Genomic DNA, 72,089 nt, shown 5'->3' with positions numbered 1-72,089 from the left:
ATCATCAAGAATAAGCTTCTCAGGGGGCAGCTAGGTGGCGCAGTGGATAAAGCACCGGCCCTGAATTCAGGAGTTCCTGAGTTCAAATCCGGCCTCAGACACTTGACACTTACTAGCTGTGTGACCCTGGGCAAGTCACTTAACCCCCATTGCCCCGCAAAAAATAAAAAAAAAAAAAAAAAAAAAAAAAAAAAAAAGAATAAGCTTCTCTCCTGAGGGCTGTGGATGGAATGGAATGCTGCTTCAGTGATGCATAGGTCTATTGCACACATTTTGTTAAGCTTATATATCACTGTTTACTAACAATGAGCTTTTTTCAGAGGCTTGATTGCCATGGTGGGAAGAGTCATGGCTAAGTAGGTAGGGACATGAGCCAGACAGTGAATGAATCACATTCAGATAAAAGGAAACTGAGTATAATAGTGACATAGCAGTGGGAACGGAATACTGATTGAGTAACCAACCACCATATGCTTTTGTGTCAAACAAATAGAAAGAGGCACCACTAATCCATGGACAATGATCCTTGCAGACCACAGATTGACTTAGAAGACCATATCTTAATATTTTGTCCTTCTATATTTTTTATTTATTTTTTAAAGTATTTCCCAATTACATTTTAACCTGCTTAGGGCTTCACTTGAGGTGTATGACACCTCTGTTCTTGAGGACTTCTCGGTGACAGGATTCAAACCCCCATTCTCCTCTTTTTACCTGGTAGGATCTCTCACATGCTAGGAGATCCTGGTTCCATGTGAGACATTCCTTTTGTACAAGTGAAATAAAAACCTATAGTGGGGAAACAGTATGTACTTTTTTTTTTTTTGGCAGGGCAATGAGGTTTAAGTGACTTGCACAAGGTCACATAGCTAATGTCAAGTGTTTGAGGTTGGATTTGAATTCAGGTCCTCCTGAATCCAGGGCCAGCACTTTATCTACCTCACCACTTAGCTGTCCTGAAACAGTACATTCTTAACCTAAATTTCAATATTCTCTGATCATAGCTCAACTTTTCCCCTTGGTAGACACAGTCATAGAAATGTTGGAATTGAAATAGGCTGTGATAATTCTATCAAATTCTATTTAATTCTCTCTGATTGTATAAATAATATCAAATGATAATTGGGGAAACTGTTCCCTTGGCTAAGGTAAGAGAGTTTGTTACAGTAGTGAAACAATGTTAGAAATTGGGAAACCTATGAAATTATTTTATTTGTGATGACTGTTTTTGATAATGATCAAAATTGATTACATGACATTCTGTTAGTAGCTGAAATGGTGGCAAGATGTAGCTGCTTCTATGGTAATCCTCTGAGGCCTCATCTTGGTGTGGAGATAACCTTGGGTCCTTGAAGGCTATTTTAGTGGAAGATAAGTTCTGTTAGGTCCTATCAAATCATAAAGGCTTTGTAAACAAACCCAGTTATCGATTGCATGTCTCTGGCTTCTAAGGAATAGTCTAGCCAAATTTAAAAGACTGATTTTTTTTTTTGACACAGCAATTTCCCCCAAACCAGCTACTAAAGCATCAAGGTATGTATCTATGACTTGTGTGGGTGGAGCCTCACATGGATAAAAATTGGTCCTTGAGATAATGAAATCTAGAAGTATATTGTTATATAGGGATGATACATTGGGTTGACCTGTAGCAAATTTATGAGTGGTCATAGATGTGTAACGATTGGAATGACGCCACCTACTGGAGACTTGCTGTGGAGAGCTCCACCATGAGGAAAATGCCTCAGAGGCATTGTGGCTTTTCCTTGGCGTCAGGAAATGACGCTTGCTCATGGGTGCTGTCTATCAAGTCTACCAGCCAATCAACTGGAGGAGCCTCCTATGGTCTGGGAGGAGACAGGAAGGAGGAAAGGGAGCCTGCGCAGAGAGCGCTGGACCTTTTTTGGCTTCCGGACTTGATGGTGGTGGCGGCAGAGGACTTCACAGGAGATTTGAGGAAAGATAGGAATGCCAGGCTGTTAGAATTCTGTTCTCAATCTTTTTCTTTCTATTTTCCAATAAACCCTTAAAAACCTAAACTCGTTTTATCAGTGATTTTTAGTCAGTTTCCCCCAAACTGGGGGAACACATTAGAATCCACATTTAGAATCTTAAATTACACAGTTCTTATTCTCCTTAATAAATGCTTAAAAGTCTAACTCTTGCTAAAGCTTATAATTTATTGGCGACCACTCATTAGATATTTTAGACAGTTTAGCTAGAATTTTAGCCGTTAACAGATGAGAGCCTCATAGAATGGGCAAGCATAAGTGGGTTGAGATCTGTTGTTGTTGGAGGGAATGTCTACATTGAGATGACATCCTCAGGCATATTGAAGTAGGCTTTCATGATGATCAACCTGATGTACAGTTTTGCTAGGTCTATAACTTTATATCTTAAAAATGTATAGTAGCAGGTTCTTCCAAAGAAAAGTTTCCCCAGGAGTGCTACTGCATGATTACATAGCAGGGTGCTACTATATCAGCTCTGTCTGAGGAAGCAATCTAGCCATGAGGCCAACAATTCTTTTTCTCAGTGATTTATAGTCAGGGTTGTGCTGGAGCCAGCTCAAACTGGTTTGCCAGATGATTATAAAATTTCCACTGTGAGCATATATGTCAGATACAGGCAAACAACAAATCAGGGCTTGATTTATTGTTTTGTCGACTGTCTAGACTTAACAAAGTGATGGAAAAAATATTAATGATGCAGTTTAAACTTGAACCTATGTCTTGCATACATTTTTGTTGTTGTTGAACATTTACCAGCACATCACTATTTATAGGCCTTTAGTTATGCAAACCACCACCTCCAACATTTCATCAAGTCTCATCAGCTACAGGAGAGAGCATTACATGTGAAGTGGCAATGTGTGATGGAACCTGAAGGGTGTCTCTGGAGTTCGTTTCTTGCTCGTTTTCAGTTTCCTCCAGGAAATTGCTTAATGGCTTTTCAAACAGCTCTGGTGTCCTTGCTTTGCAGCCTCCTTCAGGAAATGATTACAAATGACTTATTATTTTTTCCAAGTAAAAATAGTGCTTCCCTGCATTTCTGTAATGTGCATGCTGCTAGTCTCAATAGCGACAGCTGTCTTGATTCTAAATGTATCTTTGTTTCCTTTGCTTCCTGCCCTTTGGTGCTATCTTCCAGTCTAACCTTTCCCTGGAGTCCTTCCGATGCTCACAATCAAATTCATATGTTTTTCTTAAATTCCAGAAAAAAAAACCACTTAAAATATCAACACTGCACATTCAGCTCAACAGAGGCATTTCTAATTTCCTTCATGAGGAAGTTGCTCAAACATTTGTTGGATTTTCAGGCAGTACATTTCATTTCTGTGAAGGGAAGAAAACTGACCTGGAGTTTTTTGTTTCTCTGTTTTTAATGGAAGACCAGATTCTAATTCAGAAATTGCAACTTTATTCCCAACTGAGTTCCAATTTCTGAACATGACTGAAGTGAGACCCTGGGGAGATAAGCCTAAACTTGATCCTTAATCTCCTCCATACCATTTGATCAATCTACTCTTTCCTTTACCTTGATCAGGTTAGAACTGAAGTTTAATGGATTCTTTAAAAAAAGTTGCTGTTGCACTCACACGGAAAGTGAACCCCGGCATCTCTTTTATTGCTCAACCTGGTTAACTTAGAAAAACAAGGTACTGAATTACATTCAATTCAACATATATGTGTGGAGTATCTATTATGTGCAAGGTCATGTACCATGGGGGATACAGAGAAAAAGAAGATAAGGTTCCTGGACTTTTCAATGCAATCCATTCTGCATCTGCTGCTCTGCTTGCTTTCAACTTCATGGAACAAGATACCCTGATGTCTCCTCCAACTCTGTTTTCCTGCCTCTTTTTTGTATATTTCACCCCATTAGATTGTAAGTTCCTTGAGGGCAGGAACTTATCTTTCTTTTTATTATTATATTCTCATCCCTTTGCACAGTGCCTGGCACATAGTAGGTGCTTAATAAATGTTTATTGGATTGCATGCCATCCCACTCTACTTAAATTTAATGTTAGCTTTTTGAGAGCAGACATTGGCTTCCTTCCTTCCTTCCCTTTTTCTTTTCTATAGTTCAGTGTCTGAGACTGTTGAATTATTGAATTAAATTAAATTGATAAGGAAATTGTGAAGGAGACTTAAAGAGCTCTAGACCTGTGAAGACCAGAGACTGTCTTTGGGGAGAAGAAATTTGGGAGAACTTGACTGAAAATTGAAGAACAATTTTAGTTGAAGGACTCAACCTATAGAAGGAAAGGGGTTAAAAAGGATAAGGTAGTTGGTTAAGCAATGTAAATAAGAAAAGGTAACACAGATTTTTAAAAAACCTGGTGGGACAAAAGAACATTTTAGTAAAAGAAAGGAAAAAAGACTTAGGTCCAAGCTAAAACATAAAGTCCTCTATTTGGCTCTTAAAGCCTTTCATAGTCTGGCAGTGATGTGTTCTTCTAAGCTAATTACACATTATTCACCTTTATACATTTTATAATTTATTTATTTGGGGAAGCAATTGTGGTTGTGACTTGCCCAGGGTCACACAGCTAGTGTCTGAGGTCATATTTGAATTTAGGTCCTCTTTACTCCAGGGCTAGTGTTCTATCCACTGTAGTACCTAGATGCCTCACCTTTATACATTTCTCAAGTCCGTTTTTTTTTTGGTGGGGCAATGAGGGTTAAGTGACTTGCCCAGGGTCACACAGCTAGTAAGTGTCAGGTGTCTGAGGCCGGGTTTGAACTCAGGTCCTCTTGAATCCAGGGCTGGTGCTTTTTTCACTGTACCACGTAGCTGCCCCTTCACCTTTATACATTTTAGACAAATGAACTGACTTGATGTTTCCTGAATATTACATGCCATCTCCCACCTATGAACCTTTGTACAGGCTGTCTGTTATTTGTGGAATTCTCTCCCTCGTTACCTCTACTTATTGGACTTTGTTTGCATTCAGAGTTCTGCTTAAGTACCAAACAAGGCTTTACTGGATCTTCCCCACCTTTCCAAAATTGCTTTGTATATAATTTGTATTTATTTACCCATGTACATGTTTTTTCTCCCAGTAGAATATCAGCAATTTGAGAGTGTCTTTTATTTTTCTCTTCTTTTCCCCATCATCTCATCATTCAGTTGATGAACATTTACTTTGACCCAGCAATACCACTACTCAGTCTATTTCCAAAGATCATTAGGGAAAAAGGAAAAGAACCTATATGTTCTAAAATGCTTATGGAAATTCTCTTTGTGGTGGCAAAGAACTGAAAATTGCAGGGATGCCTGTCAATTGGGGATTGGCTGAACAAGTTGTATATGATTCTGATGGAATATACTGGGCTATAAGAAATGATGAGCTCAATTATTTTAGGAAAACATGGAAAGACTTGCATGAGATAATGAAGAATGAAATGAGCAGAACCAAGAGAACATTGTTTACAGTAACAGCATTATTGTTTTATGAATGTTTTTGAGTGAATAAGTTATTTTGTCTATTATAAATATCCAAATTAACTATAAAGGATATGAAGAAAGATGCTATCTGCATCCAAAGAAAGAACTGACAAATAGAAGTATGTATAGAATACTTTTACATATATCTATGTCTAATGGTAGCCATCTCTAGGTTGGGGGGAAGAAAAAAAAAAGAAAATTACATAATAACTATTGTTTATTTGAAAGGAATAATAAGTTGTACATTGTAGATTTGCAGTTCCATGTACAATCAGCTTTTTATTATACTGTTATAGAAATGCTTGTTTTGTTCCATAGATTAAAAATAACATTTAAGGGGCAGCTAGGTGGTGCAGTGGATAGAGCACCGGCCCTGGATTCAGGAGTACCTGAGTTCAAATCTGGCCTCAGACACTTAACACTTTACTAGCTGTGTGACCCTGGGCAAGTCACTTAACCCCAATTGCCTCACTGAAAACAAAACAAACAAAAAACCCACTCAATTAAGAATAATATTTAAATACTTTTTAAAAAATGAACATTTAGTAAGCACCAACTATGTGACAAACACTGTGTTAAGGTTGGTATAAGCACAGCCTGGCACATAGCAAGTTTAATCAATGTTTTTTGGATTGAAATGACTTGAAGTTGGGTGTGGCTGTTAAATGGTTAAGAAATGACATAAGGATAAAAGATATTTAAAAAGCTGAATTGTGAACATCCAGAAGCAGTTTGATAGATAAGGTTTGGGAACCCACATCAGTAGGAACAGCAGGCAATACTTTGCAATGATTTGCGTAGAATGTATGATATGTTTATTTCTGTCACGGTGAAGAGATTATTATCTATGTTCAAAGTGCAGGCTAGCAATATTAATTTCAACTAGAGTTATAGCTAAGAATTCTGGCACTCAAGGCAAAGGGGCAGAACCTGAAAAAATATTACAAAATCATTTGTTGAAAGGAAGCACAATGCAGTCATGCAGGAATAAGAGCTCACCTACAGTGCCGGAGGGTCTTCGGGTCCCAGATCTTGTATGTAATTTGGTCTTAACCTTCACTGGCACAACTCCTAATTGTGCAGCCACAATCCTAAGTAAGGAGTGGCCTAACCCTTAGACAATCCAGCTCATGTCCCTCAAAGTATGGCCAATGACTCCCAATACTGCCAAAGAGGGAGAGGATGGAAGGGTATCACTTATCTCCCTCGACGCTGAAATGCAGAAGGAATATATGGCAGACATGTGAGGCTATAGTCTAGCTCTAGGAGAGTGAATTGGATATGAAGGGTAGTGGCCAAGTCTGGATGAGAGAGGGTAGCAGTGGGAGCAAACATAGGAAGGGCTCTCTGTGGGAATGATAGCTGAGCTGATGGTTCCCTTAGTTTGTTCTCCAAATCCCACTTTAGATGGTTTCCCTTCCTCAGTCAATTTGCTTGAAAAACTGTTGGACCTATCACCCCAGTTGCTAGGCCTTAGGAACCCTACCCATATTTGCTACAACTGCTCTCTTCCCTTATCAAAGTCTGGCCTCTACCTTTGACAGGCCTAATGGGGCCATAAACTTTTGGAGAAGAATCTTTAGGGGGAGTTATCTATAATGTAGAAGTGAACCTTTGTTATGGTTTTTCAATGTGCTGCTACTAGAACAGAAGAATGGAGATATTCATAGATAAGGGTATTTAGAACAGAAGGAGTTAGGGTCAAATAAACCTTGGGGTGCTGCAGTGGATAGAGTGCCAACTTGGAATCAGGAAGACCTGAGTTCAAATCTGGTCTCAGATACTTACTAGCTGTGTAATCTTGGGCAAGTCACTTAACCTTGTTTGCCTCAGTTTCCTCATCTATAAGATGAGCTGGAGAAGCAAATGGCAAATCACTTCAGCAAGAAAACCCCAAATGAGGATATGAAGAGTCAGACAAGGTAATTTTAAAAAAAATACTAAAATGACTGAACAACAATGAGAGGATTATCTTAGACAAGTAGTTTGGGGGAAAGAAGGGCAATACTTTTGGTGTTTTTAAATCTGATGCAAGTATCTAAATTATATGTGATTGCTTTCTGGGGAAGAAGTGGGATCCTTCTAAATTTTTAATAGATCTGAAACCAAGTCATACCTTGACTTAGTTCCAGATCTGATTTCCTCTGTCTATTTTTGAACCCACTGACCCAAACAAGAAATCAGAGCAGGGGGAAGATAGATTTGCTCCAAGTAAAAGTCAGAGTCTAGAGCCACCAAAAGATGGAGTTATGATAGGAGAAGTGCATCTCTGATGATCTACTTTGCTCTTTCAGTACTGGCCAAGCAGCTAATCTGGCCCCCTTAGGCTATTCTCTGCCAATTCAGAGTCCTCTGCTGTAGAATTTCATCCATAATAGTACTCTTTGTTCATTTTCATTCTACCTTATTTGCCTTTCATCAGAACTTTCCTGATCTGTGTCTACTCCACCAAGATCCTCTTCTCTGATAGGGGGCTGATTGACTAATAAGAAATAATGTGATAGAATGGAGTCCAGATGATGGGAGACCAGAAAAAAGTAAAACCTAGCTCCCCCAGCAAGCCTCCTCTACAAAGATCTATAAAAGGCATAAAACTACATTCTGATTGAGATAACCAAGAAAAAGTCACAGTGAGTCATTTTTTTTTCAGCCCAGGCTGGCTTAGGGAGCAAGGTTTGCAGATCCTGAGGGCGGAGTTTGGCCAGAACTGTGTTACAAGTGGCAGGTTCCCAGTGCCCAGGAACTAAAAGAAAGCTGATGTGGGGTACCAGGAAGCAACAGGGGAATGGGTGCCGTGTGGTAGTTCTGGATCAGACTGGTGAAGGTGATCCACACAGGACACTCTAGCTGTGTACCAAGCAAGGGACAAGTTTGGAAGCAAACAGTAGCTGTGTGGTTCTGATCCTAGGAGCAGAGAAGGGACTCAGGTTGGGCCTCCAGCCCAGGATGGAAACCTGCAGTGGAATAACTGGAACAGAAGTCCCAGACCAAAGGAGAGCCTCTAGGTTAGTCACTCCAAACCTACTGAACCTCCCAGAGGGCTAATAGTGACCAAGCCCAGCCTCAATCTACTGAAACTTCCAAGGGAGAAGCCAGCAGACCTGGGACAGAAAACTTGCAGAGCTCAGACAAGGGGGGCAGTGAGAAGATTTTTTTTTCAGTGAGATTTTACCCCAAATCACATCACTTTGGGAACACTGAAAGCTTGCAAGCCCCTAACCTGAGCTATGGAAGCAGCAAAAGGACATAAGGGGAGAGAAACTCAGGCCGGACGTTTCCCACCTCCTTGCCCCCAGAAGTGCACAGATCCCAGCACTAACAAAATCCAAAGTCAAGAAGTAAGCAGGACAGAGAGTTCAGGGCCAGGTCATTTTTGGATTGTGATGAACTGGAACGAACTGGAAATGAACAACTGGTCATTCCAATGAACGACAAGACTTGCAGAAGATACTGGTTCACAGATTCCTTCTGCAGCACAACAGGCTTTGCAAAGAAGTAGATCTTTGGCATTTGGCACTGTAGCATATATACAAAGCAGACTTTCTCAACGGAGTAAGGTTACAACTCTACCAGTAGCCACTTCTGTTCAGCCTCTCAAAACACACTGAAACACAGCTTTCCAATATGTTTAGCCCTCCAACAGATGATGAACTAGGTTTGGATACAGAGATTTAAAATGATGTAATTGGAGAATGTAACAAACACGGAGGAGTCATCCATATTTATGCTTACAAAAATTCAGTTTAGGGCAACATATATGCAGATTGCTCCTCTGCTGCAGCCATTGCCAAAGCAATTCCTTTGCACTGAAGATGGTTTGCTGGTAAAATGATTACAGTGGTATCTGTACCTCTTCCAACTTATCACAACCTCTTCCCTGATCCCTTGACATCAACACAACTACTGGTTCCTGTTCTACAGTGGAGGGTTGAATTCCTATGTTCATAACTCGGATCAAAAGAGACAGTATTTGTAATGGACTTTGCAGTGCAAACCATATTGCTTGCAAACCATAAATGGCTCTGTAAATGCTTTTCCTCTGAGATCACCTTTCATTTACACTGTGCATACCTTACACAGTTATTTGCATGTTGTCTCCTCCATTAGAACATGAGATCCTTGAAGCAGGGACTATGGTTTTTTTTTTTTAATTTTTAATTAATTTTTTTTAGGGACCATGTTTTTGCCTTTCTTTGTATCTCCAATTCTTTGCATAGTGGTTCTTGGCACATAGTAAAGTGCTTAATTAATGCTTGTTGACTGTATTGTTATTATTCTTCTCTGAGTGACAGCTGTATCTCTTTCTCCTACATTGTCCTTTTCCTCCCTATTTAATCAACCCATTCTTTTTTGTTTGTGTGTTTGTTTTATGTTTTTTGGTGGGGCAATGGGGGTTGAGTGACTTGCCCAGGGTCACACAGCTAGGGAAGTGTCAAGTGTCTGAGGCCTGATTTGAACTCAGGTACTCCTGAATCCAGGGCCAGTGCTTTATCCACTGTGCCACCTAGCTGCCCCTCTAATCAACCCATTCTTAGAATCTTAAGAGTGCTTATAATTTGGCCTCCTGTCCTGTGGATGTTTTTCTTGAGTCTTCTCTTTTGTCCACTTTTGGGCCAATTCACCTAGAGTAAAAAGAAGGAATGTAGTGTGTTAGAGACCACCACAATCACTGAAGCAGAGACAGGTTAACAGCCTTAGGTAGTGAGATCAGGACATTATTGGTCACCCCAACACCTGCCAGAGCTGTGATGGGCAGGCCCCTGTAATGCTAGGCAGCCTATAGAAACAGCTGCAACCCATGGAGGAGAAACCAAGCAGAAATTGACGTAGAAACTCCTTACAAAAGCTGACACAAAGCTTATGATTTCTCACTAACACCTTCTTCCCTTTGATGTCTATTATAGAATTTTGTAATGGAAAAGAGTAGGGAGAGAAGAGACAGGCCAGAGCCCTGGGGGATTGCTATGTTTACAGGGTGGGAGGAGAGGGATGATCCCCCAAAGAGAATTGAGAAGGAACAAATAGGTAGAAGAAGAATTAAGAGAAATCAATGCCACAATGTCATTGAACTTATTTAATTCTTGCCATTTAACTTTTCACATATTTATATTTTGGCTCCACTAATTAGATTATAAATTCCATGACGATAGGCTTGGGACAGGTCATGTTCTATGAGGACAGGCCCATAGTTGTTTGTATCCCCCCACAACATCTATTAATACTACCTACATACACATACATGCATACATAACCATACAGTATTGTTGTTGTTCAGTCATTTGCAGTTGTGTTCAATTCTTTGTGACCCCAGTTGGGGTTTTCTTTGTTTTGTTTTGTTTTTTGCAGGGCAATGAGGGTTAAGTGACTTGCCCAGGGTCACACAGCTAGTAAGTATCTGAGGTTGGATTTGAACTCACATCTTCCTGATTCCAGGTCCTGAGCTCTATCTTCTGTACCACCTGGCTGTTCCAACCACACAGTAGGCACTTAATAAGCATTAGGTGGTTTGATTAGGAATGAAGAAGCAGAGGGTAAGGCTGGCTTGGCTGCTTTTGGTGGAGGGAAAGAAGTATAAAGATGAGAGTTCTAGCAGTGCTGGACACAGTTTAAGGAGGCATGGGGACAGTGTAGAAATATAAGGAGGCAGGGGATGGAATACGGAAGCAGGAATACCTGGTAGCTCTGTTTGACCAGAACATAAGGTCCCAAAAGGAACAATGTAAAATAAAGTTGGAAAAGCAGGTTGGAACAGCTGAAGCCTGGAAATGCTGAGAAAGTAAACACTCTAGGGTATTCAAGGAAGGAAAATCTTTCTCTTTCTGTCCTTCCCCTCCCCCGTCTCTTTCTTTCTCTCCCTCCCTACATTCCTCTCTCTCCACATGTAGTTACATTATTTACCTGCCAAAAGTGTTATTAGAGGGAAAAATCTAAAAACTGCTGAACTGTACTATTTCTAATATAAGTAATAACACGTAAGAAAACCCAGGAGAAGGGAATTCATTATACTTTTGCCATTATATACACAGCTCTAAGTTTTGGCACATGATTTATAACCTACTAAACTATTCATTTCACTAAAAGGCAGTAAACAAATCTGAAATATCCCAGGAATCTGCATAGCTCAAGAGAGAGAAAAATGAAGGGACACCGCTCCAAATGAATTTTTGGAAAGTAACTGGTTGTCTTTCATTCTCAAAGAAGACCCAAATGACATCACTATGTTGGAGTCAAAGTATGGTGTGTCCAACTGGGGCTGACCAGACCAATATGAGGTCAGAAGACTCTACCACAGGTCGGGCACAAATTGTCCATATAACCATTTGGAGTGGAGATGGCTAAATTTGGGCATCTCACGTTCTTTTGTGCTACCGCAATTCTGCTTCATTCATAGAACATAGCATCTTCCTTCATGTCAGCACTCCATGCTGGGCAGTCCTTTGCCTGTGTCTCCCACATCGCACAACTGATCCCAAAGTTCTTCAGAGAGACTTTGAGAGTGTCCTTGTGTTGCTTCTTCCAACCTCCATGTTAATGCTTGCCTTATGTGAATTCTTTGTAAGATAGCCTTTTAGGCAAACATATGTTTGGTATTCAAACAATGTGGCCAACCCATCAGAGTTGTGCTCTGTCTAGTAGAGTTTGAATGCTTAAAAGTACTCATAAATGCGATATCAAAGTTATGTGGGAGACCATCAAAAGAGTAAAAGTGAACATTTGAAAGAAAGACTTAGAGCTTTTGTGAACTGACAGCCCAGTGAGAAGGGAAGCAGGTGAGGAATACAAAAGATTTCAACAGGACATTAGGAATTAATATGTCCCAACAGCTGGTGTGGAATGAAAACTCAGAATCAATTTCAGAGGGTCTTCAGAAAATGCAGCAGTTGAATGACTTGATAATTGCTATGTTGATCCCTACTCTTAGCTCCTCAAGAGCAGACTAGAAAGAGAGAAAAAGATTATTAGCATAATCCGCTCAGGTCCCATATGTGACAATTTTTGCTTTTCACAGTTTATATCCTCAAATCAAGAAAAAAATATATAAGCCATATTTTAATGACTATAATTTTTAAACAGTATTTTAAGGATTTGAATTTATTTTTTCCATCTTTATTGAAAACAGAGTAGTGTGTGTGTGTGTGTGTGTGTGTGTGTGTGTGTGAGAGAGAGAGAGAGAGAGAGAGAGAGAGAGAGGGAGAGAAGAGAAAAGAAGAAAAAAGGAGGAGGGGAGGGAAAGGGAGAAGATAAGAATTAGAAAGTCTAAGGGAGATTAAAGGGAGAAGTGAGTCTTTAGGAGATGAAAATAGATTAAAGGATGGATATGAAATTCTGCAATGTTCCAGGAAAGGGTATTTTTGTTAATTAAATAATTTTTAAGATAACCAAAAACCAGTGATCAATAGCATCAACATTCATTAAAAACCATTTGTGTCTAGGTTTTAGAGTTTGCATGATTCAACTCACAACAGCCCCATGAGGTAGGTAGTTCCACTAAATATTACTACATTTCAAAGAAGGGGAAACTGAGACTTAGAGACACTAAATGACTTGCCTTAGTTCACAAATCTGGTAAGTTAGAAAGCTAGTACTTAAGCATTGGTCTTCTTTAGCCTTTCCCTAATCATTGGGCAACGATTAAGCATTTCTTGCCTATTACAAAAAGCACTACTTTGGTGTGTCTTGGACCTTTCCTTCTATGACTTCCATTGGGTATATGTCTATGAGTGGCATTTTTTGGGGAAAAGGGAGACATTTTAGTCAGTTTTTTTTTTCTTAGCATATTACCAAATTACTTTTCAGGTGGCTGGGTAAATTCCTAGCTCCACTACCAGCCTTCAGTTTATTTGTCTTTCAGCAGATATTCCAATACTGATTTTGTCCATCCAATCTTCTGGATGTGAGATAAAACATCAGAGTATTATTATTTGCATTTCTGGAATAGGCTTTTTTAAATGGTTATTAGTAGTTTTTTCTTTTTTTCTTTTAAGATCAGTTTGTTGGGGGCAGCTAGGTAGCACAGTGGATAAAGTACCAGCCCTGGATTCAAGAGGACCGGAGCTCAAAGGTGGCCTCAGACACTTGACACTTACTAGCTTATTTGACCCTGGGCAAGTCACTTAACCCTCATTGCCCTGCAAAAAACCGAAACTCAAAACCAAAACAACAAAAAAAGAACTGTTTCTTTCTTTTGACCTCATATCCATTTGGGAAGAACCTGGTTTTTTTGTTTTGTTTTGTTTTTTTCTACTACAGCATGTTGCACTGCTGTAGAGCAGAGTTTCTTAATCTTTTTATTTCATGTACTCCATTGGCAATCCAGGGTGGGGTTATGCTGGAACCAGCTCCACCCAGCTAGACATCCATTGTTAACTTATCATTGCAAGCATTTGCACCATAGAAATTGGTAAACTAAAACCAAGGCTTGATTTATTGTCTTTTGTATTAGCTAGAGTTAATAAAGTGATGGGTATTATTTTAATAACATAAATTTTAAATGTGTTGGCTATATATTATATATTTTTTAAAGAACCAGTTGTTAAATATTTACCAGTATACTGCTTCTCAGAATTAATGTTGATAATGTATTAAACAATGCATAAAATCAGAATAATACATAAAGTAAAACACTTAGGGTGACAAACAAAACCAATTATCATGAAAATAACAATGTAACTTTTCCCATCCAAGTTCATGGACTGCCTGGAATCTTCTGCCTTATGAGAAGACAGCATACCTGCCTTGTAGTTTAACTTGTAACTGGGAAAACAGAGCACACAGAATCACTGAGGATATTATTTCTAAATTAACACACAATTTCTTGATTAATAAAATACTCCCTAATAAGATAGTTGATTATGTTGGGTTTTTAAAAATCCTTATAATCATGCAAATGAATGTGGACTGGATCATAGCTCAGTAGACAAATTGTTCTATACTGCTTCCTTCTAAGATGTAGGCTCTAAAAGTGCTGTGAGCCTGCTGAGGTGGTGAATAGATAATGTTAGGCAATTTGATGCAAATTAATTTTTATACCACTTTAGGTTTTAAAGACCATAATGGAATAAGGAAGGGCTAGGTAGAGAAGAAATATCCTTGTGATCATTTTTTTTCAGTCCACAAAATTTATAGCCAGGCCCATGTGCTGCCCTTGGCAACTCCCAGACCCCAGATTTGCACCCTGGTATTTACTGTACATCAGGCCCTTTGCTAAGCACTGGGGATAAAAAGACAAAAATAAATGCTCTCAAACTTTAGAGAGGTCACATTCTATGTACTGATCTAAGTGACAACCCAGATATAGAAAATTTTGTCCTTTTAAAAAATAAGTGGTGGTATAAAAGGAAAGCTAGAATCTGAAGCTTAACATGAACTTTATGTTCTCTGCCACATTTGACAGCAGTTAACATTTAATTATATGCTTAGCCCATATAGTGACAAAAGCTGTACAGTGAGAAGACCTCTGGCTCTGGTTCTGGTGCTGGAAGACTAGCATTCAGATGCTTCCTATGATGCAGAGTATTTGAATATTGTTGGGTAAGTTTTTAACCTCCCTGGGCCTGACTTCTCTCATCTGTAAAATGAGAAGGTTGGACTAAAAGGCTTCCTGAGGTCTCTTTCAGCTTTAAAACTATGATCTCTCATTTCCCTTCGATGACATCTTAACATGCATCCCTCCACCTCCTCTGTTATTCCTACTTTTGATAAGGATATTTTTGACTTTAGCATGTGCTGTTTCCCTACATCCTCTTCCTTAAGATAGTTATTACAGCATAATAAAACCTTGGTTGCCCAGAATGTTTATTGAATGGGGTGACTTGCTTAACTGAGAGGAAGCAGTTGTTTGTCTTTAGTGTGAAACCTTTCTAAATGGTGTGATTTAACTTCTCTGCCTTAAGTGAACACAACTGAGTTTTCCTCTGGAGTCAAAGGATTTGGATTCAAATCCTGCCTTTGAAACATAGCATCTTTCTTATCCTTAAAATAAAGGGGTTGTATAGTTGGCTTCGGAATTTCCTTCCCTCTGTAGATCTAAATCTCATGATCCCAAATTTCCCATTTAATCAACAAATATTGATTGAACACTTCTCATGCACTAACAGTGGAAACTATAAATTGCTTATTATCTACTTGGAGAGCTGAGACTGACAAGCATGAAACAATTATAACACACTTTTGAACAGCATAGAATTAAGGACTTAATTATATGGGACTGGCTATAGAAAATCAGAGAAGGAAATCAATGAAACCTAGGAGTGATCAGGTGAGGCTGGAGCTAGGTCTTGAAGTCTGGGTAAGTTTTAGACAAGGAAATGGAAGAAGAAAGGTCATTCTATTGGAGTGGCACTGTAAATTAAAGTTAACTACAATATAGAACATTATAGAACTATGTAGGAATTACAAAGAGGGTGAATGAGGTAGGAGTTCAAGTTAGGAAAATAATTATGCCTGTGCATAAGAGTGGAGGTGAGAAAAAGGAAGATGTGGACTGGAGGCAGCAGGTAGATTAATTCAACTGGCAAGGAAGATCTGGGTAGAAGGCAGTAATGAGAAATTCGATTGGTGTTATGGGGTAAGGGCTTTGAATGATGGGTTATTGAGCATTGATTTGTTATAAGCAGCAAAAAAGGTCAGAAAATATGATGAAAACGGTATATGAAGATTATTTTATCTTAGCAGTTAAGCTGAGCTGAACATGTGACTTTTTTGCTTTCAGAGAACAAGGCAGGAATAAAAGAATATGCTTTTGATGCTTTTTCTTTTTTTTTCTTGAAGATTGAGGCTTGCCTTTTCTGCTTTCACCTGAAGGTGGTAGAAATAGATGCAGTTAGAAGGGAATAAAAGTGAATGAATGTAAGGACTAAGTTGGGATCTTTAGGAGAATCACGTGATGGGATGAGTCTTTAAAGAAGAAGAAGGAATTGATTTATTGAAAATGAAGTATGTGGTTATTTCAAGTACAGGTGATGGCAGGAAAGATTTTTTTCAGTAGAGGGAGAAACCAAGGTAACAGAGAGGTAAGTTGGATTTGAATGAAAGGAATACGTTGAGCTGAGGGAGATAGAAGAGAAAGAGGAATTTGAAGCTGAGCACTTTTAAAGTAAGGATAAGAAGAATCACATTTGCAAAGGGCGATAGAATCAGATAAGACATCTGAGAAGTATATCAGAGGAAAGGATGTTCTTGAAGAGTTTATGTTTTAGTCACAGGGGTGGGGGCAGAAAGGCCTTTAGAATGTAAGATTCTAATTTGGTAATAGTGTCTTTACATGAATTCAGACTGTATCACTTAGGGAGCTTCGGAAGTCAGAATGTCCTTGGGTTAGAGTCAAATGGAATTAAATTCATTCACCTCATTACATGGTGATAGACTCATAATTTAAGCAGCAGAGGAAATACAAGATGTTAGCAGAAGTGTATTGATTATATAATAATTAGCCAAAAATATTGTGATGTACAAATCATATACTTTTTTTGCTTCAATGGTTTAACGATCTCACTGATATGGGTAAACCTTCAAATGGGACAGTTTTTTTTTTTAACATATCCTTATCTTCTCCCGAATGATTCTTGTCCATCTCCAAAAAAACATCTTCCAAAGAGATGTACTTAATGTGCTGGAAGTCTTCCTCTACATCTTTCTACATTAAGTGGCTACATCGAAGTCCTCAGGTTGTCCTGTTATCCTGTGCAGCAGCAGACAAAGACAATGAAGAAGATGAAGACAATGGAGAAGATGGAGATGGAGACAGAGACAGAGAAGAAAAGGAAGAAGAGGAAGAAGAAGGAGGAGGAAGAAGGAGGAGGAAGAAGGAGGAAGGAGGAGGAGGAAGGAGGAGGAAGAAGGAGGAGGAAGAAGGAGGAGGAAGAAGGAGGAGGAAGAAGGAGGAAGAAGGAGGAAGAAGGAGGAAGAAGGAGGAAGAAGGAGGAAGAAGGAGAAATCACCTTCCTTAACATTTCTCTAGTTTCTCCTGAAACTTTACCCCCCAAGAGAAGAACCAAGGAAAACTGATTCTTGCCTTGAGGGGAGCAGAAGGAGCAATAAAGACTGGCTACTTTGTTCTCTTTTGAGAGGGGGATGCTGGACTAGAATTATAGCTATCTGATCACCTAAAAATTGCTGTTATAAAGGCACAATAAGTTCAGAACAAAAAACTGCTAGCTTTCCTGGTAACCATCCCTTAAAAGGTGGAGGGTAGGGGGCAGCTAGGTGGCACAGTGGATAAAGCACCGGCCCTGGATTCAGGAGTTCCTGAGTTCAAATCCGACCTCAGACACTTAACACTTACTAGCTGTGTGACCTTGGGCAAGTCACTTAACCCCCATTGCCCTGCAAAAAAAAAAAACAAAAACGTGGAGGGTAGTCCTTAGCTTATATTCACCTGTTTGACACCTTTCCACCAAATGGTAGTTACACAAAGAATCATCACAAATAGTGAATTGTTCATAAACTCACTGATTTAATCATATGGCAAATAGACATTGGAAACTTTATGTAGATGGGAATATATTGGAAAATACACAGAATGAATGAGCTCTTTAGATGAACCAGATGAGATCTTCCTCAACCAAGTGAGAGTCTCTGATCTTACCCAAGGAGAGATTCCCCCAAATTTCTAGGGAGGTAATCAGTCAATAAGCATTTTTAAGGGTTACTATGTTCTGGGCACTATGCTAAGTACTGGTGACATAAAGACAAAAACGTAGTCCCTGCCTTCCAGAAGTACATATTCTAATAGAAGAGAAAACACAAAATCAATTCTACATATAAAATATATTAAGTTGGGGGGTGGGGGAAGAAGACAGCCTATAAAAAGGCACAGAGTTATGAGATAGAGTGTTGAGTGTGAGGAACAGTATGCAGGTCAATGTACTTGGACCATAGAAAAGTAGGTAAGGCCCAGGTTGTGCAGGACTTTAAAAGCCAAACAGAGGGTTTTATATTTGATCCTGGAGTTTATTGATTAGGGTGGTGACAGCCAGGCTGGTGTTTTATAAAACTCACTTTGGTGGCTTTGTAGAGGAGGGATGGATTGGAGTGGGGAGAGACTTGAGTCGTGAAGGCCAAAGGATATTGTTGTAGTCTATGAGTGAGTTGAGGAGCACCCCGGGTTAGGCTGATAGTAGGATGAGGGGAGGGGAGCTGTTTGAGATGTCATGAAGGTAGAACCAACAGGATTTGGCAAAATATATGTGGGGTAAGTGACAGTGAGGAGTTAAGGATGGCACTGAGGTTGTAAGCTTGACTGAATGGGAGAAGGGTATGGTGCCTTCCATGGTGATAGGAAACTAGAAAGAGAGGAAAACAGGAAGAAAGATAATGAAATATGTTTTGGCCACATAGAGTGTGAGATGTCTATAGAAAATTCAGCTTGAAAAACCCAACAGGCAGTTGGTAACCTTGAGTGTAACACAACTGTGGGTCATGTTCTCATTTCAAATATTTGTGGTTTCATCAGCTTTGGCGTTCCCTCCACCAAAGCAGATTGTAATCTATTCACACACTGCAGGCCATCTTTATGAGTTGCTGTGACCATATTTCATTGTCTAGTGGCCAATCTTTTGTGGATAAGCCTCTCTAAACCTCACTAATCTGGTCCTCAGATGACAGTTGAAGGTCCATCACTGAAAACTTTTCAGTTAATAGGAAAGATCTTCCTCCAATTCCTTTCATATCTTTCTTGAAAGCCACTAGCTACCGTCTTTAAAAGCTAGTGGGATAAGGAAGAGAGGGCCATTATCCACTGGAAGTCTGTGGCATATAGCTTCAGATATGGGTTGATCTCCAAGAACTGGGATAACCCAGGAATATCTGTCAAGGTGGTGGCCAGTTCCACCTTCATACTACTCACCAGAGTTGTTATTTTCCTGCTACAGCCCTGAGTCACCAAGACACAAGAAGATTGAATAGATTAGCTGGAGCTGAAATCCTGTGAGAGAGGAGAGCACCCTTAGCATGTAGCAGAACTTATTCTGGGGTTCTTTATACTTGGTAAAAGTTGCCATATGTCCATACTTTCATCCCTTCCCTTCCCCTGTGGATAGCGAAGGCAAACTAGATATCAGGGACATGTTGAAGAGCTAGCTTCCCCTATATGCCTGTAACTTTCAAGGTCTTTCTCTCCTCACATATCTGGAATTGGTGCCAAAGAAAATCTGGAATGTTTATAGAGAAGAAAAAGAAGAATCACGTCTTTCTATTCAAAACTCTTATTCTAATTCTTCTCTCACATGGCTTCTTGTCATCATTCTCTCTAGTAGTTATCAGTATCAGAAAAATTCTCTAGTGATGGGGATGAGAATAACCCAAAGAGACCATGGAAAGACACCCAGCCCTACTGTTGCAAGGCTTAAGAAGAGAGTCATATTGCATTTTAGATCACTGCTCATCCCTCCGTTCTGGTAGGGTACGGATGGGGTCGGGTGGGAGTCACAAGTACAGAGCAGAGGGAGACTTACCTGAGACTACCAGAGGGAAAGCAGAGACCAGGTATATACCAGAATTACCCTGATAAGTAGCCAGGGGCTGACAGCTGTAGCCAATGGGAGTTGGAGTGGGGCTTCCACTAGTTCTGGGGAGTGAGCTCATCCATCCCCTATATTTGACTCAGATCTTGGTGGGAGGAATTTCCCATAACTCTTCTGGGTCAATAATTTCTAGCAGTTCTGGTTCCTTTCGAGAAGCCAAGCTCTGCAGTTGCCAGAGAATGAATCAATGTATGAAATTCATCACTGGTACAATGGCTGCCACTAGTCTTGCTGATCTTTTATATGAGCTCTGAACTGTAAGCAGTGAGGACCTGTTTGAAGAGTCTTACTTTTGTATTTTTTTTATAAAATCTTTCTCTTTCTTGCACTAAATGCACCTAAACTATCATGCAAGTGTGTTTTCCTTTGACTTTACTGGCATCTAGATTAGAGAAAAGATTTAAAGACTTAATGGGCAAATGAGATGATGTTCTCAGTTTTGGGAAGTGGTGAAGAATGAGCCTAATTTGTGTTAGATTTATAATATATATATATATATATGGATGTGAATTATGTACACATCCACATCCACACCCCCTTATGATTCTTTTACATTCTAAAAACTGAGAGCAAACCTAGTTAAGGAAAGAGGGCAGGGGTTTTGTTTGTTTGTTTTTGCAGTTAGAAAAACTTCCTAAGTATCCTATTAGGCAGGTCTGGCAAACTCTTTATTTTCTCCTTTTAGGAATCAATCATTTAATCAAGTATTTATTACATGCCCTCTTTTTGTCAGACATTATGTTAGGTGCTAGGGCTATAAATATAAAGAATGAAACCATTCCTACTTGCAAGAAGCTTATATTCATGGGGATAGGGGTAGAGACAAGAAGTACATATTATAAATATATACATCATAAATATAAAGTGAATAAAATATGCAAATAGTTAAAAAATAAAGTAGTTTGGGAGGGAGGGCACTAGCAGTTAGAAATCTGGAAAGGCTCAATTTAGAAGATGATTGAACTGTCTTTGAGATTTCTGATGGGCGTCTGGTTGGTACAGCCATCTTTGTTTTCAGTTAACCCCGCACATCTCAGGTTCTCTTGGTCTATGGTATATGGATCTTAATTGTAGCATGTTCCTTCAGAGTACTTTCTAGGTTTTTCTTCAGTCCTCTACATTATTGCAGATCATTTTGAAAGGTATTCATAATCACTCAACAAGAGTTTCATATAATCATCTGCATAGGAAAAGCTAAGTATGCAAGTGCCTGTTTTCTAGATAATGACTGTGAGGAGGCATGGCAGGATATGTGTTGGACAGAGAGCTGGCCTCAGCATCTGGAAGAGACAGGGTCAGGTCGTGCCTCCAATAGTATTAGCTGTGTGTCCCTGGACAAGTTATTTTATTCTCAGTGCCCTAGGCAACCCTCAATATTATAAATTGCAGAGAAGGTAACTTGAATGAGTAGGAGTTTCTTCCAGGAGTTCCCTCTCTCAATGAAAACACAGGTTTTGTCTCCTTCCCTATGACATGTAGTTAGATGGGACTCATTGCTTTAATTTTTCATATTTTGTTAGACAGACAATGCAAATAGCTAGCCATTTGGGCTCAGAATTAAGCTTCAGGCTGGATTGTCTTTGGTAAATTCCAAAAGTCTTTTAATAATTTCATACTTCTCTTAGAAATCAAGGCCCATCTTTTTATTACCAATTTCCATTGGTGGTGTTACATGGTTGCAGGACAAGGACCAACGTATTCTCTGGAAAATTAAAAAGGAATTTCATTTGGAGGGCAGTTGAGAGGCACATGATGAGTTCAAACAGGCTGTAGCATACCACAAATAAGCAACTATTAATAATAATGATAGCTAGCATTTATGTAGGACTGACTAAGGCACTGCTAGGCACTGTGATTGTTGTTGTTCAGTCATTTCAGTTTTGTCAGACTTTTCATGATCCCATTTGGGGTTTTCTTGGCAAAGATGCTGGAGTAATTTGCCATTTCCTTCTTGAACTCATTTTATAGATGAGGAACTGAGGCAAACAGGGTTAAGTGACTTGCCCAGGATCATGCAGCTAGTAAGTGTCTGAGGCCAGATTTGAGTTCAGGAAGAGGGTTCTTCCTGACTCAAGATCCGGCACCACCCAACTACCTCATCCCCATTTTACAGTTAAAGAAACTGAGGCCGATAGAGGTTAAATGACTTGCCCAGAGTCATAAAGCTAGAAAGTGTCTGAGACCACATTTGAACACTGGTCTTCCTGACTCTAGGTCCAATACTTTATCCACTGGACCACCTAATTGCCTCAATAAGACAATAAGAATAATATAATAAGAATAAGAACTGGCATGCTGGATATTATTAAAGAATTGTATGATTGAAACTGGTCATGTGATGAAAGCCAGGAATGACTGGTGGACAGCCCTTCTGTTATATGGTTATTCTGCTAATGTCAGGTGAAAGCAAGTTAGGTCTCTAGCATGTTGCTATATAGTGTCTCTCAAATTTTTCCTGATCCTAAGTTGTGACATATGGCTTAATTATGGAAGGATATGAACAAGAGCCACACAGGATGGACAAGCATGGGGGAGGGTTCCACACTACATTAGTGGAGGGAACATATACATTAATTAGAGCACAAATCCATGAGTGTAGTTGAGTAATTTTCCAAATAATAACAATAACTAACATTCACATAGTGCTTTAAGGCTTGGAAAGGTTTATATATGTCAACTCATTTGATAGAGTATTTATTAAGCTGAAGCATTCACCAGTGGCCACACCCCAATGAAACTATCTTGGCAGACAGGGTAACTGAGATTGAGGGTAACTAACAGGTCTCAAACCCATTGGTGAGTAGGGGGATGTCTGCCCCAAGCATGTGAAGACTTTTCCTGGTGGAATGATTGAATGAGACCAATTTGTTCCAATGGTCACAAAGGTAGCTGGAGAACTTGGATCTAGGTCTGACATTGAAGACACCAAGATCATCCACTGAATCCCAGGGCATGGCTAGTCATCTTGATTTTTGTCCTGTCACAGGGGTTTATGACTTGGGAAGAGTGAGGCTGATGACTTTGCTCAACTCTGCCTCACTTAAATCCAGTTCACTAGCAAATCTAGACATCATAGCTGATGTCATCGGTCCTCTTTGAAAACGAAGGATAAACAATGATGACAACAAAACAACATAAGCACTTACCATGTGCTGGGCAGTATGCTAAATATTAGGAATATAGATAGAAGCAAGCAAGAACATTCCTGCCTTTCAGATGCTTACATTCTAATGGGGAAGACAACACACAAAAGGGTATTGGAACAGTGGGATGCTGACAAGCATAGAGGTATGGTGTGGAGTTGGTATGGCAGACTATGCTTATTTCAACCACATACAGAAAGACTATGACTCTGTAACCACACTTCTCACATAGCACACAAAGAGTGTTATGTTTCTTATTTAGTTGGATCACTTAAAATAATGGTATCAAACTAAAATATAAATAAATCCTTGGGGGCAGGATATTCATTTAGATAATCACAAATTAACATAATCTATGTTGTATTTAACATTTCTCAATTGCACTTTAAGTTGATTTGGGCTGCACTTGAGAGTTTTTCTGTGCTCAAATATAATGTTTTGGGGAAGCTAGGTGATACACTAGATAGAGTACTGGCCCTGAAGTTGGGAAGACCTGAGTTCAAATCTCACTTCAGACACTTACTAGCTGTGTGACCCTGGGCAACTCATTTATCCCCAATTGCCTTAAACATCCAAGCCATCTCCAATCTTCCTGATATGTTATCTTGCTACTGGATCTAGATGGCTCTGGAGGAGAAAGTACCATTGGTAACTTTGCACAGCCCTACCCTCACTAAAATCCAATTCACTGCAAGTCATGAAATCACCCTGATGTCATGGTCCTCTTCAGGAATGAAGGACAAAACAACAATATGTTTAAACAGAAGTGTCTTCTACTGTAAAACATATGATGTTCTCCAACTTGTAATTCCTTAAATTTTAACTTTATAAAATAGATGAATTCCCTATATTACCAATTCTATAAGACTTCAAATCTATATAACTGTTATTAGAACAGAAAATTTTCTATATAGGTTGTCCCAAAAATCTGCATTAGAGCTTAAAACTGCACTAAAACTTTTGGGATACCCTGTTTATGTTGTCTTCCCCCTTTGCAAAAATATTGTTTTAGAACAAGATGTCCTTCCAAAGAAATTTTTTTCCAGTTATTTTGAAACATGGTGAAAACTTAAATGTACTGAATTCTAAATCACAAACTCATTACAATTCCTCTATAAAATCACTGCTTTCTCAATATTTCTATGACAATATTCGCCAATGTAATTAGCCCCTCTCTAATTCATAGCAGGCCACCAAAGAAAAGGAAACAATACTTTACACAGAATGTAGACAGGAACATTCTCATTTCCTGCTCTGCATATGAATACTGAGTTCAGTACTCTTAACTTTCACTCATTACTGTTTTTCTCAAGTGTTTGATTTTTCTGTAGTCTCATGAAATAACGTCTCCACACGGATGCTGTTTTAATATCTTTGTTGCACTGCTATAGAGTGAATCATATGTACTTCCCTTCCACCCACCACCAAATGACAAAATACAGTATGTACTTTTTCTTCATTCTCCAGAAACAGAGAGGACATATTAGGGTGATATAAAATCCATACTTATTTTAACCATATCTAAACAGAGATAAAATTCATATTTCGAAAGAATTCAGAGGTCAGCCAAGGTAGTTAAGGATCTTGAGATCACGCCAGAAGAGAAGAGTAGACTCAAGTCATGATATCTATCTTCAAGTATTTGGAGTTCTGTCACATGGAAGAAGGATTAGACTCTGTTTGACTCCAAAGGGTAGAACCAGGACAACCGGGTGGAAGTTACAAAGAGGCAAATTTTTAAAAGCCTTCTTAACAATTAGAATTATTTAAATGCAATCAGGTGTTTTGAGAGGTGGTGGGTTCCCCCTCCTTGGAAATCTCCAGGAGAAACTTGATAATTATTTTTAGGAATGGGTTAGACTAGATGGCTACTGAGGTTCCATCCAACCCTAAAACTCTGTGATTCTGTAAAATTTATTATCCTGCACTTCAAAGCCCTCCCTCTATCACCTAGTCGTGACTTATTTTTCTAGCCATATTTTCAACTTTTCCTCTTCTTAAACCCAACTGGTTTTCTCATTGTTTCTAGAATATATTGATTGCCTTCCCACCTCCAAATTTTGCTCACATTATTCTTCTCACCTGCATTGCCTTCTCCTTTGCTTCCTCTTTGTCTATCCCAATCCTACCCCATTCTTCAAATTCTAATCCACATCTCTGTTCCTTTGTGAAGACTTTTCAGCTAGAGTAAATCCATAATAATTTCTTCTTCCTCTAAATTCCTATGATATTTTCCCCACAGGATTTAATGATAGAAAGGACCTTAGGAATCCTTTTAGGTCAGTCCCTTTATTTTATAGATAATGAAACTCAGTCCCAGAAAGGAAAATGAGTAACCCAAATGTACAGGTAATGAGTGGAAGGGCTAATATTTTAATTTAGGTCCATAGACTCCTGATGCAATGCTCTTAACTACTATACTGCATTGCTTCTCTCTCTCTCTCTCTCTCTCTCTCTCTCTCTCTCGGCATCAAGGGTTAAGTGACTTGCCCAGGGTCACACAGCTAGTAAATATCAAGTGTCTGAGGCTGGATTTGAACTCAGGTCCTCCTGAATCCAGGGTTGGTGCTTTATCCATTGCGCCACCTAGCTGCCCTGTAATTCAGTTATTCTCACTTTTCTCTCCTCCTTGATAACTATCATTTTTTTGCTTTCCTCTTCCAACTCAGAAATTAAATAAAAAATAAGACAAATTAATTTATCTTCTAGGTATACCCTGGCATACTTGTCTAGGAAACTGTAGCCTAAGTTTCCAGTATCTATTTTAATACCAAAGAAGTGTTCTGTTCTGATGCAAGCACATTTTGGGGAACACTTTGACTTTGGGGCCATTGGTCAAAGGGGAGATTCAGATGGAAGGGCATCTGCCTTCTGTGTCCATAAGAAGGAGGCTACTGTTGGCTAGAAAAAAGATTATATGTTTGTTAGGGGATTTATATATTGAAGTGAGGTTCCTTTGGTTTTTATCATGCATGTAATATGTCAAAAAGGAAGGATGATCTATTAAAATGGAATTAAGTTTTCTGGAAAGTAGCTGTATTGTGTTTTCCTCCATTCAACTGAGAAATCTTGCTAGAAGATAGTTGTGCTAATATGTTTCATCAAACCTCTAGAGGTCCTTCTAGGATAAGTCAAAATGTGCATGCATCAGAATGGTATAATTTGGCATTAAAATAGATACTCAACAAAAGATTTAGATGGAAGCTTATTTCCCAAATGATAACCACTTCTTCTTTGGGGGATTAAATAAATGAAAAGGTAAGCAGTATCTACATATTTTCAGTCTTCTCATTTCAATAATTAAGCATTTATTGAGTACCTTAACTGGGAAGAAAACATAAATCTTTTGTATAGTATGCCAGCATGTTAGTCATAGGATATAATGGTTTTAAATTATGGGAAATTATTATTAATTTTTTAGGCTAGTTTTGTGTTGATTGGTACAGGAGACTGCCAATGAGGAAACTCCTTTTACTAATTAATGCTGAAGGGTACCTTACTTTAAAAAATATAAATAGGCTTTTATTATTGTCTTTTGTTTTTATATCACCTGCATTTCCCATTGTATTCCTCTCTCACTTCTTTCCCAGAGAACCATCTTTTACAACAAAGGATAAAAAGGAGCAAGACTTTTTTTAAGCAAAATCAATTTACATAGTGAAAAAGGTCTAAGGTAGAATTCAAACTCAGTTCTTCCTGACTCTAAGTCCAGTATTCTTACCTACTGTGAAATTCAGGTCAAAATGAGCCTGAGCTTTCATTTCATACTCAGAAAACTGGCAAAGGTGACAAAGATGGGAATAGTCACTATTGGAAAGCTTGTGGGAAAATAGATGTACTAGTGCATTGTTGGTGGAGCTATCACTCAATAACATTTTGGAAAATGATTTGGAATTATACAAATGGCTAAAATGTCCCTTCTTTTTGACTCAGAGATTCCTCTTGTGTTTATATCTCCAAGGAAGCCGCTGATAAGAAGAAAATACCCATATTTACCAAACAATTTTTATCACTACTTTTTGTGGTAGTAAAGAATTAGCAGCAAATTAGATGCTCATTGACAGAGGAATAAATTGGCTGTACAAATTATGGTGCATGGATGTAATGGAATATTAGTATGCTATAAGAAGCAATGAATATGATGAATATAGAGAATGGAATGACTTATATGGCTTAATGAAGAATGAAATAAGCAAAATCAAGAAAGCTACACACAACTGCAACAATGATCTGATCTCTCACCCTAATACATTGATTCTCTCAAGATATTTTTTTAAATTTTTCTTTTGTTTTTATATCACTTTTACTTATGAATACTGTGTTATTTAAAATATTGGAGGACTAGGCTGGGTTTTCTAGAATGTTACTGAATTATATATTAATGGCTATTGCACCAGTTTAGCAGTAAGCATTTATTATTAATATCACATATTATTAAAGTACTGACCTCATGTCTCTCTGACTTCCCCAGTAGTCCCAGGCTTACAGGCCTACATAATTGCATACCCAGCATATTGAGCCAAGAGGGTGAGAAGAGGGTGTGTGGAGAGTAAAAGAGAGTCCAGGGAAGAAGAAAACAAGCCCTTCCTGGCCAAATCTTTTTCCTCTTTTTGACAGAGGGGGTCTCCTTTCACACTGATCAAAGCTAATTGGATAGCACCATTCAACTCCATTATATTAAAATCCCACGATTTCTTTATCCTTTCCCCAGTCAATGGGCACAATATTATGGTACTGATAGAGGAAGCTAAAAGGGTTAACAGATAACCTAAGATCTGAGCTCTAATCAACAGTAGTTAAAAGGGGTTAACAGATAAACTGAGACTTGAGTTATCAATAGGAGTAGCTAAAAGGGTTAAGGGAGAAACTAAGGTTTGAGTTTTTCTATCAACAAAAGCCTAAGGAGACAACAACCAGGGATCATTAGCCATTAATAGCTCTTAATATTTCTGGATGACAGGAAACAGAAACTGTACCTAGAAACCAGATTTTTTTTTTAGAAACCAGATCATAAAGTAAAGAGATATTATAAACAGAGAGACCCTTGGGGTCTGACAAGTTTAAGTATGTCTTTATGAATATGTGCAGAAGGACAAGATGTATCCTTAGGTTCACCTTACGATGTTTAAACCCCAAAAACACACCTCTAGGGAAAAAGGTACCTGCCTCATGGGATGTCTTAGGACCACAGGAAGTCCAAAGTAGGATGTAAAACTCCCACAGTGAGGAGACTAAGATAATGAGGAGATAACCTACTTTTCTCCCTATGAATTTAACTATTTTTCCTCTTCCTATTCAAGATACTATCTCCTTTGGGTGCTTCTCCCTGTGGCCACCAGTCTTCTAATAATACTTGTGAAACTGAGTCACTAAATCTTGTAATTCTTTGGGATGCCTCATGATCAATTTGATCAATGAAATCCATCCCTACATCAGTACTAGAGTACTTTGCCATAGAACTGCTTCCAGTTCTTTCCACCACAAAAATGCTGCTCTATTTTGGTATATATGGAATCTTTTAATCTTTGGTCTCCATGAGATATATGCCCAGCACTGAGATTTCTGGGTATGTACATTTTAGTCTTTCTTAGCATGATTCCACATTGGTATATGTATGTGTATGTGTATATGCGTGTATGTGTATGCACACACACATATATACACACATGTCTATATATGGTTGTGTATTTATATACACATAGACATTATATACATACATATAACTGATATTATTGTTTTTTGGAATATATTGGTTGGAAAATTCTCAATTCCACCAACAGTTTATCAGTATGCTTATCTTTTTGCAGCCCTGTTCAGTTTCATTCACTATTCCTTTCTTTTGACATCTTTGCAAAGTGTTATTTGATATTTTGATATACCTTTCTCTTATTATTAATGATTTGGAGAAATGTTTTGTAAATTTGTAGTTTGTAATTTTTTGAGATATGCTTTGAATAATTCTGTCATATATATACATAAACATATTTAAAGCATATGTAAGCAAATTATTCAAATATATGTATGTGTATATGTATATAAGTATATATATGTGTATATGTATATATTTTCTGTTTTTACCTTCCTTCGCAACCTCAGGACTTAGAATAGTGCCTGGCATAAATAAGCTCTTAACAAATGCATGTTGATAGGATGATTGATGATATGTATTAGTACCCTATGTATCTTGGATATGAGATTCTTATCAGAGATATTTGATGTGAAGATTTTCCCCTCTATCAACAACTTCCTATCTTATCCTTGCATTAGTTTTATCAGTGCAAAAGCTTTAAATTTCAAGCAATGGAAATTATCCATTTTATTTTTATTGCATTCATCCTTACCATAACTGTGAAAGGTACCTGATCTAATTCTCTTCTAATTTTTTTTTTATGGTCTAAGATCTAATATTCTCATCGTATATCAATTTTGAGCTTACTATAGAATAGGATATGAGACATTGTTGACATGTCCTTCTGCAAACTATAAACTATGCAGTTGCTAAATCTCAACTGAGTTTATTAAAGTGAATCTGCCAGTGGCAGGCATAAGAAGATGATACTCAGACATAGTTATCTGCCCTCCATGCAGTCATTAAGCCCATGACCAAAAGAGGGTCAGTTTCATGTTATATACTACCCTGAAGCACAAGAACAACACAACTTTTAAAATATAGATATAGGGGTGCAAGAGGAAGATCAAATAAAGGACTGGAACATAGCCCAGGATGAATGAGGTGATGATAATGAATGACGGTGGGAAAGCTATCCTAGTCGATTTTTGTTTGTTAGAAGATTAGTGTGAAGGCAGCATGACTTGAAATTGCTCTTAGAAAGGGAAGCAGTAATCACTAAATACCAGTATATGTTTATCATGAACAGATAATGCCAGACCAACCTCATTTCCTTTCTTGATAAAATAACTAGGGTGATGGACAAAGTGTATGCTGTAGATATGTGCAATATTTTTATTTCAGCAATGTTTGATAAAGGATTTCATACTGTCCTTTGAACAAGATGGAGAGATTAATATGAAGTAAGGCATGTATATCAAAGAGATTATGTTGTCTAAAGGTGTTCATCAGTGTCCTGTAGGATAATATACAAATAGAAGATGGTGTGAGGTCCTTTATATTATATTGTTTGCTAATGACATTGCTTTTATCTCATCCATCCCTGAACATTATGGGTCCTCCTCTGTGAGGTCAAAGGGGTTGGACCTAACACTTCACACAGGGGAGGAAAAAAACCCAAAAGGATAAAGAATTCATTTTTCCCAGGCTATTATTTGCAGATGGTCTGGGTGGAATATGTATGGGAGCAGTTGGTCATGGGAAAAGACATAAGGTAGGTTATGTAGTAAGGAGGAATGATGGGCAGTAGATGGACCGTTAAATTTAATATATTGAATCCTACAAGATCACAAATGGTTGAGAGGATCAAAGTTCAATATGATGAGTCAATGATCCATTGATTTGGACAAAGATGGAAGCCAGTGGTGCAGGATCACTGATTATGGTGTTTGGTAAAACAATTGTGATCTGTAGATCATAATGAGTTGAGACAGATTCAAGTAGAAAACACCAGTTTTTACAATAGAACCATGATAAGGTCCCTACTTAGTTTTGTAAAAAGTGAGATGTGCATATTATATATCCACATACTAATATATATATAATATGCATGTAATATATTACATATAATATGTATATTGCACAGGAGGCAGCTAGGTGGCTCAGTAGATAGAGCACTGGGATTGGAGTCAGAAAGACCTCAGTTAAAATCTGGCCTCAAACACTAGGTATTTGTGTGACCTTAGGCAAGTTATTTAACCTGTTTGCTTTAATTCACTGGTGAAAGAAATGGCAAACCACTCCAGTATCTTTCCTAAGAAAACCCCATGATCAGTATCGTCCATGGAGTCACAGAGTCAGACATGACTGAATGAAGTGAATAACATTGTACAAAATATGTATATATTATGTTGTTATTTAGTTGTTTTTTAGTCATGTCTGTCTCTTCAAGACCCCTCTTGGGGTTTTCTTAGTAAAGATTCTGGAGTATTTGCCATTTCCTTCTCCAACTCATTTTTACAGATGAGGAAACTGAGCCAAATAGGGGTAAGTGACTTTCTTAGGGTCACACAACTGTTAAGTGTCTTAGGCCATATTAGTCCTGGCACTCTTTCCACTCTACCACCTCTACCTACATATCAAACAAATACCAGAATCAATGATTCTGCACCACTGGCTTCTATCTTTGTCCAAATTGCTGGATCCTTGACTCATTATGTTGAGTTTTGGTAAATATGCCACTTTGGTCACATATTGTGTGTGAGGAGGAGATAGGAGAAGGAAGTTTGAATGGTCTCTGTTGTCATCAAAATGCAAGTAATTATGTGGTTAGCTAAAAAGGATGCAGAGAAAAACAGATTCTCAGGATACTATAGTGCACTTGAAGAAAATAAGTCAAAAATCAGAAGCGGAGATTCTCTATATATATTATCTAGAGAAAGAGGGTAGAGACTTCTCTATAACTAACTTATTTCTACTGACCCAAGGCCAGCTAAGAAGATCATGTCTAGCTCTATCAGTCATTTAAAATTACTTAATTTGTCTTTAGGAAATGTCATCTAGGATGGCTGGATTCTTTCTTCCCTCATTTCTCATGCTGCCAAGGGCCACCTCAATTTTGCATTTAGAATTCTAGATAAGTCAGAAATAATTTTCTGACTCTACAATTTTCCATTCATCCTTTCTGCTTAGCTTATTGTGACAACCATGCAACAGAGACATATATCTTCACCTCTGACATCAATTAAAATTGACTGTTTCCATATTTGTCTCCTGGTTCTGGCTTGTTGCCATCCCTTCTCTACTACCCTGGTCTAAAAGACGGAACTCATGGATGACATGAAAGTAAGATATGACATGAAGGTAAGAATTTTTTCTTCTGACCATGCTGACTTCTGGTGTCCTGTGTCTGGTAAACAAGTATATATATGGAAAGTGAGGAATATGGAAATCTTAACTTCCAGCTCTTTATTCCAAAGTGACCAGGAATCAAATTTCTTATATTCTTAAGGTCATCTCATTTAATAAAAGCTAATAGCTAACATTTATATAATGCATCCTATATACTAGACACTGTGCAAAGTGCTTTACAATCATCCCATTTGGTCCTTACAACAACTCTGGGAGGTGGGTACTATTATTGTCTCCATTTTATAGGGGAGGAAACTGAGGCAAACAGAAATTAAATGCCTTGCTTAGAGTCACACAACTAGTAAGTTACTGAGGTCACATTTGAACTTAGGTCTTCCTGCATTCTTGCTCCTGTGATACTTGGCTGTATCTATCTATCTATCTATCCATCCCTCTGCCTTTGGAGCAAGACTGCACTTAAATCAACCTTGCAACCAACTACCTCCCCTGTCTTAAAGCTCTCCAGAGGACATTCTGCAGGTTTTCTTTTCTCATCAGACTTTTTTTTTCTCCTTTGGTATGGCAGCATGATATAGTGGATAGGACACTTGATTTGTGGTCAGTAAGTCCTAGGTTTAAATCCTCTATCCAACATTATTAGCTGATTGCCCTTGGGCAATACATTGAACTTCTCTGATCCTTTCTTGATCTGTAAAATGAAGATAATCACAGCTCTAGACCAACCTTACTGAGTTGTGAAGCTCAAATAAAATTTTATATATATATGCACATATATAGCTTAAATTTTTAAAAAGCATTATGAATTATTATAAACATTACAATATGTTGTTACATAATATATAAATCATAAATATTAGTTTCCTTATTTCTCTCTAAACTTTTTTCCTCCAAGTACCATGTAAGCTTTTTTATTTTTATTTCATCGATTTTGAATTTTCATGTTTTTAAAGGTACCATTTGCAATATATAGTTGAGTCAAAATAATGGGCTTTTAAAATAAATGTACTTTGGGTTCCATTCTACTGGGCTATATTTTGTATCTTTAGAGGTACATTAGAGAGTTCATGTTTACTTCCCCCCTCCCAATCTCCCTATAACTTTCCTAATTAATTTCATCTAGAAACTTTTGAAGGACACCATATTTTTCTTTCTAAAAAAATGGAGTATTTTCGCTGATATGGTATGGATTATATCAACTTTCAACTCTGAGAATCAAGGTCAAATTTGTCTAAACTTACAAGAAGTACAGCTCAGGATTCCAATATTTTCCTTTGAATCATCTAGGGAGAAAGGGATAATTCCTCAGAAAAGTCCTCTCTCCTTGATTTCTGACCATCTATTGCCCTTCAGAAATTCTTGCTGATATGCCTGTGTTGATGTGACCAAGCATGGAAACTATAATTCTTCTGATATGAACTATTGCAATAATCTTCTTTTTGATTTTTACTTTATTTTAATTTTTTTAGTCTTCTAACTGGTTTCCTTGACAACTCTCACTTGAATACATCCTCCACATAGCTGCCAAAGGGATTTCTTTTTTTTTGCAGGGCAATGCGGGTTAAGTGACTTGCCCAGGGTCACACAGCTAGTAAGTGTCAAGTGTCTGAGGCCGGATTTGAACTCAGGTCTTCCTGAATCGGGGGTGGGGGTGCTTTATCCACTGAGCCACCTAGCTGCCCCCGGGGAGGGGTGGTCACTTTGTTTTTAAATTTTCATCTAACCATCTGCTTTCTTTCTGATTGATTTCTTTTATGGTCTGCGGTAGTTTTCATAGCTGTTACAAGTTAATGTGGTGCTGAAATCAAAACAGGTGGTTTACCCACTTGGTCCAGTACAATTTAATTCAAGGGGGACTGGGAGACTTTGGAGCAAGGACAGGGGACTTGGTAAAGACAGAGGAAATTTTTGTGCATTTTAACATTTAATGAAGAAGATACAAATTAGCCCACAAATAGACTGGAAAAATTCTAATAGCACAGTCCCTTAGGCCAACTTTTCAAAATCAGGTCCAGCTTTTGGTAAAATTGTGACGTATCTGAAGTTTGGTTTTTTGGGACCTCAGAGTTTTTTCTTCTTTCTTTTTTTTCTCCATCTCTGTTGGCTCCTGTTTCCTTTTCCTGATCTTGATTGCTCTATCCAGAGGCCTATCTTCCATTATTCTAGAATTCTACTCTTTGGTAGATCTTAACTAATCCATTACAAGTTATTAACTGATGAAGGCTTAATCTTCCACACGTGGAATATGTTAATTCTAATTGGGGGCTCCTGGCGAAAACACTTATCTCTTTGAGACTCAGTATCCTCCTCTTTAAAAGGAATGAATGGAACGAGATGAATCTTTAAGGTCTCTCAACTATAAAATCTTATAAATTCTATCTTTCAGAATCAAAATAGTGAATCTTTAAAAGTAGATTTTTAGGCTTCATGAAAGTTGTTGAAAAAGATTTTGGGACAGAGAGCTTGTTCAGCCCAAATGAGAATATGTCATGTAGACACTAAGGTAGATAAAGTCCTCTCAGGGTCTCCTGCCCCTGTCTAGGAGTATCAGACTCTTGATCAGGGGTTCTGGGATTCAAGCCCAGTTTTGCCACTTAGTATTTGTATGAACACAGACAAGTCAGTTCTTCTCTCTTGGTCTTAATTTCTCATCTACAAAGTGAAGAGGTTGCTCTCATGTTCAATGTGGTTCCTTCTGACTCTAAATGAGTAATATTTCATGTATGGCATACTAGAGTCTCCCACTAGGTGGTGCAAGAATCAAAATTTGAATATAGTTTTTGTTTAGACTGAACCAATCTCTGGAGAATCTTCCTCCTCGAATCAGAGAATGTCAGTGCTGGAAGAAATCATAGAGGGCAACTAATCTAACCTCCTCATTTTGCAGAGGAGGATACTGAAGACCAGAAAGGGACATGGCTTTGCACAAGGTCATACCATGAATCAGTGGCAAAATTGAGACTAGACCTCATATGCCAAATGGGTTGTCACATCATTTTTTGTCCTCCAAAGGCTAATCCCGTGCCTGCCACAGGGAGGCACTGTGGCACAAGAAAATGGCTCTGGAGTCAGACTTGGTTAATTTCTACCTCTGATACTGAGTCCTTGTGTAACTCTAGGCATATCCCTTTTCAGTAAAATGAAGGGGCAGAATTAAGTAGTATTAGAGGTCCCTTCTAGCTCTATAGTCATGATCCTATGAATAGCCATTCAATGACTGTTGAGTTCCATGAGCTCTGAGAGATTTTTTTTAGATATTTTTTAAGTCTGTCAATGCTTTGTACAAAATAATAACTGATGTTTGTATAACAAGTTGAGGTGCAAAAGCACTTTTCATTGCTGACCTCATATGAATCTCAGAAGAACTCTATGAGGTAGATAAAGCAGCCATTATTATCCTTATATTGTAGATAAAGAAATGAAGAACTAGAGAGGTTTAGTTGCCCAGAGTTATAAACTTAGAGAGTTCCAGAGAAGAGATTAGAACTCAGATCTTTCTGGGTGCATGTCCAACACTTTCCCCGCCACTATGCTGCCTGTGTTAATAAAGGCTGCAATTAAATGGTTGTTAAGTGAATGAATGAAATGTTATAGGCCTACCTTCATGATGCTGCCCTGGCTAGTGTCCATTTTCTTTTTTCTTTTTTCTTTTTGTTTAATAAAGTATTTTATTTATTTATTTATTTCTGTTATATGTAAAGATAGTTCTCAACTTTTGTTTATACAAGCTTTCCAATTTCAGATTTTTCTCCCTCCCCTCCCTCCCCCCTCCCCTAGACAGCAGGTAATCTGATATGGGTTATATATATATATATGTATAACATTAAACATATTTCTGCATTAGCAGAAAACCTCAAAATAGAAAAAACCTCAAAATAGAAATACAACAGCACCAAAAAACAAAAGAAATAGTATGGCTCATTCAGTATCTATACTCCACAGTTCTTTTTTTTCCCCCTGGATTTGGAGATCCTCCTCCATCATGAGTTCCCTGGAACCCTTCTGTACCATTGCATTGGTGAGAAGAATATAGTCCATCACAGTAGGTCAACACACAATGTTGATGATACTGTGTAGAATGTTCTTCTGGTTCTGCTCATCTCACTCATCATCAGCTCATGCAAGACCCTCCAGGTTTCTCTGAACTCCTCCTGCTCATTGTTTCTTACAGCACAATAGTATTCCATTACATTCATATACCACAGCTAGTGTCCATTTTCCAGTGGACAGATGAATGAAAAATAAGGAGTAAGCTTGTTCTGTATTGCTCTAGAGGGCAAACCTCCAACCAACAGATGGAAAATTTCCACTTAAAATGAGCAACACTTTTCTAAAAACTGGAGCTTTCTGAAGAGGGAGGAGGGAGGGGGAACAAGCACCTATTAAGCACTATTATGTGTTAGGCACTGTGCTTAGCACTTTTTTTTTAAGTGAGGCAATTGGAGTTAAGTGACTTGCCCAGGGTCACACAGCTAGTAAGTGTTAAGTGTCTGAGGCCGGATTTGAACTCAGGTACTCCTGACTCCAGGGCCAGTGCTCTATCTACTGCTCCACCTAGCCGCCCCAATGCTTAGCACTTTTTAAAAAAAATCTCATTTGATTCTCACAACAACCCTGAGAGGTAGCTGCTAGTATTACATTTGAGGAAACTGAGGCAGAGAGATGTTGTTATTTGTTGTTACTGCGTGCATCTGAACTCAGGTCTTCCTGACTCCAAACTTAGCACTCTTTCCACTTTGCCCAACTAGCTGTCTGAAGATAGAACAGACTGTTTTGTGAAGCCCTGAACTTCTTCCAAAATTTGGAGGACTATTTGTTAGTAACATGCCAAGAAGCTTCTTGTATGGGAAGGGAGATAGCACTAGATGACGTCTGAGATCACTTTCTAGAAGGTCACTGAACCTCACTTTGGAAATTTTTTTAAACAAAGAAAGAATTAGTCTTGCATCTGTCTTGGTTTCTAGCCACTTAAAGAAATACATTGTCAACTTCATTTTTTCTTTAGCCCTAGTGTTTGCTGTGTACAGTTTTCTTCTCTCCCAAAGAAGTCAGACTGTGGTGATGGGTGTGCAGTAGCCTGGCTGCAGTTTTCCCTGTCTACGTGAACATTATGCCAGGTCATTGAGAAAGAGTCTCACAAGCACAACAAACTTTTTTTTTGTGGACTAAAGGCAAACCAAGGGATTTCTTTCAGATGCAGAGGTTGCCTATTAGCCAGCTTATCATGGAATGTCAGAGTAGAAGGAGCTTTGGAAATCATCAAACTCAAACCCTATCCTGTATGCCCCTACCAACACCCCCCCTTTTTTTTTTTACAGAGAAGGAAACTGAGCCTCAAAGAGGAGAAATGAGTTGTCCAAGGTCAGTTAGCAAGTTAGTGGCAGAGATAAGCTGAGAATTCAGACATGCTGATTCACAGCCCAGAGCTCTTTGCTGTTCATCACACTACTGCCTGTGAAATAAGTGAAATGATTTAAAAATCAGAGAATATAGAATTTCTAGAATATTGTTTTTAAAAATTCAGTCGAATATTCACTCTTTCTTATCCCTCTTCAAACACTCAAAGAAAAGTAGTATTAAAGTTGTATTGATCTCACTATAGAGGAGAACTTGGTAGGCAAAAAAGACCCCTTACAATCAGAGGTGTTCTAGGGAAACCATTAGAGCTAACTCAACTAGGATTCAGCAGCAATAGCTCCAGCAAACAAGTGGGTTTGATCTAGGAACACTGATCCAGGCTGTTTGTAGAGGACAGAGAAATGGGCTTTTTTTGCGGGGGGAGGGGGAAAAGTCACTTTTGAATCTTTTTTGGTGGGAGGTACTGAAGTCTTCATTTTGACTTCTTCCTCAGATAGCCCCAATGCCATCCTCTGAAATAGACAATCCTGTGGGAACAGTAGCAACCTATTAGTGTTAGCAGCCTAATGCTGGCTTTATTTACCTGATAGTAGGCACAGAAGGAAGCAGGGGAAGTATTTCATTTATATGTACAGTGCTGAGACTCCCGATTTATAATAAGAAAGATGGAATGTTACAAGTGTAAGCCATATAATATTGTCCTCACTACTGTTATTTTGCAGTAATACTATTCATACATTATAACCAAACCATGTGGAATTCACCTGCATGATCTCTATGGTCCTTTTAACAATAGATCATCCAGCATCTAGCACAGAACCTTGCTTAATAAATGTTTGGTTAATTAAATTAATTTAATTCATTAATAAATATTCAATTAAATTAATAAATTAAAGTATCATAGATTGCTGAAATAAGGCTCTGTATGTATACATGTATGTGTGTGTCTATGTATATGTCTGTCTATAGCAACAAGGTTAAATGAGGCTATGTATAAATGTATGTATGTGTATGTATATATGTATCTGTATGTCTAAATCACATTTATATCCATATCTAGTCTAGTCCTGTGGTTTCAGCTATGTGGGGATCTCCCTGTGTACAAACACCTTCTATTGGGGCAGTTTGGCAACTTGTCTACAATTTCTAGTTTTAGTGAATTTCCAGGAGCACTGAGAGATTAAGTGACTTGATCTAGGTCACCTGGCTAGATGTATCACATGCAGATTTTGAACTTAGGCTTTCCCAACTCCAAGGCTGGTCCTTTATCCATTAGACTACACTGCCTCTCAGTGATTATGCATGTATACATATATGTACCAATACACATAATTGAAATATATGCAATGTATATTTATATATACACATCACACATATGACATATATATAAACACAAACAATATAAACAAACAAAATAAAAATAAATAACATTAAATATATTTCATAGGGGTAAATATCAGACACTCCCCTCCCCCACCATCTGTGTGTTATATCAGGTGGATTAGGGGTGATGACCTAGTGCTAAGGGATATGGTACCTTGGGATGATGTAGTAATCCCCTGGTCCCTATGATAGTAGCAGAGAGGAGGAGGCAGCTACAAAGAGGATTCGCCACTTAGCAGAAAGAGCCACCTACTCAGTACACTTCATGAGGAGTGATAGGAGCACTCTAGATTTCTTTCTTTTGTCAAGTCCTCAAACCATTCATTTGGAATTCCCATGATTCCTCTCTCCCCTCCCTCACTCCAGCAGCTTTGGCAGTTGCTTGCATGTGGTAGTAGGCACGATGCTGCCTAGACGAGCCCAGGCTGGACCTCTGGCTCTTCCTGCCTTTTCTGCTTAGTGGTTCATTCCCTGAATATAGGTGACCAAACAGTGATCCTGAGATGGAAGTTCCTTGTGTTTTCAAGGTTCCGAGGTCCAGAGCTGCTACATTTCTCAGGAGTGCCAACTATAATGTAGGAGTTACTTCCTTTAGCTACTACGATGTTTCTCAGAAGAGAATACCACTGATCAGAAGATGAGCCCAAGTCAGGACCTGCAAGACTCTTGATCATTTTGGGTGGGCCATGTGTGCTGGCTCAGTTTTGAAGGGCTTTGTGCTTTGGAATGACACAGATCAGAAAGGTTCCCCATTTTTCCTGTTGTCTACAAACACAAAGATACACACACAAATACACACCATACTGTTAACTTTTAGAGGGGTGGAAAAGGAAGCAATGATCACTAAAAATCTGGAATAGCTTCATCAAGGACAAATGCTTTTTTTAAGAGGATAAGTATACTAATAATAAGGATCATGGCACACTAGCAAGATAGATTTAATTGCTTTGTTAAAATATAGGTAACCATAGCATTCTGCTGATCCTCTAGTAATATGGAAATTAGTTTGGAATGATTTCTTTTTGTTGATGCCATGCTCCTCTTTGGCACTAGTTTCCTTTCCTTAGATATTCATTAACCATTCCTTTAATAATGCTTTCTAGGATTTTACCAGGGATTAAAATCAAGCTCTTTTGCCCAAAGCTTGCTGTTTACTCACATTCACTCAAAATTAAAAAAAAATCAGAACATCTGTCCTCCAAATCTGTGGTAACTCTCCAGTTCTCTATGATATTTCAAAGATCATCGACAGAGCTCATCTGTTATTTCTACCAGTTGCTCTCTTAGCCTGGGACACAATTCATCTGGTCAGATAATTTGAATTCTTCAAGGGCAGTTTGGTACTCTCTCACTCTCTCCTTATATTGGGTGCCAACTCTCCACAAGCTATTTTTATTTTGTCCTTTCCATTTCAGAGATTATTATCCTTGGAAGAGAGAACAGAAGCAGAATAAAAATGGGAAGGCTCTGCCTTCTCTCTGTCATCATGTATCATTATTGCATCCCCCTTAAGGACAGGGATGATCTCATTGGTCATTCCCCAGTGCCTAATACCTGCTATTCTTGTGGAAAAAATGAAGAGAGATATGCTAGAATAAGGTACAATTGCATGGATTTGGAACTAGTTGAATGGTCAGACCAAAAAGAATAGCCATTAATGATTAATTGTCATCATAGATTGAGTACTTGATCCAGTGCAAGGATTTTGATAAATAGTTAGCATGATTACCAAAGTGTAGGTAGCACAAATCTGAGGATAGTTGACAACCTGGATGATGGAGCCAGGATTAAAAAATATCTTGACTGACAAGATTAGGCTACACCCAATAAGATTAAATTTAATAAGAATAAATGTAGGGGGCAGCTAGGTGGCCCAGTGGATAAAGCACCGGCCCCAGATTCAGGAGGACCTGAGTTCAAATGTGACCTCTGACACTTGACACTTACTTGCTTTGTGACCCTGGGCAAGTCACTTAACCCTCATTGCCCTGCCCCCTCCCCCAAAATAGAAGAATAAATGTAAAGGAGTTGAACTATAAGGAAATCTCACCACTGCAGAATCAACGCTTTCGAATTGTGGTGCTGGAGAAAACTTTCAAGAGTCCCTTGGACAGCAAGGAATCAATACTTAAAGTCAAGATCAGTCAATACTTAAAGAAATTAATTCAGGCCATTCACTGGAAGGTCAAAAACAGAAGCTGAAACTTAAGTACTTTGACCACACAATGAGAACACAGGACTCCCTGGACTCTCTAATGTTGAGAAAGATTGAAGGCAGAAGGAAAAGGGGACGGCAGAGGATGAGGTGAATAAATAGTGTCATGGAAGCAACAAACATGAACATGTATAGATTTTGAGAGATAAAGGAGGATAGAAGGGCCTGAACAACAACAACAACAACAACAACAACACACTTTAGTTCAAAAAACAATTTCATGAGTACTTAATAGGAAAAGCATAGCTAGATATATTTGTCTGGGGAAAAAAAAACCCTATCTTTTAGGGAATTGCAAGCAAATTATGAATCAATAATATGACATGGCGACCTGAAAAAAAATAATGTGAATCTGGGCAGCATTGAATGATGCAGAACTTTAAGGAATAAAGAAATGCTGTTATCACTGCATTCTGCTCTGCTCAGACTATATCTGTTGTATTGGGTTCAGTTCCATTCTTTAGGATAAGTTGGAGAATGTCCAAAAGATGGAGTCAGGATGGTAAAGAGCCTTGTTGTTGTTATATAGTCATAATGCGATTCTTTATGAACCATTTGGAGTTTTGGCAAAGATACTGGAGTGGTTCACCATTTTCTTCTTATGACGAAATTGAGGCAAACAGGGTTAAGTGACTTATCCAGGCTCACACAGCTAGTAAGTGCATGAGGTCAGATTTGAAATCAGGAAGATAAGTCTTCCTGACTCTATCCACTGGGCCACCAAAAAGCCTTGAGTTCATGTCATATAAAGATTGGCTGGTGAACTGAGGATGTTCTTTTTGGAGAAGAGAAGACTCAAGGACATAAGTTAGCAGTGGTTAAGTATTTGAAGCACCATCATGTCAAAGAGGGATTAGGTATATATATTTTTTTTTTTACCAAAGGGCAGAACTAGATCTATGTGTGGAAATTTCAAAGAAATAAATTTAAGTTTAAGGTGAAGAAACATTGCCTAACAGCTAGAACTATACAGATATAGAAGGTGTTGCCTCTGGAGGTGGTAGGTTGTCCATCTTTGAAACTCTTCTAGCAAAGGCAGAATAACCAATTACCTAGTATAATGAGAAAGGTCTTTTTTGGGGGGCGGGGGGTGGGGGGGCAGAAGGCTAGGACTAGATGACTGCTGAGGCCCTTTCAACTTTGAAATCCTGTGATTTTCTGAAGTGGTACAAAGGACATCATGAAGGATATACAAGATTGGGAAAAGAGGTGGGGCATTCATGTAGTGACAGTAAAAGATAACAGATGGAAAGCCTGAGAGCTCAACCTGTATCCATGAATATTAAAAGGAATATAGAAAAACCTCTACAGCATTGACTAATGCCTGGAAGGAGGAGACAGAAAGACAGACTATAATTGCACATGGTGAGAAATCACAGATGGTTTGGTATCTGCATCAGTGAAAGGAGTGTTGAAACTATTATTATTATTTTTGTTATTATTTTAAATAATAGATTTTTTGATATCTTTTTTATTACCTATATTTCCTAGTTTTCCTACCTCTCTCTCTTCCGAGATAAACACCCCATATAATAATTTTTTGGCAGGGGCGGGGGGGGGGGAAGGAGAAAGAAGAGCACATTTTTTTCTTTTAGTTTTTTTTTTTTTAGCAAAACTAATGAATGCAAACCTAATGTTATCTACATTTCACATCCAAGGACCTCCCCTTACCCCCACCTCTGCAAAGGAATAGGGGAAGATGTGTTATAATTAAGATTTTTCAAATGCTTTGTCTCCCATCTAGGGAAAAACTGGTGTCTGTCAGCTAGCTAGTTAGACACACATATATAGTACACATACACACACATATAGACATTTATGTAAATCTTTCCTTTATAGAATCTCCTAGTACTGGATTAGACAGATTTATTTAAGGCATTTTAGGTGATGAGAACAAAATGGACAAAGGCAAAAAGGCAGAAAAGGTGATTGGCATACAGAATTCACAAACAAGAAATAATCAGATATAAGCAGGGAGTATACTTTGGAGTGAAATTGTAGAGGACCTTGAATTTCCAAATATTGGGTATTACTTGGTAGATGCAGGGTTTTTTTTTTCCACACTAGCAAGTAAATAGTGTGATCAGAGTTATGCTTTAGGAAAACTAATCAGACAGCACAGTGGAGGATGGATTAGAAAGGGCAGGAAGACCAGAAGCATTTCACCACTTAAGACAATGAATCAACAAGCAAGTTTTGAAGGGATGCAGGATATTTTGTTAGTTTAAAGGCAGTAGGGAAGGGATTATATATAGAGATAGATTGAAGATTAGAAAGCAAGGGGAAGTATTTGAGGTTGCAATCTACTGGAGAAGATAGGAGAGAGGATCAAGGGTACATGTAGAAGGATTGACCTTGGCAAGGGTAAGAGCCACCTTATGGTCAGACATTGGGGGAAAGAAGAGAGTGAGTAATGCTATCAAGGGATTTTGAGATAAAGAGAAAAGGGAAAAAAAAGCAACCTTAAATCAGTGGCCTCAATTTTCTCAGTAAAATAAGAGGTGAGACTCTCAGCTGACAGAGACAAGAGGGGGTGGTGTGGGAGGCTCGAAGAGAGAAAGTTTAGCATAGTTTTTTTGGGCAGTGAGATAGAGAATCAATTAGAGAAGAATAAAGGGATTCTCTTTTAGAGTGAGGGCCCAATTGAAATTGAATATATAACATACCCAGTCAGCACAGTTGTGTGACTCTCTCTAGTCCTATTCAGCAGGATGTGAGTAGGAGTAGAGGAGGGAATAATCCAAGGCTGAGGTTTGTCAAGGGGATGAGTAGTGATAGGGCAAATGGATGAGGGATTTGAAAGTACAGAAAAGCATAAAGTTGAATTGGCTGATTATAGGACAGAAATTGTAAAGGGAAGTGAAATCAGAGAAAAGATAAAAGCTGAGAAAGTTCTGATGGATGGAATGATTGGAAATCATGATGGAAGGGAAGAAAAGCTTTAGGAGAGATGAGGGCAAAATTGAAAATGCATCCTGGAGTTCAGGAGAAATATCAAGGCTAGAACATAGATTTCTGAATAGTCCATATAAAGAGGTGATAAAAATTATGATGTATTTGGTTTGCCAAATATTATTTATTATTCGTTCCCCATGATTTGAGGTTGGGTAATTTCATTTACTGAATTTTGTGTCCTGTAGTAGAAATATTTTTTGGCAAAAAGAATCAAGTAAGCTTCCTTAATCAACAAGGTACAGATGATGTTAATATTAATAATGATAATATATAGATAAAAAACTCCAAAGTATATTATAGACATCTTTGCATGTCATTCTCACAACATCATGAGCTAAATAGAAGGGGTATTATCATTTCTTACACATAAGAATAAGCTGAGACTCAGAGAAGACCACAGCATTAGAAAGTACCTATAACAGAATTAGGATTTTAACTTAGGTCTTCTGGTTCAAAATCCAGTGCCTCTCCCACTACACCACACTTAACCTTGATCATTGCAACATGCTTCAAGTCCATTCCATACACATTTTACTGCTACCAAATGGATTTTCCTTAAGCACAGATATGGCCACATAACTTCTCTATCAACCAATTACTGTGACTTCCTATAGCCTCTAGGGGGACCCCCCCCCACACCATACTGTTCTGTTTATCTTTTAAAACCCAAATAAACTGATCCTAATTTGCTTTTCCATTTTCATTGACCATTACTCTCCCTCCTCCTTTTGTGATTTAGCCAAACTGGCCGTCTCTTTGTTCCTCACCCACAGCACTCTATCTCTCTCTGTGCCTTGTCTCCATACCTGAAATGTACTCCCTCCTTATCTCTGCCTTGTTGAAGCAACTTTCCTTAAAGATGAAACTGAGGCACCGACTTTTTCATAAAACCTTTCTGATGCCCCTGACTGTTAGTGTCCTCTTCCCATAGTAGCCTTTATTCACCTATTTTGTATATATATATATATATATATGCACTTTTATATGTTTGTATATGTATTTAATTATATGTATGCGGTATGTATTTATGTTGCATATATTTGTTACTATATATTTATGCTGTTTATATCTTTTACTATAAGGGTGGGCCTCCATTGGTTATACCACTCACTTAAAAGTAATTACTTGTGTTAGGTAAGAACAGTTTTTGATAGAATCACACAGAGTTGAGTGTGGACAGAGTCTATAGATCTCAAATCAATCAGTCATTGTTTGAGAAGCTGGGTCAGACTTTAAGGAATTTGTATAAAAGGAAAAAAAATTGTGTCATTACTGAGAATCTGAATTTGAGAGACTGGATCCAGCATGGCTTTTCAGCATACGTTTGGAAAGCAAAGGGAGGATGGAACTGTGTGTCAAAGAAAAGAGTTTATCAAGGAGAGTCATTGGCTCTATAGGCATTTCAGAGCGGAAGCCCTAGGCTGAGGGAAATCCCAAGAGAAAGTCAACTTTCCCTCAAACTTCCCCTCCAAATGCCAGTCTGTGTAGAATAATCTGCTGCTTTTTGTTATCCAAATATTGCCAGTGAATTGAATCTTGCCTCAACCACAAAGAGGCTAATGATTAACTAGAGAGAGATATAAATGGAAATTTAGGCAGATAGTCCAGCCTCTGTCTAAGTGTTTGGAATTTTCTTAATTTAGGAAAATTGTGACTGAACAGTTAAATTTCATCTAAAATAAACACTCTAAAGCTAAAGAGGAGGGAACCCAATGTGCTTTAGGGACTATTATATTGCATATTAAGCCTGCCAGGTTTAAAATGAGCTAATCATTTTAACCAGGTGTTATCAATGTACTGATCTCCCCCATTAGAAAGTAAGCTCATTGACAGTAAGGTTTCTTCCCCCCCCTCCCCCTCCCTCCCTCCCTCCCTCTCTCTTCCTCCCCCTCCCTCCCTCCCTCAGCAGCTAGTATGTACCTGGCACACGGTAGGAGCTTATTAGATACTTATTGTTTGATTCCACTTGCATGTTTTTGCACAGATTGATTCCTTTGCCTGGAATGCCCTCCTACCTCATGCCCATGTCTTGGAATCACTAGCTACTTGCAAGGCATAGCTCAGGAGGCTGACACCTATGCAAGACCTTTCCTTATCCTTCCAGTTTTTAGTGCTCTGCTCACCATGTATTTTTAATATATTTTGTATTTACTCATTACTGTTTATTATTTATTATCTATCTATTTATTCATTAATTCATTTATTTATTCATCCATTCATCTATTTATCAATCATTCATTCATTTACTTACCTATTTATTTATTTATTCATTTGTTCATTCATTTGTTTATTTATTTTATTTATTATTGATATTGTTCATGTTGCATACCTTCGGTAGAACATAAACTCTTTGAGGGCAGGGACTATTTTTTTGGCTTTGTGTGCCCATTGTCTAGAACAATGCCTTACAATCACTGATCAATCATTCAATCAACAACCTTTTATCAGGTGCTTACTGTGTACCAGTCATTGTAGACATAGTAGGTGCCTTAAAAATGCTTGTTCAATGGCATTGAGTTGAGCTGGGGATTTCCAACATCTTTTAAATATTGATGTTAATGTGACATACCAAAGAAAGTGACATGAAATGAAAAGCAGATGAAACATTTATTATACCCGAAACAAAATGGCACCAGGAAACTGAATGCACTTCTCCTGTTCTTCCCCTTAAATTGCTCTATCAGAAATTAGTTTGGATACTTAGGCCTTGAGGGCCAACTCCAAGCTTTATACAGGTCATTTCTTCATTTCTTGGGCAGCTCTTTCCTCATTTTGATTTATCAGAAATAATGAGACATGTAGTACCGGCTGGGTATGCTCTCTCTGTATGGAAGAGCCCAGTCTCTTTATTTTATTTTATTTTATTTTATTTTTTTAGTGAGGCAATTGGGGTTAAGTGACTTGCCTAGGGTCACACAGCTAGTAAGTGTTAAGTGTCTGAGGCCAGATTTGAACTCAGGTACTCCTGACTCCAGGGCTGGTGCTCTATCCACTGTGTCACCTAGCTGCCCCGAGCCCAGTCTCTTTAAAGAATCCCACTTTAATTCACTCTGTAATCTTATAAGGGAAAAGATGGCTTGCACAGTAAATGAGAGAGGAGAGGATAATAATAACAGCCTCAGAATCAATGTGAAGTAGTGGGATAATGTAGTGCATTTGGATTTAGGAAGACTTGAATTCTAATCTGGCTTCTGAAACCCATTAGCTATATGACCATGGTCAAGTCACTTAACCTCATTGAGTTTCAAATGAATTCCAGATGGGGTATGGCCTGCATCTGTGGAAGGAGTCCCAGGACTAGTGAAATCATAGATCCTTGACATTTCTGTATTAACATGAAATCTGCCTTACTTACCTCACAAAGGCATTGTGTGGGCTGAATGAGGTAATGGATATTAGAGATTTTTATTATTTTCTACTACCGGGATAATGAAAAACAAAAATTGAAACACCATTCCTTTAATATTTTTCAGCACCAAAGCCTGCAGCATCAATTTTGTTGCCAGGGATTGTAGGTAAATGAAGCAAAACTTCAGTTAATCAGAATGCTTGAGGAATGGATGTTTTGTTTATACCTCTATTAATCAGAAAGCTTAGTTAAGCAGATAACACTGTTTCTTGAGAATGCTCATAAAACGTAGTCCTGCTCTTCTGCTGCTTCCTAAAGGACAGTGAGCAAATTCAATCTTTTTGGCAACCTTGGTTGTTCTAGCTCTTTTGGCTGAAAACAGTTGATCACAGACTGGGGAATGGAAGATGTTTGGGAAGTCATTGAATCCAACTCCCTCATTTTATAGATGAGGATACTGAAGTTGAGAGAGGTCAATTGATTTGCCCAAGGTCATATGATCTGGCAGAGCCAGAATTATAATCCTGGTCTCCTGATTTCCAATCTAGAGCATTATCCACAATGCCATGACTAGGATTCCATTTAATTCAACAAGTATTTAATTGATCACCCACTATGTGCAAAGACCTGTGCTAGGAACTGATAATTATTGACACTTGTTATAACTATACCTATGTCTATATCTATATATCTATATCTCTCTATATATATATTTATATGAAGCAGTTGGGTAGAATAGTGGACCTGGAGTCAGGAAGATCTGAATTAAAAATCTCACCTCATGGGGCAACTAGGTGGCACAGTGGATAAAGCACCAGCCCTGGATTCAGGAGGTCCTGAGTTCAAATCTGGCCTCAGACACTTGACATTTACTAGCTGTGTGACCCTGGACAAGTCACTTAACCCTCATTGCCCAGCAAAAAAAAATCTCATGTCAGATACTTACTAGATATGTGATTCTGGGCAAGTCATTTAACTTCTATCTGCCTTAGTTTTCTCAACTGTAAAATGGGGATAATAATAGCACCCACCTCCCAGAGTTGTTGTGAGGAACAAAGCATCTAGCACAGGGCTTGGCACATAGTGGGCATTGTATACTTATTTCCTTTGCTTTCCCCTATAGCTAAAGCTATCTATATCTCTTTACATTTTGAAAACAAAACAAAAAACCTCTAGGTTTTACTATAATAGTACATAATAGTATTTATATAGTATTTTATGGTTTACAAAGCACTTTACAAATATTATCTCATTTGATCCTCACAACAACCCTGGGAGGTAGGTGCTATTATTATCCCCAATTTACATATGAGAAAACTGAGGCTGACAGACATTAAGTGACTTGCCTAGAGTCAAGCAGCTAGTAGGTTTCTGAGGCTGTATTTTAACACAAGTCAAATACTATAGTAGCTTTTGAGATCCTGTTTTGAAGCTTGATGGAGGAATACTCTAACACCTAGATTTCATTCCTGATTTTGATGCTGATGTGCATTAGTAATGGGTCAAGTCATAAGTCAAGGACACTTTTGCTGAAGAAGCTTCCTCTAAATGTAAGCTTCCTTACATTTTTTCAGTAAGATAGTGGTGATTCTTTGGGAATATTTCTTCTAGCAATCCTACTTCTCTTTAATCTAGGCTTTTTTTTTCTTCCATAGATCATAGTCAAATCCCATAAGATTCCCTAAGAGAAAGTTAGCATGATATCAGCAATTTCTTTTCTATGTAGCTCATAACCCACATACAACTTGGTAGATATCTTAAAGAAGTACCTAAGTCTCAGAGAGGTTAAATGTCTTGTCCATACCTCTATAGTTAGTAAATGTCAAAGACAGAATTTGAATCCAGGTTTTCATTCAAGTCCAATGTCCAGCCAACTATGCCACTCTCCCTTTCTGTTAGATAAAAATGAAGTTCCAAAATCTAAGCTGAAAATCCAAACATTTGAAAGGCTCAAGGCAATAATTGGTTGTTTCTGCTCTTCTTTCCACCACAAATAGAAAACTGCAGGAGACTGGAAAACTTGGAGAAATGTCCCATTGACTTCTGGGATAACCCAAATTTGATGCTTCATCTTCTCTCCCACATAAATATTAGAGAGAAAGTTAAAGAGCATTTATTCCAAAAGTGAAAAAATGAATTCGACATGGTCAAGTCACAGCCATCCCCAAGGTTGCGCTCTGTACCATAAACTAGCAATTAAAAAAAAACTCATAGAAGTGAAATGATTCTTTGTATAGATCTTGCCTGGGGTTGGGGAAAGGGACATTTTCCTGATGCATAGACACATGTCGTTCTCATGAATAGGGGGTTTTATTATATTTATGTGTGATGTTAAATGAATCACCCTAGGAGTCAGTGGGGAACAAAGAGTGGTTTGAAGACAGGAGAAATATTTCAGCACACCCTGGTTCCTATTTTTTCATTAAATGAGTCATGGAAAGGAAATATAAAACTTGCTCTTCAGAGGCCAACACACAAAAAAATAAACAATGCTTAATAACATGAAAAAACCCAATAACCCACATATTTATTCCTCCATGCAGCAGTTGGTTTGCCCTATGGGAAATATACCTCACCATTTAAAAAGTGAATAACAGCACATTATAACTTGTTCTCTTCTCAGACCATAGAGAATGAGAATGATTTTGGTAGGGATGCTATTGGAATCAGCCTAGTTTAATGCTATGGAGGTATGTTTTTCTAAAGGTCAGCATCTCTTCAACTGTATTGTTCAGTCATGTGCATTTTGACACAATTACTGGTGCCTTAAAGTTGGGGTTGGATCTTGGCTGGGAAGTATTACTTTAAGAAGCAGGGGGCTGGGAGACCATGACCATAGTTAGCATTTATATCATGCTTTAATGTTTACAAAGCCCTTTTCAGCTATTGTCTAATTCTATCCTCATGACAACCCAGAGAGGCAGGTGATATTATTATCTCCTTTTTAAAGATGGAGAAATGAAGTCAGAGAGGACAAGGGACTTGCCTAGACTTATGTAGCTAGGGAGTATTTGAGGCCAGGTTTGGACTTGGGTCTTCCTGACTCCAGGTAGAATGCTCTATCCATTATGCCAACCTAACTACCACTTGCTGCCATAAGATCACTTCTGATTAGTCACCTTTTTTGACCTTAGTTTATCTGTCTAACTTGGTTTCGTGGCCTGTAGTTATTTCCAGATAGTTCTATCTTTCCTGCTTTTATTGACATTATTGAATCTTTATCGTAATTTCCAAGGCCCATGGGATCCTCCCTAGAATTCTGACCTATGTGTGCTCTCTCCTGGATCTCTGTCATCTCATCAGAGAAGGGGTATAAAAATTGGGGTTGTTGAACTGGACCATTTCTGAGTCTCTCTCAGTTCTAAAGTGTTATGATTCCATTTGCATGTCTTCTTCAACCTAGACATCTTCCCGAAGATTCAGGGGGGCAAGACAGAGTTAGCCATTGATTCCTATATAATATGCTGAGGACTTGTGATTTCATTGGTGGGGGAACTGTCAATGTGAGAATTGACTATACCAATTATGATTATTACCTGACTATTATATATATTTTTAAAATTTTTTTTTTAGGCAATGGGGGTTAAGTGACTTGCCCAGGGTCACACAGCTAGTAAGTGTCAAGTGTCTGAGGCCGGATTTGAACTCAGGCACTCCTGAATCCAGGGCCGGTGCTTTAACCACTGCGCCATCTAGCTGCCCCACCTGACTATTATTTGAAGTCTCTGAATGTTACTTGAGGTTCAGGAGATTATGTCAGTGAGTCATTTGATAAACATTTATCAAATGCTTGCTATGTGCTAGATACTGTACCAAGTGCTGGGAATACAAAGCCAAACCAAAACTAGGTTTCTGTCCTCAAGGAGCTAGGAGTCTAATGGGGAGGCACCATGCAAAGAATTATACATAAAAGATATATGTGGTATCAATGGAAGGTAATCTCAGAGGGAAGACACTAGTGGAGGGGTAGAGAGGGGAAAAGCTTCCTATAGAAGTTGGGATTTTAGCAGAATCTTGAAGAAAGCCAGGAAGGTAAAGAGGCAGAGGGGAGGAAGGTGATATGTCAGAGGAAGGATTTGAGTCCAGGTCTTCCCGAGCCCAAGTCTGTCACTGTATCTACTCTGCCTATCTTATTTCTTTCTGCTCTGTGGAAAGACAGCAACAAAGTAAAAGATGTTGAGTGAATTATGGGACTAGACAGAAGACCTGAGGAAAACAATCCCATGGAGTTATTATGTGAGTAAGATAAAAAAGCAAACAATAGCATCCTGTTGACTTTCGGATTCCACTTGAAATCTAGATGACGTGTGAAATGTGCGGACCTGCAGGAAAGATAGGGAGAGAGAAGATCCCTGTTGGCTCTCTCCACCTTCTTTGTTGTCTACTCTTATGAGGGACACTTGGTCTAAAAGGGAATGAACCATCTTTTATCCCATAGCCCCCCTCAATCTCTTCTATACATACTTTATGGTCTTAATGGTTTGTTCTACTCCTTCCATGTGGCCTTCAGTTTATGAATGATTAGCTGTGAGCATGAACTATTTATAATTTAATATACCTTTGTTCATTAAGGCCTTTGAGGCCACGTGTTTGGTGTCAAGGGGGACACAAAAATGTCATCCCTATTCTTAAGGAGTTTTTCAATCTTTAAGATTGGGGAACTGGAAAATGGCTGGATAATCTCTAAGGCCTTTCCTAGCTTTAGAGCCAATGATTCTAAATCACTAGGTTCTTAACTTTCCTAGGTTTATTTATTCACCTGTAAAAATGATTTTCATTTAATTTAAAATGAGGGAATTTTTATAGATGGGAAAACTGAGACTCACAGAAGTTGAGTGAATGCCCAAGTTTTCACAACTAGTTAGTGGCAAAATCAGGTCATATATTACTTTTTGTCTGTGTGGGAGAGCAGTATCCAGACCTATGATTTCATTAGTATTAGGAACTCCTTAGTATTTCAACTCTATCCACAATTAAAGATCAACTACTCTTCTATAACTTAAAATCTTGGGAAGAATTAACATGAGATATTGACAGAACAAATAACTTGTCCATGCTCACGTAGTTAGTAAGCAGAATTTGAACCCAAGTCTTTCCTGATTCCAAGGATGTTTCTCAGTCCATTGTGCCAGGATGCCTCCCTTAACATGACAATATGCTGTATTTGTTGCTTTTGTGTTACTCATCTCCTCAATCAATCAATCAATAATAAGCATTTCTTAAGTGCCTATGGTATGCCAAGTCCCAGGTACCTGTGCATAGGTGCCAGGGACATAAAGACAAAAATGGAATGTTCCTCCCTGAACGAGCTTACAATTTTGGGGGGCAGAAAACATGCACACATACAGGTATATACAAAAATAAGGACAACATAATTGGGTAAAGGTAGGCAGCAGCAGCTAAGGGATCAGGAAATTATAAATTTCTGGATAGCAGAGAGGTTCCTTTAATCTCTCCCCTCCTAGGATTTAGCATAGCGTGGGGCCCAAAGCAGATGCTCAGCAACTACTTGTTTGACTGACAATCAATTTCTGTAACAAAGAATAAAATATAAGTGGGAATCCTACACAGAGTTTGTCGTGTTTCACCTGAGTTTCCCAACAACCCCACCGGAAACGTTTCCAGAAGGGGAAAGGAGGGACTAATAGGATTTTCTCCCATAGTAACTGAATCAGGGGAAAATGTCCGAGGGTTTGTTTGTTGCTGTGATTATTATTGGCTCACATGCTTTCACACTGCTCCAGAAATGTTCTCAGGGCTGCTCCTCTGCTACTGGGAGACTCCCCAACAGAAAACATTTCTACAATGAAGGACAATTAGAAACTATATAAGGATGATAAACCTTAAAAATACCAACCGTAGTAGCTTTTATTATCGTTGCATGCTGAGCTTAAATAACTAACTTGCTCGTGCTGAACAAATAATCCCCAATATTCTATTTAGGCCGGAATCAGAGGAAATTAACTTCACTGTAACAGGAGGGACTGGGGATAGATTTAAAGAAGGACTCCATGCCAAGGAGGCTTATGGAATCCCATAATGGTTTCCCAAGGAAGAGGATGAACCATCTTTCTTTCAGTAAGCAGGGAGAGAATTGCTCACTGTCTGGCCTCCATGGCCTTCTACAACCAGAAGCATCTGTAGATCAATCCCAAGGTTCATCTTAAGAGTAACTCACCAGCCTTGCCCCACTTGCCAGTATGCTGGGACTAGTGCATCTGCCAGAAATAAATGCAGAGGCCCTAATGTAGAGGGAGGATCATGCTTTTTCTGATGGCTGTTTTCTCTCAGGCCCTGGACCAGTGCAAGCTGCATGCAAGCAGGGCAGTATTGTCTTGTGATTCACTACTCTGACAAAGCCTTTTCACATCCTTTGTGGAAGCTCCCTTACAGCTATAACAGTGTGTGTACCTCGTGACCATCCCCTCTCTTTTCTCTGGCCTGCTCTGGATTTTGCCTCTTATTTGTGGCTCCCTATTACCTCTAGGATCAAATGCAAAATGCTCTGTTTGATATTCAAAGTCATTTATAACCTAGGACCTCTGACCTTTCCAGTCTTCTTATACCTTCCTCCCTACCACATGGTCTTTGATCCAGTGATGCTGACTTCCTGGCTATTCCGTGAACAAGAATCTCCATCACTTGACTCTGGACGTTTTCTCTGGCTGTCCCCCATGCCTGGAACACTATCCCTTCTCCATTTTGACTACTGACCTCCCTGGGATTCCTTTATGTCCCAACTAAAACCCTACTTTCTACAGGAAGCCTTTCCCAACACCTCTTAATTCCAGCATCTTCCTTCTGTTAATTATTTCCTATTTATCCTTTTATAACTTGCTTAGTATATATTTATTTGCCTGTTGTCCCCCCACCCAATAGATTGTATACTCCTTGAGGTCAGGAACTGCCTTTTGTCCCCCCTTTTTTGTATCCCAGTGCTTAGCACAGTGCCTGGCACAGAGTAGGCACTTAATAAATATTTATTGATGTATTGGTTGACCTAGATCTCTGTCTTTGGGCTTCCCTCAGTTTTTTCATTGTCGGCTCCTGCCTTCATTCTTCTGATCTGGTCTCATGGCTCCCCAAAGAACAGCTTGGTTCATAGACTCTTCCAGGTCAAATCTCTTATCTACTTCTATTCTAGCAGCCACTTCTCATTCAGGCCTTGGAGATGCTACTGCAGCTGAAAGGACTTAAGTCCATAGTAAAGCTATTTCTTAGACCTTCCTGTTGCTCTACAATGACTCCCAGGAGAGTAGTGACTTCTCCAACCTCCACTGACCTCCCTTGTAGGGTATATAGATTATTCAGGGAGGATTGGTACCACTAATGTGAGGGGTGCCAAAACACTTTTTAGGTATGCTTATCTACTTTTGGTGTCTACTTGGCACCCAACTCTTGCCTTGTCTCCAAGAAGCTGCAGCATAGCCATTGGATACACCCTAGTAAAACCATCTTGGCAGATGAGCTAAACCAGTTGAGGGAAACTGACAGACCTCAAACCTATTGGTGAGTTCGGGAGGTGCCCGACCCAAGCATGTTAGTATTTTCTCAGTGGAATAGGTGGATGTGAACAATTTGTTCTAACAGGCAATGAAGGCAGCAGAAGCAGGTGCTGGTGGAACACTAACAGCTTGGTTAGATATTGAAGATGCCAAGGTCATCCATTGCATTCCAGGCTATTGCCAGTCATCTTGACTTTTGTCTACCTACTGGATTTCAATGACTCTGGAAGAGGGAGTGAGGTTGATTACTTCAAGCAACTCTGCCTCACTTAAATCCAATTTATATTCGAGTCCAAACCCCTTGAGTCATAATGAGTGTAGATTATGGCTATGGATAAAGACCAAGCCAAATGGCTCATATGGGAATCAGCCCTGTAATGATTGGAATGAAGCCACCTGCTGGAGACTTACTGTAGGAAAGCTCCAACATGAGGAGAAGGCCTCTGAGGGCAGGACCATGAAGCTTTTCTTTGGCGTCAGGAAGTGACATTGGTTTGTGGGAGGAAGAAGGGGAGGCTGGCGCTCTAACTCGCTTTCTTTCCTGAGGACTCTGGTGGAGAAGGGAGCTAGAAATGCACTCTCTACTAGATAGATGAATCTAGACCTTTCTCTCTCTCTTAACCAAATTCTTATTCTCCTTAATAAATGCTTAAAAGTCTAACTCTTGCTAAAGCTTATAATTTATTGGTGACCACTCATTAGATATTTTAGACAGACTAGCTAGAATTTTGGCCCTTATAGCTCAAAGAGCATAGAACCATCTACTGAATATTATTGCTGCAAGGAACCTCAAAGGTCATCTGATAAATCTGATCAAGAATCCCCTTTATGACATATGAGGTCATTTAGGCTTTGCTGGAGGGCCTCTTGGACTCATAAATCCAGTACTCTAAATATTTGTGCCAATAAGCCTCAGATATATAGATGTTTATGTGATTTGTCTCCCTCACAGGCTGAGCTGGTTGAACCAACCTATCAATAAGCAAATATTGAGTGAGCACCTAAAATGTCCTCAATACTGGACAGGTATTGTGGGGGATAGAGAAAATGCATAGATATGCCTATGGAATTAGAGAAAATTATAGTCTAGTTGGGGAGACAAAACTAACACACTAAACAACAAGTAATTCAAAATGACATGTGAAAAGGCACTATCTTCTGAGGAACAAGATAAGTGCTTCTGGCGGTCAGAGGAGAGGGAGATCAGCTCAGGCTGGAATGGACACTGAGGACTAGCTGAGGAACATCAAACAAAAAACTGAGTGTTTACTCCTATTCCTTTTCCAGTCTTGCAAACTATGCAATTTCTTTAGATACATTTACATACTATGCATAATATCCTTTCTTCAGGGTCCCCTGATTCAAGTCAAATATGTGTCAGGTACTGTGCCAAGAACTGTTGATACAAAGGAAGGTGAAAACAGAGTTCCTTCCCTCAAGGATCTCATATTCTAATGGGGGAGATGACATCTAAGCAACAATGTACGTAGAAGACGTTTCTATCTCTATTCCTATCCCTAGCTCTATCCCTCTCCATATTTATCTCTCTCTATCTCTATTTCTATCTCCATCTCCATCTCCATCTCCCCATCTCCGTCTCTTTCCCTTTCCCTGATTTTCTCTATATTATGTGTGCGTGTGTGTATTAGATTAAAGGCACTAGCAAAAGACAGTACCAGAAAAGACCTCGTTCAGAGCATAAGATTTCAGCTTAGCTTTGAAGGAAACAGACAGGTAGAGGTGAGAAGAGACAGTATTCTAAGCTTGGGGGAAAGTCATTGAAATGACATGTCAGTTCACCATGTTTGGAAATGGATAACGAAAAGCTATAATAATCTTGCCTCATTGAAGGGCCACTTGACTGTGTTCAGAGGAAAGGGAAGGGTATTGAGCTGTATACTGGACTTGAGAGCTTGAGGAGAGAGGCTAATGGTAAGTGAACCAACAGTCTATTTGGGCAAGTGGATTAAGTCCTTGACATTTGAAAAAAAAGACTTTAATTAAATCAAAAGATCCTTGGAGCTGGTGAAATCTCTCGAATAAACTGTAACAGTCACTGGAGACTGATTGTTATATTACAAATTTGAATGAACACCAGATTTTCATCCAATAGTGAATAAAGGCTACAGAAGTTCCCTTGATATGATATCTTACTGATGCCAATTTCAGATGTACTCTGTGAGAAATAAATACCCCTCCTATGTTGTTAGGCTTTGCATAATTAAGGTGAAGAAATTAGAGTTAATTGCTTTTTAATGTGCTGACTTTCTTAATCAGCTTAATTGCTCATACACATACTTTACTAAATTTAATACAGATTTTGTAGGATCAAAGGTAGTCTCATAGAACCTCAGAGATAGGAAGGACCTCAGAAACCATCTAATTCAATTCATACTGAAGCCATAGTTAATGCAGAATAAGAATCCCCACTTAGAAGATGCCCCCTAAATCATCTTCCCTTTGCTTAATTAGTAAGGTAGCCCATTCCAGCTTTAGATACCTCCAATTTTTAGAAAATTTCCCCTTACATTGAACCTAAATTTGATTTTCTGAAATTCCTAAACCATTATGACAGTCATTCACCAAGCTCTGTCATTCACTAGTCCATTAATAAATATTTATTAAATACCTACTATGTGCCAGGCACTGTACTAAATGCTGAGGAAACAAATATGAAAAAGAAAAACAGCCTCTGTCCTCAAAGAGCTTACAATACAATGGGGAAAATTCACTGAATTCTATTTCCATTTGTCTGGCCCCCTCTACCACCATTTTGGCCTGGGAACTATCTTTTGTGATACACAGACTTCTGGGGGCTCAGCACAGTTAAATGTAACAATGACAGATTCGGGGCTAGCAATAAAATGCATATTAAAAGTGATGGGAACTTTGGTTACAGTGGGACCCAGTTGGATAGGTATTTGTCTAAAGAAAAAAAGCTAGGGGTCTGTGTGGACCTCAAGCACAATGTGATTGCCAGCCAAGAAAAATCTGATGTGATCTTAGGCTGTATTAAGAAAAGAATACTTTCTGAGATTGGGTAGATGTAATCACATTGGTCAGCCCACATTTAGAATATTGCATTTAGTTCTGGGTTCCACACTTTAGGAAGGCCATTAATAGTATTCAGAAAAGGGTGGCCAGAATGATGGAGAGTCTTGAGGTTATACCATATGAGAATTGTTGAAGTATCAGAGATATTTCACCTGTTCCAGTATTCAATGGATTGTCAAATGGAGGAAAGATTGTTATATCAAAAGTTCTGCCAATGATCTTAGAATGGCACGGAAAGACATGGAAAAGTGAAGAGTAAAGTGAGCAGAACCAAGAGAGCATTGTATACAGTAACAGCAATATTGTTTTAAGAATGACTTTTGGTGACTAAGTTATTTTGACTATTATAAATACACAAATTAAAAATACAGAACATATGGGGCAGCTAGATGGCACAGTGGTAAAGCACCGGCCCTGGATTCAGGAGTACCTGAGTTCAAATCCGGCCTCAGACACTTGACACTAGCTGTGTGACCCTGGGCAAGTCACTTAACCCTCATTGCCCTGCAAAAAAAACAAAAAAAGAAAGAAAGATCCATCCTGGCTCTTCATAATCACTGCTTCCTGTTTGAAAAAAAAATACAGAACATATGAGGAGAGGTGCTATCTGCATCCAGAGAAAGAATTGATCAAATAGAAGTATGTATAGAATAATTTTACATACATACATACATACATATATATATATACATAAATACATACACCTATTTGTGTCTAATAGTAGTAAGTTCTAGGGTTGAGGAAGGGAAGAGTGGGGAAAAAAAGAGAAAAAGAGAAATTTACATGATAAACTGTTGTATTTTTGGAAGGAAAAGCAAGTTGTCCATGGTAGTTTTGTAGTTTCATGTATAATCATCTTTTTTATGGAATGTAGGGGAATGCTTGTTTTGTTCCATGAATTGAAAATAAAATAATTTTTTTAAAGTTCTGCCTATTACTGTATGACAGAACTATGACCAATGGGTAGAAACTGTAAAGAGATGAATTTAGGCTTAATGGAAGGAAGGAAAAATTATCAAAATTAAAGCTATGAAAATGTATAATGCCCTTTTTTCAGGAAGACATGATTCTCCTTCACTGGGAGCCTTCAGCCTGGCACATAATAGATGCTTAATAAATCTTTGTTGATTAAGGCTGGATAATCATTTGTCACTTATGTTGTAGAAGGGTTTCTTGTTCATGTATGGATTGGGTTAGGGGGCCTCTCAGAAGTTCCTTCTAACTCTAAAATTCTGTGATTCTATGAAACTGTGACAATTACATATTTATATTTGCCAGGGCTTTGTCATTACAGATGAAAAAATCCTGACTACTCTTTTGGGATAAATATTGGGACCCAGGATCATAATCTCTCCGGCCAGCTAGCCACACCACAAGAAGCACATTCTCATGTGCCCAACAATTGGAATCTGTTTCTTTTGCAAATAAAGAAGAGTAACCCACTTTGGGTAGCCCAGAATTTAAACTTATTGCAAGTATAAAATGTTGGCAGAAAAAGTCAATTTTATCTTTTATGTCTCTCTGTGTCACTGCTCCCAGAAAGCAGAAACTATGTCTGTCAATGCACTTTATATTCCTAACACAAGTACCTTTGCTGACAGTGTTCCCTAAAGATAGAATGTTCTCTATCTCTGCTCTTTTCCTGTTGAATCCCTAGTTATTTTTTAAATAGATAGGAAGTGGACTTGTGATTTCAATGACATAGGGCAGAGGTGTCAAACACACAGCATGTGACTTGCAACTTTAACTTCCTAGTACCTTCTAACCAGATTAAAAGATAATTGGTGGGGGGGCAGCTTGGTGGTGCAAGTACATAAAGCACCGGCCCTGGATTCAGCAGGATCTGAGTTCAAATTTGGACTCAGACATTTGACACTTAATAGTTGTGTGACCCTGGGCAAGTCACTTGACCCTCATTGCCCTGCGCGCGCGCGCACACACACACACACACACACACACACACACAAGATAATTGAGAAATATTTAACAAAATAAATAAAAAGACAATAGAACACGGATCATGTTAACATGTAGTTTTCTAAGTCAATATGAGGCAAACTGAGATCCTTATATATGGTTTAGTAGCCCCTGCTTCTGTTTGGGTTTGATCACTGATATAGAGAACTCCCTGGTGAAGAAACTTCCTTTAGTAACACAGGTTGGCATCTTGTCTGTGATTTATCATCTTACAGAGCCACAGCCTTCTTTACTCATCACTGAGGTCTATACCTAGAAGCACCGAAGTACAACCTGCTTCAAAAACTCCCACAAGCTCTGTGGCTGGAAGTCCTGACATGGAATTGCCAGTGCTGATGAATGATTACAAAGCAGGATCTGGCCATTTAAATCAAAAGTCTGATGAAGGCGACTTTGTGAAAGTGGAAGACTTGCCCCTTAAGCTGACCATTTATTCCGAGGTAGATCTAATGAAGAAAATGACAGCAGGGGAACAGAGGAACCATTAATCTGAGGAAATATCATCCATGACTCACTCACACAAAAAAATGGGCTGGGGACCCTCAGGCCCTGAAAAAACCTGAGATTGTTGCAGACTGAAGCCTAGGAGAGACCTCCAGCTGTCTCTTCCAACAATGTACATCTTCCATGGGTACCAAATAAACCTGTGTCCATCTGTAAAAAACAAAACAAAACAAAACAAAATGAAACCAAACACCAAAGAATTACCTAGAGTCCTGAGGAGTTGATGACTTATCTAGAGTCACATAGCTAATATGTTTCGGGGGTGGGACTTGGACCAATAGAGGTTAATAAGGTAATGCTTACATAATCGTGATGGAGGCTTCTCCCTATCAGATAGCTGCTTGCAACCTGTGTTCCTGGGAATCCATTTGTTGTGAGTTGATGAATTTACTTCTCTACATTTTGGCCTAACATAATTCTTGGCCTAGCACATCCTCCAATGCCTAGCATAGTGTTCTGTGTGTAAGAGGTACTTCATGTTTATTGAGTTTTATTTCTGTAACTAACAATTACACCTACATTTGCTATACCATGGCTGAGTTTTTTAGGAAATTAATGGGCATTGGGTCAGTTGCGGACATCATCAATGATCTGAAGACCCTAGAATTTTCATGATTCCTCCTAGGACTTGAATGTAGAACGAAACTGTTTCCTTTCTGAGGAAGGGCACTGAAACAATGTAATGAAATCTCTCTGCCTAGCACTCCTGAGGAAAACAAGTGGATTTGTTTTTGCCATCAGAATGAAAGTGTTGATGTATGCTTTAGAGTTAATTGTGTTTTACGTGGCTGCTGTTCTTGATGCAATGACACATCTAAGAAAGATATGTCTACAGATGACACCTTTATGTTCTCACATATGCTTTCCAGGGAGATAAAGGTAAAAACATTTGGGGAGTTCAGTTCTGAGTGATTTCTTTTGCATTGTGGAAGGGGGCCTGTTGCCAGTGAGGTTTAGGGTCCAATTTCTCTCCTTTGAGGTTTTCTAATAGGGCATTTCATCAGAGCTAATGAAGCCCTGTGCACAAAAGAAGGGGAGGAAAAATAGCCAACTTTTCAGAACACATTCCAATTACTTCAATAAATCAACCTGGGAGTCCTTTTTTCATTATTCCTTTGCTCTGTAAATATGGCTATAATTAGGCCAGCAAACTAGGAGAGCTGCTTCTGAGATAAAATCCCATTAAGTTGCAAATTCAAACTGCTGCTTCAAATGGGAGCAAACACCAAAGCAGACATTTCATGTCTTTTTTCAGTCATTTAATATTTTAAGATAATATTCCTATCCATATAATAACCAAGACTGACATGTATAGAGGTGCTTAGCAGCATTAATCAGCCTCTGATCCTGTTTGCTCCATCACCTCTGACTAGCCATATCAGTCTATCTCTGGCTCAAGTCAAAATTCAGTGCCAGTCTTGACACCAGAGCCACAGCATCAGAACAAGTAAGCTTAGATTTATTTGGAACATTTCATTTCCAAATCTGTAGCTTCATGGAGGGCTGTGTGTCATAAGTTTGGCCAAGCAAGGCAAATATGCCTAATTGCATATTAATTGCATATGTTTAGGGGCCGACCATCATATTCACTTAATAAGTATTGTGAGCAGTTACTATGTGCTGGTGCCATGTAACCTCTATGATGAATACAAAATAAACAGAAGACCTGATCCTGATTCTTGACCTCAAAATACTTACAGTCTAGCTGGGATATGTCACCAGGAAAGTAGGAACAGAAGACATTGTGCAATTAAATATCAAATAAATGATAGAGCTAAGAAGAGTTGTAGTTCAAAGAAGAGGATGGTTGATCAGGCATGGTGAGGCTATAGAATGGGAATCATCAGTCAACATGCCTACTTTGTTCAGTGCTGTGCTAAGTGTTAGGGATACAAAGAAAATCCAGAACACTCCTTGTCCTCAAGATTACATTCCAAATGGGAAGACATTGTGTAAATAAGTAGGTACATGTGAGATAGATAAATCATGTGTCCTTTCTTAAATACATAGATCATAAAACGAAAGAGGACCTCAAAGGATTGTAATTCCACCCCCTATTTTCAGGCAGGTAAGGTACTCTTAGCTTCACATATAATAATAATTAGCAAGAACAACAACAACAACAACAACTAACAATTATATAGTGCCTAGTATATGCCAGGCATTGTACCAAATGCTTTATAGCATTATTTTATGCCATTCAATCCTCAAAACAACTCTGTGTAAAAAAATAATTATTAATCATGGATTTGGGGGATGAGGGGCTTGTTCTTTGCTCTCCCCCCCCACTAGAAAGTGTAGTTCTTAGAAATCTTAGCTAATCTCTTTTGGGACTAGCCCAGGAGCCCAAGGGTGGATCCATAGACATGGAGATTGACTCAGTGGGATTAGTCACACCTGGACTTCACCTGCCTTTCCCTTCAGAGATGGTCTTTTTGCACACTTCTCCATTAGGTTGTTATATCATTAGGTCATAGTTAAAACTCATTTTAATATGGACCACCCTCAGGTCCCGTTAACCAATGGAATGGAATGATGCTAGCCAATGAGCTTTGATCAGTGTGTGAGAGCCACCTCTATTAGAAGAGGAAAAAGAGAGACCAGGAGGTGAATGCCTTTCTGGGCTCAAACTCTAGGCATGGAAGGCTGTGGGTTGGTGAGCACTCTTCTCTTAAAACAGGGTATAGTGAGGCCATCTGCTCTCTCTCTTAGAAATAGGGCATTGGGGGGTTTTCAACTTGGGTTACATGGTCAATGCTCTTATACTATTTAATATACTTTAACAATAAATGTTTACTGTCCAAAATGTGTGCAATAGCCATTAATTTATAAGTAGCAGTATTTTAGAAACCCCAGCCTAGTCCCACAAAAAATTTTTAAAAATATACCTGGGAGGTAGGTTTTATTATGATCCCTATTTATAGATGAGGAAACCAAGGCAAACAGAGGTTGTGTTGCCCAGGGTCATACAACTGAGTAAGTGTCTGAAGCTAGATTTGAACTCAGCTCTCCTGACTGGAGGTCCCACACTTTAGCTACTGTGACACCTAGCTTCCTCAAATGTCCTACTATAGTGTCTTTTCATGGCATAGAGGGGATTGTAGACTCTCAAAGGCCATGGCAGCAGACTACCAGCCCTACTATCTTGTAACAAGCTGGAAAAACTATGGCTATTGGCCTGGTGATAGACTACATGTCTGTTGTCTGAGGACCAATCTGTTTGGAATCTACATTCTTCACCAGGATGTATACATGATGCTTTTTTTAAAAACCACAGCAATCTGAAGGTCAATCATCTCCTAAATTATTGAGGTGCTGTGCTTTTAACACCCACACTATGGATATTGCAGGTCCTTGAATTATTAGAGTAGAGAATTCAGTAGTTCAGTGGATAGAAGACCTGAGTTCAGATTCTGCCTCAGATTAATTGTATGACCATGGGCAAGCTGTTTGACTTGTGTGAGCCTCAGTTTCCTTCCCTGTACAAAAGGAATAATAACTAAGGCCCAAATGAGGTAAGATAGAGAAAGTGCTTTAGATATTTGTGTAGTGCTGGTCCCTAAGGTTCTATAAAAATGCTAGCCAGCTGGTGTGGATGAGTCAGTCAGATGAGGTCCAGAGAGTTTGCTAGAGGTTCTCCCAACCTCTAATCTGCTTCCTTTTTGAAATCTTGAATTTAGGAACAATGCTAATGTAGCCTTAAGTAATTCATAGAATAATACGATTTTAGATCTTATAGATAACTTAATCTAGCACTTTCATTTTCTATATGAAGAAACTGAGGCTCAGTAAGTATGACTTGCCCCAAATTATACAGATTAGGTAATGGCAGATTTCTTCTAACTTCCAGTCTAGGTCATAGGTTGATAGACAGAGCTTGAAGGGACCTCAGATCATTTAGTTCAAGTCCCATTCAATACAGAAATTGAGGTTTACAGAGGTGGAGAGACTTGCCTACGGGTCATATAGTATTAGGAAGCAGAACCTGGATCTGAGCCAAGGTTGTTTTTTTTTTTTTTGAACTTCAAAGCCAGTATAATTCCCTTTCTGCCTTCTCACTGCAACATGCTTATGATGCCTGTTGGTGCTCAATACAAGCTGTCTGTCTGACCGGAGCAGGACAAATCAAGAAATAAAGGCAAGTAAAATGGTGGTGAATGAGAAAGCATGATATCAACCAAAAAATGGACTTATTTCACCAGGATTTAATTTTTGTAGAGATCTGTCTGAAACACTATAGAGGTGTTGTGGTTGAAGAAGCAGTCCTTAAGACAAATCAATTAAATGAACTCTGCACTTGTCTCAATTAATTCTCACTGTGGCAGAGAGGTGAATCCTGAAGGTAACCTCGGCAACAGAGCAACACATATGAGCCACACTCTCCTATTTCTCTGTCAACCGAATATTCTTTAAATCCCCTGGGATCACGTATGAGAATCAGTGGATGCTGACAACCCTACATATGCAATGATGGCATTTGTGAAAATGCTTTTCTCTTGTGATTAGGCTCTGTTTGCCAATTGGTGACCTGCCATTAGGAAGCTGGTGCTTTTCTCATCTATTGTTGGGAAAAAAATGTTACTTTAAGACCATTTCTATATCCTGCCAAGAAAATGATAAGGATCAGATTGCTTCTTGGAGAGTATCTTAAGGGTCTGATCAATTGTACAATTTAGTGTGATTGCAGCCTGTGATCAAAAGAGCCCTTGTCAACAAAACGGAGCCATTCTGTTTGATGTTGGTCTGTTAAGACTGATCTCTTCAACAAGTTTTTCTCCTGTCCCTGTTTCATTCAAGTCATTGATGGGCTCATCCTTCCAAGTGACATGTTATCTCTTGCCTCTGTTCAGGAGGAATACTTCCTTCCTTACCTTCTTCACATCTTGGAATCCTGAGCTTTTTTCTTATTAGAGCTGATGTACCTTTCCTGATCCTACCCCATTGTTAGTACTTTCTCCTTCTATAAAATACTTTGTATTTAATTTTTAGGTAGCATGGTATATTGGAGAGATGCTGGGACCTAAAGTAAGAAGTTGTTGTTCAGTTGTGTCTGACTCTTCATGATCCCATTTTGGGGTTTTAGTGGCAAAGATACTGGAGTGGTTTGGCGTTTCCTTTTCCAGCTCATTTTACAGATGAAGAAACTGAGGCAAGCAGCATTAAGTGACTTGCCTAGGGTCACACAGCTAATACTTTTCTGAGGTCAGATTTAAACTTAGGAAGATAAGTCTTCCTGACTCCAGGCCTGGCATTCTAAAAAACTGCTGCCTAACTGCCCCCATATAACAACAAAAGTAAGGAAGAACTGGGTTCAAATGTTCCCCTCCTCTTTGCACACAGCAGCTCTGTGACCTTGGGTGAGTCACTTGATTTCTTTGAGTCTGTTTTCTCATCTGTAAAGGGAGAAAAACAATCTTTATGTTAAGTGCTTAGAAATCCTTAAAGCTACATAAAATGGAAGTTGTTATTATTATTATCATCATTATTTATATATTGGCATGTAGTCCTGGATTCACCCAGTAGAACTAAATTCAACAAACATTCAGTGCCTATTCTGTGCAAGGTAATGGTGACTCAAAGATAAAAACAAAACTTTTTCCATCCTCACTTTCTACTGGAGGATTGCTATGTGTGTACACACAAGTAAGCAGGCATTACATATAGAGAAAGTCATTTCAAAAGGGAGAGAGTGTTAATAACCAAGGAAATGCCTCTGAGGAGTTATAATATCTGTGCTTTCAAGGGTTAGGCATTCTACCAGTTAGAAATGAGCAGGGAGTTTATTCCAGACATATTTGTACAAAAAGCAGAGATGTGGAAAGCTGGGTACAGGGAAGAGGCAGCAGGCAAGCTGAATGGGAACAGAGAAGGTCGCTTGGGAAGGGTTTGAAAGTCAAGCTGAGGATTTTATATTTTATCTTAGAAGGAGCTGCTGAAGGTTTTTGAGTTGAGGAATGACATGGTCAGACCTGTGATTTAGAACAGGGCTTCCTAAACATTTTCACTCATGACCCCTTTTTGCTCAAGAAATTTTTATCTGACCGTGGGTATATGGGTATATAAATAGGTATACATAACCTTTTACTCTTTTTAAATTTATTTTTTATTTTTAAATTTTTTTTCCAATTACATGAAAATATATTTTTTTGAGTTCTAAATTTTTCTCCTACCCTTTCTTCCCTCCTCTCCCTGCCACAGCCAGCACGCAATCTTTTATAGGTTATACATTATAATCATGTTAGACATATTTCCACATTAATCATGTTGTAAGAGAAGACTTGGAACAAAAGGAAAAAAAATGCAAGAAAGAATAAACAGCAACAACTACAAAAAAAAAAGTGAAAATAGTATGCTTCAATATGCATTTCCATAGTTCTTTTTCTGAATGTGGAGAGCATTTTCCTTCATGAGTCTCTTTTGGCATTGTCTTGGATCATTGTATTACTGAGAAGAGTTAAGCCTGGAACAGTTGATCCAATACAATGTTGTTGATACTGTGCACAATGTTCTCTTGGTTCTGCTCATTTCACTCAGCATCAATTCATGTAAGTCTTTCCAACCTAACCTTTTAGTGTTGCCAAATTTTCAACGACCCCCACATTCAGTTATGTGACCCCATATGGGGTTGTGACCCACAGTTTAAGAAGCCTTGATTTAGAATATCACTTGTATAGAGAATGGATTGGAGAAGGAAGAGAGGCTTATTAGGAAGCTTGTAGCAACAGTTTGGGAAGATGCTCTGAGGGTCTGAACTAGGGTAGAGGTTATATATGAATGGAAAAAAGGGGTAGGGTCTTAAATTCCTTGATTACAGAGATTGTTTCACTTGTTGACTTTATAATTCAACACCTAGCAAGGGCATTGCACATAGCAGACATTTAATACATGTGGTTAGTTGAATTGACTTAATTGCTAAGTGCTTTTCCCTCAAAGTAAAATGATTTCTCATCCTTTTCCCTTCTTCCTCTGGAAGTAAGTAGAAAGACATCTTGTTTTATGGATTTTGAAGCTGCTTTTCCTTTTCTCATTTTTCTGTGTGATAATCCTCAAAGAGAAGTGAAGTGGGTTGACTTTTTCCTCAAGCCTTTGGCTGATGAGGAGGAACAGGAAGAGAAGTAGCTAGATGTGGGCCTGTTTGTTTCTGAAATCTTGATTTTTTTTTTTAGTGAGGCAATTGTGGTTAAGTGACTTGCCCAGGGTCACACAGCTAGTAAGTGTTAAGTGTCTGAGGCTGCATTTGAACTCAGGTACTCCTGACTCCAGGGCCAGTGCTCTATCCACTGGGCCACGGCCTGTTTGTTTCTGAAACAATACAAGTCTGCCAGGCAGTGTAGTATGATAAATTAGATGTGTGACCGGCAAATCACTTACTTTTTTCTGAGCTTTAGGAAGCTTTGTGAAACTGTAAGAAAGAGCTATTTATTTATTGGATGGATTTTCCACACCTGCTCATCATAGAATGATAGACTGTATATATCAATCGTTTGCCATTGGTTAAATAAATTCAACATAACCAAGTGTAATAAAACATAGTTGAAGTTTCTTGTAAGTTAGTTTCAGTCTTTATAATATGTATGCCTGTATTACAGTGTTTATACTGATTAGGTACTAAGGGAAACATTATTTGATGGGAAGTAATGAGTGGAAATTGCAGAGGCAAATTTAATCTAGATATTAAGAAAAACTTCTTAAAATTAAAACTGCCCCCAAGTGGAATGGGTTGCCTAGAGAGGTGGTGGATTCTCCCACCTTGGAGTTGTTCAAGTTGCTACTGCTAATCACTTGTTTAGGATATTATATTTGGGATTCCTTTGTGCATTAACTGTATTACTTGGCCACTGAGGTTGCCCATTCCAACTCTCAAATTCGTTGACTCTGTGTCTATGTCATACACTTGTGCTATTTTCCTCATGTGTTATTCTAAAGGGCAGATTGGGGACTCCAGTTGCCCTCCTGTAATTCTCCTGCATAATCTTCTGATTAATTGAGCACTGGAAAATTGGAACAGAAATAAAAAAGCTTTACAGTAAATGGGGCTATTTAGCCTGAAGGAGAGAAAGCTAAATGGTTCAACCACTTGAAAATTTATGGTAGCATGGAGTTTTACAGGGCCCTTTAAATCATCCAATTAACACCCATCATTTTCCAAGTGAGGAAACTGAGATACAGAGAGGGAAGCTGATTTTCCTGAGATCACCCAGAGAAGGGCAGAGCTGGGATTTGAACTCATATCTCCTGCCTCCAAGACCAGTGCTCTTTCCCATTTTTATAAGGAGGTATTGAATACCCTCATAAAGAAGTCAGGGGCAACTAGGTGGTACAGTGCCAACCTGAATTCAGGAGGATCTGAGTTCAAATCTGACCTCAAACACTTGACATTTACTAGCTGTGTGACCCTGGGAAAGTCACTTAACCCTCATTGCCCTGCAAAAAAAGAAAGAAACAAAGAAAGAAGTCAGCCACAGAAAGAAGTGGAAGTAAGGATTTACATTATAAAAATAAGAACTTTCAGGTGGTAAAGGATATTTCAGGCCCCAATGGACTGGTTTATTGAGGGAAGATGTGTCCTCTCCTTCCTTGGAAATATTAGAAATGTAACATATACTAATTGGTTTGAAATGATTCAAGCATTTGCTTCCCTTAAGGAAGGCAGCTAGACTAAATGGCCCACAGAGATCCCCTCCAGCCTTATGAGCCTCTGGTTAATGGGAAGACAGATCTCAGTCTTTTCTTTTGGTTTCTATCCTCCCCACCTCCTTGCTATTGCTCATCTTCGAGTCTCTGTCTGCTTTGCTTGGTTTCATCTCATTGCTCCCTAATCCATAGCCTTGCTAACAAGATTCCCAGCTGCTCTTAAGGGGGGTGGAGAATATGCTTTGAGTAAATGCCAGAAGGTATGAATGGCATTTACTCAGAAAATATTTTTAGAGCAGCTGATGGTGTTTACAGTTAGAGCGATAATTGAAGGCATCATTTTCAATTCAGAAACAAGTAAACAAAAGGGTCTTCTCAGCTTGAAATGTGTTGTCTTTTAAGACATTTGTCTAGCCAGGAAGTCTGGAAGAATCAGCTCTTTTTTTGCTGCCGCTGGCTTTCTACATATACAAGCACTGAAGAGTCAGTCAGTCCACAGTGTTTCTTGAGTACCTACTGTGTGCAAAGCTCTGATGATTGGACAAAAGGTGATAGGATTATGGTGGCACTAGGAAGACGTCTGTTGCACCCTCCTGTTCCAGGTGCATGTGCAAAAATGTGATGGGCTAGTAGCCAGATTACTGAATCATCCTCCCTAGGCTAAAATCATAGCATCTAAGAATGTTAAAATGGGAAGTTCTGAGAGAATTCAGTTGTAGGGTGATCTCAGTCATATGTGCTCTCTCTCTCTCAGTGCTTACACATCAGCCTACTTTCATACTACATCACATGTATTTCTATATATTCTGGTATTCCAAGCTTAAGCAGGCCTAGAGAGAGGTTGAACCCAGTTCAGAATTGGAAAGGACTTTCTGAGGCTGCCTGGTCAAAATTGATTTGTTAGTCTCCAGCTATCTTTTCTCCTATCACCTGGACTAGTTTAAACTGGCTCCAGCCATGCTTCATCCCTTAGTCTTCATCTGTCTTCTTCCCAGTTGTCATGTTTCATGTTTATTTTAGCACCTTCAAACCCTTGCTTTTCAATTCTGGAACTACAATCAATACTGTCATTGGTGTGTCCAGGATGTGCTGGAGCCAACTCAACCCTGTTCATGATTACTAAATTTTCAGTGTGAGAATTTATACCTTAGAAATAGTCAGATATTACAAATCAAGGCTTGATTTATCATGTTGTAGTTGTTTGGACTTAAGAAAGTAATAGATAAAATGTTAACAAAGCAGATTAAATTTTAAAATATGTCACGGATACAGTTTTTCTTAGAGAGTCAGTTGTTAAACATTCTCCAGTATACCACTGGGTATGTCAGTATTCCTCTCATTCTTTTTTTTTTTTTTTTGTGGGGCAATGAGGGTTAAGTGACTTGCCCAGGGTCACACAGCTAGTAAGTGTCAAGTGCCTGAGGCTGGATTTGAACTCAGGTCCTCCTGACTCCAGGGCCGGTGCTTTATCCACTGTGCCACCCAGCTGCCCCCTTCCTCTCATTCTTTTCCCCAAGTTTAACCAAAGGCAGATATACTGACACAGGGAAAAATGATGGCTAATCATGAGGATACATAAAATTACTTAAAAAAAAGACAACTCAAAAAGGCTTTGCTTTGGAAGAGGAGTAAATAACCCTACTCATCTCAATAGGCCTTGAGTACATGACTATTGCAGCAGAGAATACTAATTGTCCTTCATAATAGTGACTTTGAATTAATTTGATTTGACATACATTAATGAAGCATCTATAATGAACAAACACTGGGGATTCAAAGACAAAAATGAAAGTCTGCCTTCAAGGAGTTTACATTTTGTGGAAAAGGGAACATTTACTAAAAGTTCAAGAAAAATTGAAGAGGGATCTAGCCCTAACAAATGGGGTATCAGAGAAGGAAGACAAGGATTCTCAAAGGTAGAGAGGAGGAAGAACATTACTGTAGCTTTATTTTAAGTGTGAGTGTCCTCCAAGGTTCTATCCTCCATCTTCTCTCTTTTCTCTCTACTTTTCTCAGTGATCTTATTACTTCCCATGAATTTAGTTATCATCTCTACACAGGTGACTCTGAGATCTTTATCTCCATCCCTAATCTCTCATCTGAACTCCAGCCAATCACTAATTGTCTGCTGTACAGTTTCATTTGGATGTTCTATCCTTATCTCAAATTCAACATTTCTAAAACAGAACTTAGTATTTCTCTCCCAAGCTATCCCCCTTCTGCAAATCTCACTATTTTTATGGAGTAGACCACCATTTCCCAGATAATTTGGAAAATGTTAAAGTTATCCTTGATCCTTTCTTCTTTTATAACCATTCAGTTGCCACATCTTGATGATTCTGCTTCCAAAGCATCTCTCACATATGTCCCCATCTCTCCACTAATTCGTCACTCTCATTCAAGTCCTAGTCACCTATCCCCTGGACTACTGGAGTGCCTTATTAATAGGTTTACTTGGTTTTTGTTTCTCCCCTATCAATTTGTCTTCTTTCATGCTGCTCACGAGAACTGACCCCAAAATCTGAAATAGTTTTAGGAAGAAATTTATCAGGTCACTTGGTGGAGGAAAACAAGCTGGAAAGAAGGTGTGGCTCCCTCTCATTCAGGCTTCTGAAGGTTTATATTATATAGCATTTAGACAAGGGTGCCTACATACAAACCACATGCATTTCTGAGAGAGCAACTCAAAAACAAGGTAGATTAAGATAGATATGAGTAATCGTAAATGTTCAGTAGAATTTGGGTGAAAGCCCAAATACAATGGAACTTAAAACACAAGCTTGGGTGGACCCATCAGAAGTCATGGGTGTAGTAACAAAAAACAATAGTGGTTTGGGTGGATATAGCACCTGGGGGACCCACAAGACTTTTAGCTACCACCAGCATTTCTATAGAGTTGCTGGGGTCAAGTAACATTCTGAGTGCAGACAACTTTTAATTACATAGGGTTAGATTTAAACAGTATAATAATTTTTCCAAACAATATAATGAATCATTCTTCTCTACAATTGCATCACTTCCCTATTCAAAAATCTTCAATGACTCCCTATTACCAATAGGATAAAATACAAAGTCTTCAAACCAACTCCCATTTGAGCTTCACT

Source organism: Dromiciops gliroides, chromosome 2, assembly GCF_019393635.1.
Source record: "Dromiciops gliroides isolate mDroGli1 chromosome 2, mDroGli1.pri, whole genome shotgun sequence".
NCBI classification, from domain to species: domain Eukaryota; kingdom Metazoa; phylum Chordata; class Mammalia; order Microbiotheria; family Microbiotheriidae; genus Dromiciops; species Dromiciops gliroides.
The sequence above is the reverse complement of the archived record's forward strand: the minus strand, read 5'-3'. Positions refer to the sequence as shown.